The following is a 60948-nucleotide window of genomic DNA, read 5'->3' as shown; positions in this document are numbered from 1 at the left end:
TGTTCGAGTTTTCTTTCACAAATTTGGTTCCAATAAAGTTCAAATCCTCATTTTTTATTATTATTGAAGAAATTATTCATAACAATTATAACACACATGAGTACAATTTACATCACTATTACACTAAATGGGGAAATTCAAACAAACAAATAAACAAAATATTTTTTAAATTAGATTTAATTAAAAAATCTCATTAAAAAATCCTAATGATTATCAGACATTGGGGGAATCAAAATATTCTGAGATCTGAGGAAACTATTGCTATTCTCTTTTTTGGAACTAGTTGTTTATTAGAAGATCACAAAAAAGATTCACCACTTCGCAGTCAGGCCACAGAAAGTCAGGTGTGTATATACATTCATATAGACATACATTCACATTGATGTTAACATATGCTTTTCAATAACTAACAGTAAACTGAAAATACCTTGGATGAAGGGCAGGAGATATATGGGAATCCGGGGACTGATGTGTACTGCCAATTTAAATTATATAATACAACCCTGCTGAAACAAAAAACATAGAAACTATTAAGTGTTTATGTTGGTTCCTGGCCCTGCGATGGACTGGCGACCTGTCCAGGGTGTATCCTGCCTTCCGCCCAATGACAGCTGGGATAGGTTCCAGCACCCCACCGCGACCCAGAAGGATAAGCGGTTTAGATGTATGTATGTATGTATGTATGTATGTATGTATGCATGTATGTTGGTTCCTGATGGTTTTGTAATGTGTTTTGGCTTTTTAATGGGTTGATATCACAACGTAAAGGATCCAAATGGTTTATAATGGGTCTTTTTTTAATATGGAATATTTTTGAAGTGTTATTATTGACATTGCAGGACTCCATCTTTAACAAATTTCTGCCTCTGTAGTCTTAAATTAAGTGTTATTCCTTCCATATTATATAATTCCCAAAAGAAGCTGAATCCATGATTCACATCCCTGCTGGAAAAGCTCATAGAAACCATTCAATGTTTCTGCTGGTTCCTGATGGCTTTGTAATGTGCTTCTGGCTTTTTAATGGGTTGATATCACAGTGTAAAGGATCCTAATGGGTTAACAGGTTACCAGTGGGTGATTCTAAACGCATTTGGTGGTTCCCTAATGGGATCTAAGGGAGTTCTACAGGAATCTAGTAGTCTCTATTGGAAAACGATAAGCCAATTCCCATTAGAAAGCAAAACCATTAGGTTTCACTCCTAATGGTTTCTGTGCTCCAACGTTCTACTTTTAAAATCGATTTGTAAAATCAGTTTTCAACCCAAGCGCCAAAGCTCCGAATTCACCCCCTGTGAGCATTTTTATAATAAACCTGATCATAATAATTACAAAATTTTATATACATAAAGGGAAAATACCTTCATACATGACCTTTGTACGCACAGATCTGTGTAATTACATTTATACATTGGTGAATTGGCGCCAGCAGCAAAATAAGAAATATTGTAAATCCATTGCTGTGTTAAAGGTTTTCAATTTTATTTAAATCCCAATGTTTTTCTTTTTTCTTTTTATTTATTCTGGTATGTGAAGGTTTGAGGTATATCCTATTGTTATATCCGTTTGTATATATATGGATATATATATCTGCATTTTAAAAAAGCTCCGAATTCACACAATCGTCACCCCCCGATACTCCAGTGAGAAACGAGCTGGCGCGGTGACGCTCTGCGCATGTGCAGTGGTGTCCTCTCGCTGCCGGAGGAAACAGAAGCGCCTCAGCTCCAGAGAAACTGTCGGCAGGAAGGAGATTCTGGGGTATTTTGAGGTATTTTGAGGTGTTAAGGTTACCTTTTCAGGTGCACAACCCTCTGATGTCTGAAGTGCTGCTGTCTGGGAATGTAAACCCGTATCAGGGTAGTCATTCAGTTGTAGGTTAAACAGTGTTGTGGATGCTCTGTGCTAATGCTGTATCTGCTAGCTAGAACTCCAGGTTTGATCAGATCTGCTAGTTTAGCGAGAAAAAGATCTGACTCTGCGTTAAAATGACCTCCTGACACCATCTTTGGCCTTGTAGACAGAAATCTAGCCTACTTTTCTGCTCTACAACGATACTAATTCCTCAGTTTGCCTGTGTTTACATAGGCCTAGCCTACACTTATGTTAAAAAACTACATAATTTCCCCAAATACTTATTTATGTTTACCCTGTTGTGTCTAGCTGCTCGTTATTAAACCATTTATCCTTCTCAGTCATAAATTCATCATTATTTCTCTTTATTTACATAACCACTTGATTTGTATTGCTCTTGCAGTGTGTTGCTTTGTTTGTTAATGTACTCATTCTTTCTACAGAAGTCTTTTTTCACCTAGGACCTCTTGGTGCAGGTGTCAACATGAAATTAAACTCAATAAAACACAATCTTAAAAGCGTGGGAGCCACAGTCGAGCACTGATGTATGTATATACAGTATGTATATACAGCTAAGAGAAATGAGCAGCAAATATGAATGTTAACATAATTATAAAATGTGTATTGCAGTAAGTTAACATACATATGTGCACAGAGTACAGTAGAAGAAAGTGGGAAAGGTTTTTATTCAGAAGGATTATGGCATGGGATAGACAGTAGTTATGTGCAGTACATTGTGTGTGTCATACAGGATTTCATTCAGTGTTATTCTGTTAAGGGCAGTGGTGACGGTCCCAATAAAGTAGGGGTGCCAAAAAGACAAAACATTATAGAAATAAAGAAGGTAGGTAGGTTTCAAATAGTTCTTACAAATCTATTTCATAAAATTATGCTGTATTTTGATATTAAAATATTTCAGGAATGCAAGTTTAAAGGGGAAATAAGAATTTATTAAATTATATTTATATAATTTTAAAATGCTTTTGGAAACCTTGGGCTGCCTAGCATTTATTTTTTTAACATTACCTGTATTAGTGAATAGGCAGACCCTGCTAGTAAGCAACCAGCAGTAAATTACTTTTTGCAGTAAGAGATGCCATGATTTTATTTCAAGGAGTATACATATTGTTTACATGTTAAATTAAGTTGTTACAAATGACCACCCACATGTAAACTATATATCACTACTACCCCTGAATCTTTGGTGATATGATGCTGAAGTCAGCTATTCACCAGCGTTTTGTTCAGGTGCCAGAATATAACTGCTGCCTCGTTTAAGGTGGGACAGGAAATTTAGCTAGCTAGCTACCAAGACATCAGCAAACTACTAGCGATTGTTGAAACTTGTTATGAAGAATAACACATTGAAATGACATTAAACTAAGATAATACAATGGTAATTGTAATTTTTAACAGAAAATTCTAACGTTTGTGGGTTTCTTTGGTCGCTTGTGCAGCCATCTTGCTGATTTTCCTTTTTTTTTTTTCTCATAACACTCTGTTTGGAGTGTTCCTCTGAAAAACCTCAGTGACAAACCACGTAGCCCTAACACTTCGCCCTACCCCTCTATCTCAACAAAAATTGAGACACCCTACTCCTAGGTGTGAATGCGCAAAATGGAGGGGTATTAGGGGCAAGGGGTAAAATCAGATTAGGCCTTAGTATTTCATGCTATCCGAAATCATTTGGCCACGCATAATCAGTAGTAATATCAAATAATGATGAATCCTTAGGCTACAAACCTGCACATACAATGTCTCTGTAAGGTAGTAGGCTAAAAAAAAATTACATAAGTAGTCTGTATGTTTTTTTGGATAGGCATCTAGTATAGACCGTATATAATCAAAATGCTAAACAAAGACAGTTTTATTTTGTTAATCACCTTGGAGGAGGCATTTAATTCGGCATTTAAATCTGTCCGTTAATCCAGTAAAGTAGAATTATGCCTGAATGTAAATTCATAGCTTGACTGAAACATATTGGCAGTATGAGGGTAGAATTCATCTTTTGTCCACCTAAGTTTCAAACATCGTCCATTAGTTTTTGTGCAGCTTACTGTTCTACAATCTTCTCGTTTACACAGAGTATAATTCGCTTTTGCTTCTTTTTTTTGCAGCAGTTTAATACAAAAAAAAATTGCAGTGCTACAGGCAAATGTTGTTAAAGCCAGATACTAATGTGGGAATTCTTTTTTCATGATCCGCCATATTTTTGTGTGTCTTGGTGAGATCTTTTCAGTAAGAATCATTTATATGTTTGTTCAGTATATTATAGCTAATGCTGCAGCTGGCATTAGACAACCTTAATTTTCTTGGCTTTTGAGTTTATGCATGTAGGGTCTAGATGTGAAGTTATTAATCTGAAGAAACATTTTAAAAAACATTTTAATTCTTAGAAGAGCCATTTACGGTTCCGTAAAGAACCTGGCAAGAAGTTGATTTATGAAACTAGAAGTGGAGCAGTGAAGAATTGTTGTTATGAAGAACGCTAACCTGACATGACTTCACCAAATTCTGGGCACAACAGTTCAAAACTAACAGGCCCATTCTAATGACACTCAGAATGTTGAAACATTTAGCCAATTATGTAGAAGGAAAAGTTTTACAGCTTTAATTGTGAATACTTTAATTAAACTTGAGCTTTTATTATGAGAATTACAGACTTCCTTGGTTGTCAGCCACTATGTTTAAATACAAGCCCATTTCCAAAAGAGTTGGGACACTGCAGAATGTAAATAAAAATAGGATGCAGTGATCTGCAAATCATGTAAACCATATGTTTAAAGGTAAATACTACAAAACCAATATATTGAATGTTGAAACTGAGAAATTTTATTGTTTTTTGAAAAAAATATATGCCCATTTTGAATTTGATGCCAACAACACATTCCAAAAAAGTTGGGATGGGGGCCTGTTTACCACTGTGTTTCATCAGCTTTTATTTTAACAACACTCTGTAAGCATTTGGCAACTGAGGAGACACTGCTGTAGTTTTGAAAGTGAAATGTTTCACATTCTTGTTGATATAGGATTTCAACTGTTCAACAGTTCAGGGTCTCCTTTGTTGTATTTTTCATTTTATTTCAAATGTTTTCAGTGGGTGACAGGTCTGGACTGCAGGCACAGACAGTGTTTTTAGAAGTGTTCCTGAGCCCATGCAGTGATTTCCACTACAGAATCATGTCTGTTTTTGATGCAGTGCTGCCTGAGGGCCCAAAGATCACGGCCAGCAAATACTGGTTTTTGGCCTTGACCCTTACATACAGAGATTTCTCCAGACTCTCTGAACCTTTTAATGATATTATGTACTGTAGATGATTAAAGCAAAAGTTCTTTGCTCTTTTATGTTGAGAAACGTTATTCTTAAATTGTTGCACTATTTGATGGTGCAGTCTTTCACAGAGTGGTGAACCCCTCCTCATCTTTACTTCTGAAAGACTCAGCCTCTCTGAGATGCTTTTTTATACCCAATCATGTTACTGGCCTGTTGCCTATTTACCACCAAGTGTTTTTTTTTAGCATTACACAACTTTACCAGCCTTTTGTTGCTCTTGTCCCAACTTTTTTGGAATGTGTTGTTGGCAACAAATTCAAATGGGCATATATTTTTCAAAAAACAATAAAATTTCTCAGTTTCGATATCTGATTTGTTGTCTTTGTACTATTTGCAATTAAATATAGGGTTTAAATGATTCACACATCATAGCATTTTGTTTTCATTTAAATTTTGCACAGCATCTCAATTTTTTGGAAATGGGGTTGTAATAAATCAGTCATGTGCCTATTGCTGTGACTTGTGAGTACTGTGGACGTCTTGCGATTTTCACAAATGAACTTGGATGTAATTAGGTTAGCTGCCTAATTACTCACCCACATCTGCATGGTTGTAATTGAAAGCATTGAAGTAGTACACAGTGGTTATATTTCCATCATGCATATGTTGAATGCTCGTGTGCCTAAATATCAAACATTAATTCTAGCACAATGTTTGTTCTATTTGTTTACATTTTGTATGATGATCTGAGCTATCCTTAAGAAGCATAATCAGCTACCATTTGTTATATTGAATAAGCTCATTAAAACCGTATTGTAACTAGATATGGAGTAAATGGTTTGCGACTGAAAGCCATGCAGTGATTTTAACACTCATATAAATGTTTGTATGTTTTACTGTGATGGCTAACATCTTGTGTGGTTTGTGTGCAACTTTTAAATGTCCCTCTGCTTGTTAGATGCTGATGTATTTCTCACTTGATAAACACCTATTGTAGGACGTCTTAAGGGGCAAGGTTTGCGCAAGGAAATACAAAACTACAGAACGTTAACAAGATGGTCATAAATTGGTGAACTGAGTGTTGTCTACGGTATGTACAGTGGCCGACCATTTTGTTGTACTGTTATTGTATTTCAAATTGAGTTTTAATCCTTATTTGTTTCATTTTCTTTTTTTCTTCTAGGAATGAATAATCTCTTGTTGCAAGTCTTCTCCTGCTCAGCTTGCTTACATTTCTACACAATTTAAATTCATCATCACAAACAAGTCAGGAGTAAATGTCACAATGCTGAAACCAGGAGAGATTAAATGTGAGGATACAGAGGTGCCAGTGGTGGAACCTGAAGAGTTTAAAAGTGAAGTGGTGGTGCTGCCAGTTCTGAAACTGGAGGAGGTTAAATGTGAGGATGTGGTGCTGCCAGTGAGCTTGAATAATCAGCAAACATCTGCTATTGCTCCCTGCACAAACACCTCCAACAGAGAAATGCCGAACACTGCAGGAAAGGAGAGATCTCACCACTGTATACAGTGTGGGATGCGCTTCAGTGATCAGAGTAGCCTCCAGCGACACCACCACATTCACACAGGAGAGAAACCGCATTACTGTTCATACTGTGGAGAGAGTTTTGTTCTGCCAAGTCATCTCCAACTGCACCAGCGCATTCATGCAGGAGAGAAGTTGTACGACGAGTCAGAGTGTGAGAAGAGCATTAATGAGAGTAATGTCGAAACGCCTGAGCGCATTCAATCAAGAGAGAAGCTCCATCAGTGCTCAGACTGTGGGAAGACCTTTAATCGCCGTTGTTATCTACAGCTACACCAGAGAGTTCACACAGGAGAGAAACCGTATCAGTGCTCAGACTGTGGGAAGAGTTTTAATCGACGTAGTTGCCTTCATATACACCAGAGTGTTCACACAGGAAACAAGCCACATCATTGCTCAGATTGTGGTAAGACTTTTAACAGACGAAGTCATCTCCAAAGACACCAGCGCATTCACACGGGAGATATGCCGTTCGAGTGCTCAGAGTGTGGTAAGAGCTTCAATCATCAGCTTCATCTCCAAATACACCAACGGACTCACACCGGAGAGAGGCCGTATCAGTGCTCGGAGTGCGGAAAAAGGTTTAATCAAAAGAGTCATCTTCTGCGACACGAGCGCTTTCACACAGGAGAGAAGCCACATCGATGCTCAGAGTGTGGGAAGGGTTTTTCTCTACAAAGTCATCTCCAAACGCACAAGCGCATTCACACCGGAGAGAGGCCATATCACTGCTTAGAGTGCGGGAGGACTTTTAGCATACTAAGTCATTTCCAAGAACACCAGCGTACTCACACCGGAGAGAGGCCATATCACTGCTCAGAGTGTGGGAAGAGCTTTAATCGACAGAGTAATCTCAAACTACACCAGCGCATTCACACAGGAGAGAAGCCGTATCAGTGCTCAGAGTGTGGGAAGAATTTTAATCAGCGGAGTCATATCCAAAGACACCTGCGTGTTCACACAGGAGAGAAGCCGTATTATTGTTCAGAATGTGGGAAGAGCTTCAGATATACAAGTACTATAAAGAAACACAGCTGCAATAAAAACAACATAGAGACCCATAACACATGAGTATGTAAGACAGTTTTCATCTTGTTGTAGGTTTTTTTTTTTTAACATACACAAATGATATAACAGTTTATGCTGGGTTCATTGCTTATTAGATACACATAGAATCGCGCAGATTGTACATTTTTAGCATAAATGAGCTTTAGAATGGGCAAAGTGTCCATGGCCTTGGTGATTTTGAACGTGGCAAGTGCATGAAGTCATCTTGGAGTGCACCACTTATTGGTCTTGAATAGGCTACTATAGCTGAAGTCCATGTGGAGTGAAGAACTAGGAATTGCTTCTCCAGTGGGCATGGGAGCATCACAACTGCCCTGTTGGGTGGTGGAAAAAGAAGTTACTTTGGCACGTATTTCTAGGTCCGGATTTCATCATGCTGTTAGAAGCGATAGAATATGTCACAAGCAACTAACCATGAAGCCATCCTGCTTGGCATGAACAGTGACACAAAGTGGTTTGAGGAACATGGCAAGGTTTCATTGCTTCGGTGACTTTTGCAATTTCTGGATTTCAGCCCTATCCAAGCATTGTTGGCATGAGGTTGGATGAGCTGTTGCAGCAGGAGCGCAACCATTAATGTTTGCAGCAACTGTGCAATGCAATTATTTTACATAAGAGGTCTTTATTTTCTCTTTTGTGTGATTTATATGCTAATATAATTATGTAATTATTGTTCCTAAAAGTTTTTATCCTGTATTTGTATTTGACTGTACTTGATTTACGGTTACATGCAATAGTTTAGGCACCTGTAACATTTTGCTAATTTTTGAAATGAAAAGAATATAACACAACCTTTGCAGCAAGTTATTTTAGAGAATATAATTTTTGTAAAGGTTAATGCTCATTTACTTTATATTCGGTTAACTTAAAAAAAGTAGGAAAAAAACAAAATAGTGATTGATATGTGTCAGAGTTCAGGCTAAGTAAAAACCCTGCTGCCAGCTGTCTGTTCAGTTTTTGCTTTGTCAATGCAAAGCACTTGTTTCCAATATGTCTCTGGCTTATCTAGATACTTTTCTGCATACTTTAGACTTTGACATTTGTGACAAGGTTGCAAATCGTCTTTCTTTCTGATGACTCTTCCAGGCACATCATGCTTATGCAAGCAGTGTACACAGACAAAAGGTACCACCACTCTTGCATCAGCTTAACCTTTTTGCAGATCCTTTGCTCTCATATGGGGGTTTTGCTCTGCTTTTTTGACCAACATACAAGCAGTTCTACCTGAGAGTTTTCTTGGTCTTCCAGATCTTGCCTAGACTTTAAATTCCCTCTTTAACCTTTCTTAATGTTTCAGGCAGTTAAAATTGTGAGCAAGTGCTTTGATATATTTTTATACACTTCTCCTGCTTTGTAGGCATCAGTTCGCTTCATCTTCAGAACCTCAGCCAGCTGCACTGAGGAGCTCATAGTTTTTGTGCCGAGTTTTTAAAGAGTTTTTAAAGTATTTTTGAGTCAGAAAATGTATTTTGCTATGGAATTGACATCAGTTGAAAATTCCTAATGATGATTCTTGACCCGCCAAATTGGTCTTTTGTCAATGTTTTCTTTGTTGCTAAAATTTTACTAAGTTTACAGAGATTCAAGAGTTTGCTTTATATAAGAAATGTCTTTTTAAATATGTAGATGAAATAACAGTGTCATCCCCAGGGGACTTCTCACAGAAGGGGGAGAGAAAAAAAATATCTGCCGGTGGGACATATCAATTGTGCCTTACACCACTGCATGGTTCCACATAAATGTGGAAAAAGAACTGCCTACAGTATTGTAACACTACTGACTGAACCGTGAAAAGTGTACTGTATTTACAGTACGAAAGGTTGGACTATCCCTAATCCCAGTGTAGGTTGGAGGGTTATGCTTTTTCCAGTTTAAAAGAATCAAGACAGGGGATAGGTGCACTGTACAGGGGATAAGTGCACTGGACAGAGGATAAGCCCCTGTCCATGGCACAGAGTGGACCTGATGTAAGATAGTGTTACAAAGAGTATCTGATAACTCTAGAGTCAAACACTACGTTTTTTTAAGAATCATCTCAGAAAGAATAGTGAGGTCAAATACTTTAAAATACAAGAGGAAATTGAACCTTGAAAAGACTTTAAAAAGACCATCTATAGGAAGGGAATGGAATATGTAGCAAAACAGTACACATTTCTTACAAAAATCTTGCTTGGAGATAAAGTGAGTATTAGGAAGATTAAACAACTCAGAAAGCTGTTGTAATTAGGCAAGGTATCTTTCCTTAAATAAACATGATATAGATCTTACACTTCTCTTAGCCCAGATTTAAGTCCATCATGTAGGGGAAACCTAACCTTTGTGAACCTGATGAGTTAACAAGTTCTTAGATGACTGGAAGGGTGTCCAGACGTCTGCACATGCTACAATAACTATAAAAATATATTTTTTAGCAAATAAAATAACTGTATTAAAAGATTTTTAAATTAGTTTGCTACAGTGGTATTAACTACATTTCACTTCAAAATATGTAATTTGGTTGTGGGTGCCCAAATTGTTGCATGCTGTTTGATTTAAGCATGTAATTGAATATGTCTATTTTCTGACCAAAAGAACACTTGTCAACTGCTGCTGCTTTGGCCCATATGTCTTGAAATTATTTCTTACTGAACATGGTGAGGGGCGGCATGGTGCCATAGTGGGCACAGCAAGAAAGGCCTGGGTTTGATTCCCTGGCCAGGCAACTAGGGTCCTTTCTCACCCGTGTCTGCATAGGCCCCCCCCCACAATCCAAAGACATGCAGTCAGGCTAATTGGAGATACTAAATTGTCCCAAGGTGTGAGATGTATGTCTGTGTGTCGGCCCTGTGATGTCTGCCCTGTGTCTCCTGCCTTCCACCCAATGAGTGCTGGGATAGGTTCCAGCATCCCTCATGCCCCAAGAGGATTAGATGATGAGAGAGAGTGAGTGAACATGTTGAGCCTAAAACCTTGTCAAAGATTTTGAGGTGACACCATAAATGTCAGCAAAAAGATTACGTTTTTTATTAGTACTAAATCCTTAGCAAAGAAAATACAGACCAGACATTTCTAGACGACTTAGAGGTGATTCCTAGAGGGATGACCTGGTTCATCCAGACAATAGGAGATGGACTGTTTTTGGAACAGGTAGGGTGGTAGGACAGGATTAGACATCTACAATACTTTGACCTCTGGAAACATGTGAAACAGCAAGGCTGATGCTGCTTGAGGAGTCCAGGACTTATACTAAAATTCTAGGATAACAGGAAGCAGTAGATTTTGCCAAACCAGAGATCAGTCAGCTCCAACCAATAGAAGTTATTTTTACCATGTTTTACTTTTTATGATATTTAGTTTTTATTATTTTTTGTTTTATTTTTGTTTTATGAATCATTGCTATAGGCATCATACATTTTCCAGGCAGAGAATGTCTTTGAATAAATCTCATATGGACAGTTTGGTATTATGGAGATGTTTTTGTTACCAAAGAATTCTTAGAATATATTCAAGTTTTTACCCTGTAGAAGAGATGTGCAAGTTCAGCCTTATAATTAATAATGAGGAATTTCAAAGGTTTTATGCAATTAGATACTTTGAATTTAACAATAGAAAACAAAATTATAGCTTAGTTGAAAAAAAAACATACAAGATATCAGTTAAAACAGTTTAAATCAACGTCTGTCCTTTTCCAGCTTTTACAGTGTGTGCTGCATTTTTATTAATTTAACTTTTATTGAATGTTTAAGTATGTTTAAGTAAATTATGCACGCATATGTTGGATTTTTAATTGGGGTCCAAGCTATAGGAATGTGTGGTATGCAAGTAAGTGATTAGGGCTGGGAGGTTTACCTTCTACGTAGTGTGGAATGTGGAATGTAAACTTTACAGATGTTTTCTGAAGTGGAACGCCATCATGAGTTTTAGTATAGAAGTGGAACGCTATGTTTTAAAACTATTATTATTAGTCTGAGAATTTGTTCTGAAGTAATAGCCTAAACTGTCCAGGCCGTGAAATTATTTATCCTGTGCTACTGTACTTTAAATATTTAATTAATTGAATATTATGTCAAATATTTTGAGAGACTCTAAGTTATGTTGCTGTGTTGAGTGTTTCAAAATATATCGCAAAAAATATTACGAGCCATTCTGCATCTCTCCTGACAGGCCTGAAACAGGCATTAGAAGCAGTTTTGATAATGCCATAAAACGTGGCCTCTGCTGTAAGTCCTCTGATCCTTAGTGGACAGTGGTCACCTGAAAAGATCCTTGCAGACAGTTGCTTTGATGTTTACAGTAGACTGAACTCTTCATTGTTTACAGTGCAGAGAGCTGTCTGTACAGTAATTTAGTAGGGAGTGGAGCTTTGACTGTGGGTCTGTGAGACTGTTAAAAGATAAGGTTAAAATAAAGTAAAACGGTGAGTTGGCTTTTAAGCATTAATACTGCTCACTCTTTTTTATTCTGTTGATCTATTTATCATCAGTCGGCTACACAGTAGCAATATGAAGCTACATAAGATTCATTAAAGCCAATTCACACAGACAGAGAGCACATATGATTAAATATAGGACATATTAACAGAGGATAAATGTTATCTTTGATTCTCTGAAGTGTATAATATGATGTATGATAGGAACACAGTAAATAGTTGGCCTAAATCTTGAATAAAACAGGCCTGCTACTCTATTGTCTGATGTGAGATTGTGGCATTCTTTTTATTCACTGTGAAATCTGAAGGCGTGGATTGGGTCATAAAAAATAGATTTATACTGGACTATCCTGGGTTTTAGTGAATTTTCATTTGAAAATAATTGATGTATTGTTAGTGAGTTGATGCCAGAATCAGAACAGATCGTACTAAAATGTAAACAAGTGTGAATCAGGCATCAGAACTCATCAGAACAGTGAATGAGGTGTGTGAGTTGTGCACAGCAGTGTGAGAGAGTGACGGAGCTTGTCATATGTGAAAGGAGAGTCAGGGAAAGTCTTGCTAACATCAGTTGTGAACATGTTTGGTTTAGTCCCAACTATTCAGCCCAGTCACTGAAGAGAGCTGTGATTGAACTACACCTCACTCCACCCTCTTCATCCTGTAAAAAGAAAAAAATACACCTCCTCCTTGTGCGGCAAAAAAATCCAGTCTAAACTGGTAATAAGTGAAACTGAAAGTGAAATCTTCAGCAGTGTCTGTTTTGTGAAGAGAGAATGAAGCAGCTGAACAGCTCTTGAAGAAAAGACACAGAGGTAATTACTGAATTTCTGACTGGACTAAAGACATTTCAGACACAGAGAGCAGAAAATAACTGAACTGTACACAGAGATACATTTCAGACAAAGACTTTCAGGAGACATCTTTAAGGAGACCTGACTGTGTGTGTGTGTGTGTGAGTGATTACAGGATTGGGTATAATCTAAAGAATAAGGCATAACCTCCGAAATGAGCTCCTCTGAGGAACAGGACACACAGAAAGCTGAGAGGTGAGAGAATCATGTGGTTTGGTGTAAAGCAAGTTTGTTCTCATCTACACCAACATGCAGGAACGTTTGTAGATCATGTCTGATACTGTTTGTGTTCTAGACTGGTTCAGGGTCAGAGATCTGACTCACCTGAACCCAGCTGTGTGTCCATGAAGAGTGACCACTCAGTGGACAGAATAATAAAGTTCAGAGAGGATAACAGCTCTACTGAGCTCAGGTAAGAGTGACAACACTGAAGAATGCGAAGAAAACATGCTGATAATTTGAACCCCAACATTTTTAAAGGTCAAATATTTAAAGACTTTTATTTGAAGTTTATAGCAGGTGACTCAGTAAGGAAAAAAAGCGAAGTCAGAAAATTCTTTACACCATGCAGTTCTTCATTATACAAAATGCAGGGGAGCTGATTTTAAGCAGCATATAAGTGATGTACACAATGTCATGCAAAATCCTACGCTTTTTTTAGATTATTGAAATATTATTAAGCATGCTATAATGACATGAGAGACAACAATATAGACACTAAACTGACACATCAAACCGCTTATGCCCACTCTGTTCACTTTACTTTTTCCTTTTAGACCTTATGCACATGAGCTGAGCAGTGAGCCAATCAGATTATGTCCCACACAAAATACAGGACATTATTACAAAATTATATTACATTAAATTTTGTTCTTAATATTTTACTTTGTTGCAATATAATATTAGAATATGGAATGCCATATAGGTGGTGGGAAACAGCAGTGAGGTCCTTAGCAGTATGGACCCCTGCGGCGGAAACTGGCTCTAGGTATGTGGAATGTAACTGCACTGGGGCGGAAGGAGCTGGGAGGTTAAGAGGTACCAACTAGATATAGTTGGGCTCACCTCTGCCCACAGTATCGGCTCTGGAACCAAACTCTTTGATAGGGGTTGTTTCTCTTCTACACAGGAGTTGCAGAGGATGAGAGGCACCGGGCGCGTGTGGGGACACTCATGAGTCCCTGTCTGGCTGCTGTGCAGTTGGAGTTTGTCCTGGTGGACGAGAGGGTCGCCTCAATGTGAATTAAAATCGCAGGGAGGAGAACTCAGTGTTCAGTGTATTTGGCCTTCTGGGAGTGAGTGGGTGGGGTTCTGGAAAGGGCCCCACCCACTGACTCCATAGTATTGCTGGGAGACTTCAATGCTCATGTTGGCAATGAATGGGAGACCTGGAGGGGGGGTGATTGGAAAGAACGGCCTGCCCGATCTAAACTCAAATGGTGAATTGTTTTTGGACTTCTGTGCTAGGCTTAGATTGTCCATAATGAACACCAAGTTCGAACACAAGAATGTTCATAAGTGTACATGGTACCAGAGCTCCCTGGGTCAAAGGTCAATGATCAACTTTGTCATGATTTCATCTGACTTGGAACCATATGTTCTGCACACTTGAGTAAAGACAGGTGCTGAGCTGTCAACTGATCACCATCTGGTGGTGAGTTGGATCGACTGGCAGAGGCCCCTGTTCGGGATGATTTTAACTCCCATCTCTGGGTGAGCTTTTCTCATGTTCTGGAGGAGGTAGGGGACATGGAGCCTGAATGGACACTGTTCAAAATTGTGTAAACCGCCATGCATAGCTATGGCCAAAAGCTTGTTGGTGACTATCAGGGCGGTAACCCAAGAACTCCTGGTGGACACTGGTGATGAAGGAGGCCTTTAGGGACTGGATGGCCCCGAGGACTTCTGACTCAGCGGATAGGTACTGACGGGCAAAAAAAGGAGTACAGTCATCTCAGAGGACCTCAGAGTAGAGCCTCTACTCCTCCGCATTGAGAGGAGCCAGTTGAGGTGGTTTGGGCAGATCACAATGCCCCCTGGATGCCTCCCAGGGGGGTTTACCAGGCATGGCCTACTGGGACAAGACCCCAGGATCATCCTAGGGCCTGCTGGATTATATCTTCAAGTTGGCCTGGGAGCAGCTTGGGGTCCCCTGAAATGAGCTGGAGGAAGCTGCAGGGGAGAGGGTTGTCTGGGATTCTCTGCTCTCCCAACTGTTACCGGGGCCCTATCTGGACTAAGCATTTGATGATGCTGATGATGATGATGATATTAGATAATTAGAATGCTTTAGAACTTGCTTTCTTCTCTGCATATCCTTTTATCCCCCCCCCCCACACACACACACATTTTCTAAGCTGCTTATCTCCAGCAGTCATTGGGCGGAAGGCATTAAGGAAAATAGAAAAAGCAAAATTGACACAGGAAAAGGAACATTTAAGATTAATGGCTGAAGGTATACCCTTAAGTAGTAATATAGGGAGTAACATTGGGTGTTCATTAAATGTTTTAGATTTATCAAATATGATTAGATTGTTGCCAAAATTTAATGAGAGATACTCTCATGTTTCCTTTTCCCTGTTTGAAAGTGTTGCGACAATTATATGTGAAGTACCAGCAGAGTAGCTCCTATTGTGCGCAAAGTCAGGGAACACTGGCATGTTTTCACCAAGCTTTTAAATCATTTTATGTACTTATTGTATAGAAATTAATAAAGATTGGGTGGAAAGGCTACCATGGCTAATGTTGGTTCAAGGTGACTCAAGAAGGTTTAGATTTCAGTGTGAATGATTTGTGGGCAAAGTTTGGGGTCTTTTAGCTGTGTTGCATGATGGATTTAAAAATCCTAAAAGACCAATTAACTGGTCAAAGCTCAGAAAAAAGATGAAAATTTGTAGAGCTGAGAAAAGAGAGTTTAGTCCAAGGGGTCAGGTCTAGGCTTTATTCCCCTTTTCAAGTTCACCATTTTTGGCAAGGCTCCATATTTGGTGGTTTGTCAAGAGACTATGTGATTGCTACTCTGGATTGGAATACACCTACAGAGATTTGCCATATTAGTCTACTGAAACCTTATTATGCCTGTTTTCATAGGTCAGAGTTGGGGGTTGGCGGTTCTACTAGCCATAGTCAGTGGACCTACTGGTGGTTCTGCTAAGACTAGAAGTTTCCCAATGACTGCGCATTGATTTAATCTGAAAACAAGCAGTGCTTGGAAGCTGAGGTAAAATACTTGGTTGATAATTGGCTAAATAAGTCTTTGTTTTATAGTTGGGCATCACCATGTTTGTTGGTTAATAAACCAGATAATATTTTCAGATTTTATACTGACTATCACAAGGTAAACAATCTGACAAAATCAGACTCTTTTCTGCTTTTTTGAATGGAAGATTATGTCGGCTGGGTAAGTTCAGCAAAACCAGTGAGTTAATTTGACCTATTAAAGGGTTATCAAGTGGTATTGCCTACTCGAGTGCCAAAGATTGCTGCATTTATTACACCATATGGGTTATATTCTTGCTCTGTAATGAAAATGTAATTTGGTCTATGAAATGTGCCCAAAACTTTTCTGCAATGGATGAATAAAGTTGTCTCTGGACTGGAGGGCGGCGCTGTGTATTTGGATGGCGTTCAATTTTAAGTGATACTTGAGAACAACATTTACAATGTATTTGAGCATTGTTCCAGCATTTTAAAGAGGTTAGACTGACAGTTAACTTGCCAAAGTGTAAATTGGTTAGGGCAACAGGATATTTGGGGAAAGTGGTATGGCAAAGACATGTATGACCCATATGTCCTAAAGTATGTGCCATTAACTGCTTGACTTCTTCTACAACTAAGAAGGAGCTGATGTGTTTTTTGGGAATGGTGGGCTTCTCTACCTCTACAGCTGTCACTCCATTGAGTGACTTGTTAAATGCAAAGGTAAAATGTGATTGTAGCAAACTACTTTTTAAAAATGTGAAGCTGTTGCTGAGTACGGCTCCAGTGTTGACTGCACTGAGACTGGATCGGCCATTTCAGTTGCAGGTGTATGCTGGTCAAGTGGTGTCTGGAGCAGTGCTTCTGCAGAAAGATGAAGAAGGGGTGGATCGTCCTGTGAGGTCCTTTTCATAGAAGTTCAATAAGCGTCAGTTGAACAGTACAATGATTGAGAAGGAAGCACTGGCATTTATTTGGGCTTTACAGCATTTTGGTTTGTACATGGGTGGTGGTGCACTTTCAGTTGTGGTACCATAATCCTCTTACCTTTTTTACACAGTTGACGTTTTACGTATTGGGCTTTATTTTTGCAGATGTGCTGTATTCAGAGTTTGGATAACGTAATGGCAGATGTCTTATCTCCTGAGGAAGCTGGGTGAATGTAAAGTTGACCTGTGTCCCTGCTGCTGTTTTTCCCCCCAAAGGTTTTGGGGCATGTTAGAAAGTGGAGAGTACTTTACCTGGGCCTTGTGATGGTTTGTATAATTTGAAGGTTTAGAATGTATATCTTTGGTGCTAATGGGGTTGTGGTTGCTAGGCACAGAAGCTGGAGGGGCTTCTGTTCTTCAATGGAAAGGTGTCACAGCCCTGCCTCGTTCCGTTCCATATTATCCTTTTTTTCCTGGTTTCATTTCGTGTTTTTGGTTTCCCTAGCAGGGTGGAGTTGGAAACAGGTGCGGTTGATTTCAGGTGCTGGCTTGGGTTGAGACTGAAGGATAAGAGCTCTGTTTGTGCCCTGGGGCTCCCCATTGTCCTGCTTACCTTGCTACTTTTAAAATTTTTTCTGCCATGAGCCACACGAATATAATAGCATAAAATAAAATACCATCTTAAAAAAAGTGCACATTGGTCTTTTCCTATGCTCAGAGTATTATTTTTTTGAGATATTTTTAGTAGTGTTAAACTGTCCTGTAATCTGGTAACACTGCACCTTCCTCAGAACCCCCAGTTCCTGTGTCCCTGCATAATGCAAAGTTCTACATGTTAAATATCAAAAAGTTAAATATCAAAAATGTTAAATATGTATATACTATATATTGTTATTAGTATAGATTGATTTATTGGTGTTTTAAATTAAACTAGGGTGACAGCTTCTAGTATACATAGAAATTGAAATTGTTTTCCGTGGAGACTGAACAGTCGATCAACTATGTATCAGTCCTGGCTGATCTTCAGCCCAAGTATGCGACTGGCCGATATTTCTTTAACTTATCTGATCCTGAGATCTGATCAGTGCTGTAAAATATATGAGCCTTATTTTAGTATTGCTGCAGACCTGCACGAGGCACTACAGGACTGAGTCAGGTGTGACTAAAGCCCTGTTCACACGGAGTCCAGTTTTTATGGACGAAAAAACATTTTCATGTTTTGAAAATTCTATTCTTCATTTGTATGTCTTAGTCTGATTCAGAGAGAAAGACCAGACTCGCCTGAACCCAGCCATGTGTCCATGAAGAGTGACCAGTCAATGGACCCTCCTTTAACCTTAAGACAGGTGGACAGTTCGACTTAGTGTTAAGTAATGAGGAGATGTTCCTCACTTTGACTTGAAACTCGACTCAACAAAATCAAACCAGAGTTGCGAACTGAACTTTGAACACCATTGACTCAGACTTTGACATGGACTTGAGCCTTATGACTCTCAATACTCAGGACACAATATGGAAGAAACATAGAGAGGAATTTTTAATGTTAATCAAAATATATGTGATATAGACCCCCAACAGCAGCTTAATTAGCAGCTACGGTTATGCTTTGCTTATTTTATTTCAGAAGACAAGTGAGACAAGCATAAGAATTCAAATTTTCCACCATAAACTGGAAACCAACAAAATTCAAACAAGTGTCAATAAACCCTTACTCAGCACAGAAATTTATGTAGTAATTTAACAGGTAACTCATCATTTTCCTCATGATACTATACATATACATATTGGTTTCTATTGTTTGGCATGTAAATTTAGTTCAGACTAGTCACTAGTTTTAGTTAGTGTTGTCACGTTTTATGTAGTATATTTGTCATAATAATTTATTTAAGGTTTTAAAAATCACAGAAATGACCCTCAGTTTGTATTGCTTGCAAGGAAGCACAGCAGTGGGAAATGCCAGCAAGCTACACTCTTAAAAAAATGCCACAAAGAAATCATGAGCAATGCTATAGAAAAACTGTTGTAATTCCCTAAGGAACTATTTTCGTAAAAAAGATTTGTGAATGTGAACGTTTTAAAGATAAAAAGATCTTCTATATAATGTAAAAGTTGTTTGTAAATTTAAGGGTTCTTCCAAAAACCTTTACATTATACAGAGATTCTTTGAACTTTAAAAAGGTTATTACACTTATACAGCTCATTTACAACAATGGTTCAAATGTTAAGTGAAAGGCTTTTTAGGGAACCATGTGTGGCATCATGCAAAGAACCCTCTCTAACACCTTTATTTTTAAGAGTGTAAGCTACTAGTCTGCAATGTTGATCACATAGCAATTCTGTAGGGGGTGGTTCAAGGTTAAATCGGGGTACAGAAAATTCTAAACTTGTTCCCAAAATCATTTAATCAATTTCTGTATCATCTTCAGCTATAAAGTTTTTTTTTTGTTTGAAAATTATTTGCTGTTCATTTCATGTGTGGTTGCACTAACATTAGTCTTTGTGTATATCATTGTGTCTGTCATGGTTATTTATGTACCATAGATTCAGTCAGTTTGGAAGAGTATAAATAACAATAACTTATTAACTTTTATAAAAATAATTAATAATAATTTATTAAATTTCATAAAAATAACTTTGGTATTAATTGACTGTATACCAGTTAGCATCATTTTTGGTGTTCAGTGTTGAAATGCTTTTAAATTTGTTGAAGTGATACATACTTGTTTAAGACAAAGTTTAATGCTGGAGACTTGCTGGAGTATTGACTCAGGACTTGAGACTTGTTACTCGTAGCTCAGTGACTTGTTCTCACCTCTGTTACCCAACCCTGTTTGTAATGAGTACTCACACTTTGCCACCACCATGTGTCTCCCATATTTTGCATCATGCATTGCCTCTAAATAAAAAAGAGCCCTGAGAGAAAAAGAGTCCATATTCAAGGTAAGGCTGCACAATTCTTGATTAAATGAGAATCACATTTTTTGGATTCTTAATTACAATTCTTAACTTTATCAGTTTTGTAAGGAACAATATGTATATTTACTTAATTCTTACTTGGTAAAAATTACAGTATGTATGAAAGCAGAGATCAATATTACTAGTTATTACAAACAAACAAACAAATAAATAAATCAATTATTTAATAACTCTTGTTTGTAAAAGGAAACGAATTTGATCTGTGCTCTGAATAGACAAATGCTGGGAGCATTTGTGCATGGATCTACTGGCACACAGCTCCATGTAAACCTGAAGCTTTGAGCACAATAATCCTGTGTCAGCATGACCACCATGGTTGGCATGCTATCATCACAGTGCTGCAGTGATCCGTGCAGCCAGCAATCGTCTGCAGAATTGACGCTGTTGTTGAATTTAACATGCAGTTTTAACAAGTTGGCCACAGTGGACAAGGACCCTCTTGAAATCTGATTGGCCACCCCAGGATGCGTGCCTTTAAAAAGAGAGTTGTTTTGTTTATGGCGGAACAACTCTCTACAAACTTAGTAATAATCATAAAATGGTGGAGGACTTCCACCTACAACAATGTAGATGTGTAACTTTGCTTTCCAAAAAATGCTTTTTTTTTAATATTAAGTCACATTCACATGTAATAGATTTGAATAGATAGTGGCAAACACTTAAATTGGATTAAATATAACAGGAAAAAATTATGGAGAGTTAAGGATCAAATAAGTTATTGAAACAGTAATATTATTGCAGACCATCTTGCACTCACTATCAGGACCCTGTTTCTGTTACTTTTTATTATTTAATCAGGAGCTGGAGCACAGAGTCATCTCTCTGGTGAAGAATCAGCTGAAGAGGTTTGTGGAGCTAATGAGTCTGGATTACCCAGCATGCTCTGAGAGAGAGGTGGAGGATGAGGATCAGAGCAGTGTCAGAGAGGGGGTGCTGAAGATCACACTGCATGCCCTGAGGAACATGAACCAGGCAGAGCTCACTAACACACTACAGACCAGTAAGAGATCAGGATCATGTGATTATTCATTACACAAAATAATATAAAGAATTCCAATTAATGTTATAATGCAAATTATAGCATAAACATCACAGCTGGAGTATAGTTACATTTAATTTTGTGACTGCTGTATTAACCAGGTAATAGAAATACGGGGGTTCAGTGACCATCAGAAAGAGGAATACTTCAGGAAAAGGATCAGTGCTCAGAGACTCGCTGAAAGAATCATTACACACATGAAGTCCTCAAGAAGCCTCTACATCATGTGCCACATCTCAATCTTCTGCTGGATTGCATCCACTGTTCTAAAGAGAGCGTTGAGTGAAGCAGAGAGTGGAGAGATCCCCAAGACTCTGACTCAAATGTTCACATACTTCCTTGAGTTTCAGATCAAACATGGCAACCAAAAGTACCACCAAAAAAGTGAGCAGACAAGAAAGATCATTCTTGCACTGGGAAAACTGGCTTTCCAACAGCTGGAAAAGGGCAATCTGATCTTCTATGAGGACGATCTGAGAGAGTGTGGTATTGATGTCAGAGAAGTGTCAGTGTACTCAGGAGTGTGCACCCAAATCTTCAGAGAGGAGTTTGGGCTGCAGCTGGGGAAGGTTTTCAGCTTTGTTCATCTGAGTGTTCAGGAGTTTCTGGCTGCTTTATATGCATTTCTTTATTTCATCTCCAACAACATAAATGTCCTGCTACAGCCAGACACTGGAGTTTTTGGTTTTGTCAAAAAAGTCAACAATCAGTCAGACTTTCTCAAGAGTGCAGTGGACAAGGCCTTACAGAGTGAGAATGGACATCTGAACCTTTTCCTCCGCTTCCTTCTGGGCCTCTCACTGGAGTCCAATCAGACTCGCTTACGAGGCCTACTGACACAGACAGGAAGCAGTGTCACAGCAAAGAGGAAATAGTCCAGCACATCAAGGAGAAGATCAAGATGAATCCCTCTCTAGAGGAAACAATCAGTCTGTTCCACTGTCTGAATGAACTGAATGATCACTCTCTGGTGCAGGAAGTACAAACATACCTGAACAGAGAAGGTTCCAGTCATCTCAGTGGAGCTAAGCTCTCTCCTGCTCAGTGGTCAGCTGTGGCATTTGTAATGCTGAATCCAGAAGAGGAGCTGGAGTAAATTTGACCCATCAGAGGAATGTCTTCTGAGACTGCTGCCAGTAGCTAAAGCATCCAGAAAAGTCGTGTGAATATTTTAATTCATATGTTTTACTGCAATTTTTTATGTTGATTTGTTGATGATTTCCTACTTAGTACATTTTCAGACATTTCAGTTGCTTTGTGTTTTTAATAAACAGTTCACATCTCCATAATACAATCAAATGTTTTTGGTTAAGTATTTGTAATTGAGAGGGGCATGAGAATGCAGTGATTTGCAAATCTCATGTATCTATATTTTATTCACAATAGAACATAGAACACATATTAGATGGTGAAACTGAGACAATTTACTATTTCATAAAAAACAGTAAATCTTTTAGAAAATGATGGCAGCAACGCATCTCAAAAAAGATGGGACAGGGCCATGTCTACTATTGTGTAGCAACCCCTCTTCTTTTAACAACAGTCTGTAAATGTGGTTATATGACTGAGAAGTGAGGAGATCAATTGCTGGAGGTTTGGGAGAGGAATGTTGTCCCATTCTTCTCTGATGTAGGATTCTAGCTGCTCAACAGTCCTGGGTCTTCTTTGCTAGATTTTTTGTTGCATGTTACACCAAAAGTTTTCTATTTGTGAAAGGTCTGGATTGCAGGCAGGCCAGTTCAGCAACCGGACTCTTCTTCTGCAAAGGCATGCTGTTGTGATAGATGCAGTATGTGGTTTAGCACTGTCTTGCTGAAATATGTAAGACCTTTTCTGAAAAGAGTTGTTGTCTGAATGGGAGCATATGTTGTTCTAAAATTTCTATATAGTGTTTAGCATTAATAGTGCCTTTCCAGATGTGTAAGCTGCCCACGGCATAGGCACTAATGCAACCCCATACCATCAGAGATGCAGGCTTTTGAACTGTGCGCTAATAACAAGCTGGATGGTCCCTCTCCTCTTGAGCCCACAGGACACAGTGTCTGTGGTTTCCAAAAAGAATTTAAAATTTTCATTCATTTGACCACAGAACATTTTCCATTTTGGACATTTTGCCTCAGTACATTTTAAATGAGCTTTGGCTAAGAGAAGTCCAGCATTTCTGGATGCTGTTTATATATGATTTTTCTTTGCATGATACAACTTGCATTTGTGGATTGCATGGCGAACTGTGTTCACAGACAGTGATTTCTGGAAGTGATCCTGAGCCCATGCAGTGATTTCCAGTGTTTTTAAACATGTAACTCTTTTAAGGTAACTTTAGGCACTTTCTTTTTCACTTCTAAATTAATTTGAAATACAGAAATTATATGAAAATGAAAACATCAGAGATTTGAGACATGTTTGTATTTAAACTTTTAGTGATTATGAGATCCCGGATGTGTTTTGTTTTTTAGTGACCTTACGTTGAGTACACGAATTATTGGAGTTTGACTGCACACATTTTCCTTGGATTTATTAATTGCATGGGGTTTAATGACTGATGATATTAGAATGGTAGAAATTGAGGACGCATTGTCTATATAATAGAAAGCACTTACTTCTCTGCTGTTTATACTACTTACCCATACATGTTTACTACTGTTAAGTCCAGTCAGGCCTGCTGCAGTGCCTTCTTTACGTTCTCAGACAGGATGACAGACCCATGATAGCTTGAGTGTAGTCTGTCCTGGCAGTAAAATGCTGGTCACACCGAAAAAGCACTCCAGTTGCTCAAGTAGCTATTGTTCTTGCACCAGCCTTGGAGCCAGCAGTGCAGTACTTAGAGCCTGTTGAACACCTCGCTTCCTCTCTGATAGGTGAGCGACAGCCTTGAGATGACGATCCTGGCTTTGGTTCTCTTCTTAATGGTGTCTAGAAGTAATCCGAAATGCTCCTTTTGCTCAGAGCTGTGGGAAACCACTTGGAGATATCTAAAACCCGGGCTCCTGGAAAACAAGTGGTGTTAGCCATGGACGTAATAATCTGACACAGTTTCATCAGTTTTTGTGCATGTGCATGTATAGCAGCCTCAAACTGTTTAATGCAAGTCAAGAATAGAGCCGTAACTTATAAATGGTGCCAGGAGCAATGTTACATGTATGTTCCTTGGACATCAAAAAATCAGCATGCTTTCAGGGTTGGTGGGGTTCATAGTGGAATATACAGTAGTAGTAGCTGGTGTGTATTTGTTGAGTTGTTTGTTTTTCTTCTCTCTGCAGGCTGTATGACTGCAGGATTACAGTGGAAGACTTTGCTGCTCTGGTTTCAGCTCTGAAATCAAACTCGTCACACCTGAGAGAGCTGAACCTGAACTTCAGTAAACCAGGAGAGTCAGGAGTGAAGCTGCTCACTGATCTACTGAAGGATTCACGTTGTAAACTGGAGAAACTACAGTGAGTTACTGACTTATTTCATTGCCTAAGAACACACAGACATCCACAATGTCACTGGCATTATCAATTATGCATACACTGTAGTAACAATAGGAGTCTGATAATAAGGAGAACTTTGCATTTACAAATAGTCAATCCATGTGTTTGTTTTTGTGAAACCCTTATTTTATTCTGAAAGCCCAGTCACAGCAAAACTTTGTTTTAAATTCGGTTCATTTCAGTGGCATTTCAGAGTGCTGGGTTGAATGGTTTTGCATCTCAGGCTTCCAGAGTGAATAAGTTTAACTTTGGTGTGGTGTCATCTGAAGGGGGATGCTTTGTATAGTAGCACCAAAGATACAAAATAGAGAAAGTGTTTATTGTAGCAGTGTCTAAGCACACTATATATTTCTTCATAATAGGCTTTAAACAACCACATAAAAGAGTGAGGCAGCATGGCTTGCAGTCGGTTAAGAGGCTGGATTAAATGGTAATACTACATGTCTGCTGCAGTAGTTTGAAAAGCAGGATTCTAAACCCGATTGGATGGTATCAAACCCTATGCAGTGAAGTGTTGCACAGAGGTGAACCACTTCTCATGTTTTGTGGATAAACCGTACTACCAGCATTCTGTTAAAAACACGAGGAGCATACAGTTAAAAAGACAATCATTATAATGAAAGTAGAGTGAACTATAAAGTGAGAATGTCAAAGCTTCAGATTTTGACTTTGATTTTGACAAAACAAACAGGCTTGGTAATCTTTGTAGTACATACTTATCACCGGTGTGCACTGGAGTGGGGCTATAGGGGCTTCAGTCACTGTCTCAATTAATACTGCCCTTTTTGATGAGCTCTAAATGCTGAATCGGCCACTGCGCCAAACCAAAGTGTTATTCTTGGAAATCAGGCACAATTTTATTGCGTTTGTTGTAAAATTTGAAAAGAATTATGGCATAAAATTCTGCAACACAGCAGCCCGATCACATTCATGTCTTGGTTTTCCTGCCACTTTCAGTTTGTGTAATACAGAAGCATCAGCACCAACTTCAAAATATACAGTAATGTTAGCTTAACTTTCACACAGAGAGTTATGTTGCTCTTATTTGGCAATAAAGGTCACAGTGAAACGTCAACATTGTATAAACAATGTAGTATGATACCAAAATCAAGGCTGAAGGCTGAAGTTGGCTTAATATTCACCAGTTTCTCATTAGAATTTTCTGTTCTAACTTACAGGCAGCGGCAGTTATATTCTGGTATCAGTACAGCTGCCAGATAACTGCTGCACAGTTTAAGTTTGAATGAAAAAGATAAATGTGAAGATGAAAAATATAAAGGTAGAGAGCATTTTTTCTATTTCTAAATACTACTACTATTACTACTACTACTAATAATAATAATTATAGAGCAAAACAATGTTCATAATAATAAGACATTTTACTTATAAACTAAATATAATCATTGGTAGAATGAAGTGTTTAAATATATTTTGCTCTGTCCTCAGCTCTTAGCTCAAACTTCCAGTCTGAGAGAACTAGACCTGAATAACAGTAAACTGCAGGATTCAGGAGTGAAGCTGCTTTCTGCTGGACTGGAGAATCCAAACTGTAAACTGGAGAAACAGGAGTAAGATCATCTGTTTGTCAGGGATATTCTGATTTACGATTATTCTTTTGTGTTTGTGTGAGGTGACATTTATAAATATTTATTATTTTTTAAATAATAATAGTAATAATATGTTTATTTATAAAGCACTATTTATACCAGTGACAGCTCTGAGTGCATTACAGACAGGTGATAATATGTTGCAGTAATAGACAAGGCAATGACAGATCAAGGTAAAAAGGAATACCAAAGAAACGTGGAATTTTGTCATTCACACACAAACATGAACCAGTGCTGTCTCAGTACTGTGGTTGCAACGAAAACCTGATTGAAACTTCTCATATAGTTGTTTAATATTACACATGCATTTAATTATTTGAAAGTAATTTTTCTAAGACTTTACTTAAAAAGAAAGATTAGAAATTTGTCAAATTATTTAGTATGGCAGGATTTATGCTACACATTTTCAGTAGGAACATCACCAGGGCAGTATTAAAAGCATCTGGAAAAGCACCTGTTAACAGAGAACAGTTTACAATAGTTAAGACATCATTGATCACTTATCAGAATCTATCTTAAGGAATGAATTAAGAATGGGGTGAAGATCACATGTGGACAAACTTAATTTGTTTATAACATTTGTAAGCTCCTGATAGATAACAGAAAAAGATGTCATCACTGATAGAGATGGCTTATCAGGAAGGTTATAAGAACTTGTTTCAGTTGGCTGTGATATGATCTGTCTTGTCAAGTCTATTTTATTTTAAAAATGAAGTGCAAACTCTGCAGATTTTAGAAGATAAATCACTATCCATTACACTAGAAGAACAGATAGGGTTAATTAATCAATCTATGGTGGAAAAAAGGACTTTGTTATTATCTTTGTGTTTTTTAATGATTCTAGAGAAGTATGACTGCATTGATATTTTCATTGCATTATTGTAGGTGGAGTAGGTGGAGATCTGCTCTCTGAGAAAATCACAATGTACCTACATTTTGGTTTCCCCTATAAGATATGATAAAGACAGTTGTTAACAGTAGTGCCACTACCATTCAAGGTGCCACGGCAGGTATTGCCAAACAATAAAGCGCAGGTAGTGATGCGATTTACATCCCTCCAACAAACCCTTAAGAGAAAACCTGAGATGCAGGCACAGTATGTGGCATTCATGGAGAAGATCTTTACCAATGGACACGGATGAAGGTCCACGTCTTTGGCAATAGGCCATCTCCTGCCGTAGATACCTATGGGCTGCGAAGAGCCATCAAAGAAGGTGCACAGAAGCATGGTGCTGATACTGTCGGGTTTGTCGAAAGGCATTTCTACGTTGATGATGGCTTGGTGTCCGTACCATCAGAAGCTGAGGCAGTAGACCTGCTCCAACGAACACAGGCCTCACTTGCAGAATCGAACCTCCGCTTACATAAGTTCACATCAAACTGTCAGGCAGTCGTGGAGGCCTTCCCACCTGAAGACTGTGCCCCAGTACTCAAGGATCTAGATCTGGATGGAGAAATTGCACCTGCACAACGGAGCTTAGGTCTGCTTTCGGAGGTTACAACTGATACATTCACCTACTCTGTGTCAACAACCAACAAGCCGTTCACCCACCGTGGAGTTCTCTCCACTGTCAACAGTTTTTTCGATCCCCTGGGTCTATTAGCGCCTGTCACGATCCAGGGAAAAGCCCTTCTCAGGGAATTTACCTCTGAGCTGTCCGACTGTGACTCACCTCTCCCAGAAGACAAACTAAGCAGATGGGAAGCTTGGAGAGATTCACTCCAAGATCTAAAACAGCTTCATGTTCCACGTATGTACACAACAATCTCACTCACTCAAGTAGTGTACACGGAATTGTGTGTATTCTCAGATGCATCAGCTAAGGCCATCGGTGCTGTGGTGTACCTTAAAGTGGCACCCCAGTGCGGGCCTACAATCCCAAGGCTTGAGCTGTGTGCTGCTGTCTTGGCAGTAGAATTGGCAGAACTCGATCAAGATGAGCTAGACCTGAAGTTTGATGCCACCAAGTTCTACACAGACAGTAAAGTAGTGCTGGGCTATATTTGTAATGAGTCCAAACAATTTTATGTGTACGTCCACAATAGAGTCCGACGCATCCGGCAGTCCTCAAAGCCTGAGCAATGGCACTATGTACGTTCTGAAGAAAACCCTGCCGACCATGCATCTAGATCCTTACCTGCATCCTGCCTGGAGCAGTCCTCTTGGTTCACTGGACCCTCCTTCTTATGTCAGCCACCTGCAGAAAAAACACAAACAAGCCAGATATTTGGGCTAATCCAACCTGAGGAAGACCCAGAAATTCGTCCACAAATACAAACCTGTGCTACCAACCTGGAAGAGCCAACACTTACCTCTGACCGCTTCCATCGCTTCTCCACCTTTACCTCCTTGGTAAGAGCAGTTGCATTCCTTGTCCACGTGGCAAGATCCTACAAACACTAAGATCAAAACAACAAATGCAAAGGGTGGCACAGATGTAACTTACCTCGTGCACCAGATGAGATGGCCCAAGCGAGGAATGTTATCTTTAAGGCAACACAAAGGCTAGTCTTCACAAAAGAGCTGTCAGCACTCCAAACCAACAGAGCAATACCCAAAAGCAGCCCCTTGCAGAAACTCGGCCCAATCTTGGAGGACGATCTCATTTGCATAGGAGGCAGGCTGAAGCACTCTAACCTTGCAACTGTAGAGAAGAACCCAGTAATTCTGCCCAAAGACAACCACATCTCCCTACTGCTCACACGACATTACAGGTGAGACATCAGGGCCACCACCTGACAGAAGGAGCGATTAGGGCAGCAGGACTCTGGATCTTGGGAGGCAAGACATTTATTAATTCGGTATTCCACAAATGTGTACCTTGCCGCAAGTTGCGTGGAAAGCTGGAAGAACAGCGCATGGTGGATCTGCCACCCGAACGCCTCATAACCTGCCCTCCTTTTACGTATGTGGGGCTTGATGTATTTGGGCCCTGGTCCATCACAACTCGACGCATCAGAGGAGGACAGGCAGAGAGCAAGGCGGCCATTATGTTCAGCTGTATGAGTTCAAGAGCTGTACATATTGAGATTATTGAATCTTTGGACACTTCCAGTTGCATAAATGCTCTCAGGCGCTTATTTGCACTCAGAGGCCCTGCAAAACAGCTCCGTTCTGATTGTGGCACCAACTTTATTGGAGCGTGCAAGTAGCTAGGAATGTACAAAACGGTGCAGACGTACCTCAGTGAGCAGGGATGCAGCTGGGAATTCAACCCGCCAGATGCCTCTCATATGGGAGGTTCTTGGGAATGCATGATCGGCATTGCTAGAAGAATACTTGATTCAATGTTTTTTCAACAGAACACTCGCCTAACCCACGATGTGCTTTGCACACTAATGGCCGAGGTCACAGCAATCATGAATGCACGACCACTACTGCCTGTGTCAATGGACCCAGAAAAACCCTTCATACTCTCACGATCAATGCTCCTTACGCAGAAGACTGGAGTTCCACCTCCACCTGGAGACTTCACAGACAAGGACCTGTGCACAAAGCAGTGGAGACAATTTCAGGCTCTTGCAAACCAGTTCTGGGCTCGCTGGAGTCGTGAATACTTACCTTCCCTACAACACCGACAGAAGTGGACAATGCCACGTAGGAATCTTCAAGTTGGTGACATAGTTCTGCTCAGGGATAAGCAGACCATCCGGAACTGCTGGCCCATGGCCAGGATCACTGCCACATACCCTGGAAAGGATGGACATGTAAGGAAGGTTGAAGTGAAGACTACTGACCAAGGCAGTGTAAAAACCCTTCTTAAGCCAATTGCAGAAACTGTTCTGCTCTTGCCCAAAGACTGATCTGGACTCCTGCAAGTTCTTAGTGACCTCACATAGGTCAGATGGGGAGTGTGATGCCCTTAAGGCATTTAGTTAATCTCTTCTTTTTTCCTTTTTCTTTCTTGTATTTAAAGATTTGTTGTTGCTTATTTTTGTCTTAAGTAAGAAAAAAGTCGTAAGTTCATCTAGCATTAAATATATTACAGTTCATATATTAGCAATGGTGATATTAAAAACGTTGTTTGTTAAGTTAGTTAAGAAAAGAGAAAAAAACTTTGTTTATAGTTGTGTATAAGCTAATAGGTATATTAGCAGCCATGGTAACTTATACCTACTGTTCAGAACAGCAATGTTTTCCACTATGCACAATGTATAATTAAGACACTGAACAAGTTTTGTATTGTTTCTTACAGTTTTCACTTGCATGCTAATGAGAAAGAGTGACAGTAAATGGTCAACCTTACTATGACTCTGTCTTCATTGGATATGGTTTAGCTTGGTGTTTAGTCAGAGTTTCGACACACTGCACGAGAACACTACAGCTTCATATCTGAATATGTGGGGTTTGTAGTTTTTTATCTGAAGCTATTCAGAAGTTTCTCTGTTCTTGACTAGCATGTGAATTTTTTAGTGTGTTTTAGACAGAGAGAGTAATGTGTTCACTCATCTTCACATGCAGTTCAGGAAAACAAATGAATTACACATTCATACAACATGACATCATAACACTGACAACATTTGACATGTCACAGGATGTTATGAATGTCCTGTGAAATTTCTGTTTCAAAAATCATCTTATAGGAGAACTTGCGATGTTTGTGATTTATTGATTGAATGCTGTGTCTTTACATGGCATAGCAGGTCAAGACTCACACACTCTGGGAATGCTATCCTCTTAAGTGGTACCCTTTCCAGAGATCATTTTTTATGGCTGTCAGTGTGGAGTGGAGATAAGGCAGATCATTTCTAGGCACTTAGGATGTTTTTTAGTGTAATCTCAGCCTGGGAATCTCTTGCCTTTATGATCCCTTATCCATTAAAGCAGTAAACTTTGCAGAAGAGCTGACTTCCTTGATTCAGGATTTGTTTATGTTGACCTGATGAATACTCTGCAGAGGCTCTCTGGGCCCTGGTGCTGGATTCCAGAGGTCGCATACGGCCAGAAAGCTTACTATGCTTGTCTGTGGTCCCCAAACAGCACACAGCCTTCCTCAGTGTACCAGAATGTTTCTGTCTTCATGAGTGTGTGAGAGATAGAATCAGAGCTATTTATTGGTTTTATTAGTATTGATGACGCAGGTACTGGTTTTCCAGCTGGATTTTGCTTGGGTGTGGAGTCTGAGTGCGGACTGTGATAAGTGTATGTTCATGTCTGATCATTCTATCTTTTCTCTGTCTTCAGCATCTGAGCCTTTGAGCCTATCACACACACTGGCGGTTATGAGGAGAGGAGGAAGTCTTACAGAACAAACACACACAGCTGTTGTTGTTATGTAAAATTATGTAATGTTACTACATTATTGGTGGTTGTTCACATTTTCAGGTTAATGTTATGTACATTATTGGAAAATATAATATTTTTTTTACCGAGAGTGCTAAATGATTTCAGTCCGTATCATTGATATACCTTCATCTCCCAAAAGAACCACTGTTAGACTATTCTATATCATACCAGAACCGAAAATAACCACATCGTCCCTGCACTAGTGCCACAAGGACAGTATGACAAACTTCACGTTCCTATAAAAAGGTACAATGAAACATAGAGGGTGTGGCAAACTGTGACAATATAAAAAAATTTAAATGAAAGTTATGTCATCTGTTTTTTTTCTCATTTTTGTGAATTATGGGTGTTTGCTGTTTATTGTATAATCTATTCTTATGTGTCATTTGTCTACCTGTATTTTCCAGCCTGCACAAAACACATTTCATGGTGTCACAAATCTGACAGTATAAGGACCGAAATTAGTTAATTGTTCAATGTGAAAACACTCACTGCGCAATCAGCTTCAGCCCAAATGAGAAGTAGAGTGATCCTCGAGATCGGCTAGCTAATGATAGCTCTACAACAGCTATTCCTACCTCTTAAGCCATAGTTTTAGAGCTCCAGTCCTGAAGACCTCAACAGTTTAATGTTGTCCCTGCTCTACCACACCAGATCTAACTCATCAGCTAATTATCACATCCTTCCTGAGTTTGATTAGGTGTACTAGAGCAGGAGATACTTGAACCTGTGCAGGGCAGTGGTTCTCCAGGACTGGAGTTGAAAAGCCCTGGCCTTATCCACAGTGCCAGGGCTTCCTATTATCTTCTATTTGCATTATATCAATGTTGTGGGTTTTGCAATTTAATGTTATTATTGCTAGAACCTTTGACAAGAGTTTAGGGTAATCCGGATTTATTTGAAGTCTACAGACCAGGGCAAGAGAGAGAAACGCTCACACCAATTCAGTAAAAGGTGATTTATTCGCTGAAATATCAAACTATGTTTGTACTACTTTCAATGATAAACAGGAATAAAAAGAAAATAAAACAAATAACAAATAAAAATCAAAAGAAACAAATAGCTCAATTAAAGTGATTCACAGCTAAATAGTATGAGGAAGTGTGGTTCTTCAGAAGCAGCTCGAAACTTAGACGTGAAAGAGCCTCTAGAGAATTAACCTAAGTATGAATGGGAATAACTAGCTATATGGGTATATACCTATTAAAAGTTTTCTTATTAAATAAATTGGCACCAGAGCCCTGACTGCAAATTGAAGGAGCCAGCTTATGTTGGAGTGGAGAGAGTTGACTTCATGAGGGCTTGTCTCAGGAGGTGTCTCATGGATGCTTGAGGGTGGAGCTTGGACAGCCTTTTGATGGTCAGTCTGCTCACAGATTAGTGCGTCGCTCTGGGTGCAATGCCGGGTCTCCATGACATCAATTGTTCTTAACTCCACTGGCAAGGTTTAGATTGCAATCAGGGTTCTGCAGCTGGTGATACTAATCTAAATAAGTACCTCTTTTTGGCAGAGTCGAAAAATGTGAATGAATTATTCTTGGCCAGATTTAATTTGATGTAATTTGACAAGTTACAAAAACAGACAAAGCTTTCAGATCTGAAATTTTTGTGTTCTAATACTTCTGAAAAGAAAATACTTAAAACAAAGGAATAGAAACATTAGCATAAACCATCTAACATAAAATTTTCTTTGTTCAAACAGAGAAATCATCTATTTTTCACAAACAAAACACACCACAGGGGCATATAATAGGCTGTATGTTTCCAGAAATGTTGGATTTCAAGAGCTGATTCCACACAATAATCTCATTCTAAAAACAAATGCATAGAAAAGGTAATGAAGAGCTAATTCTGTCTAGCTAAATTAACTTAGCTGACTAACACAGGCTGGCTAACATACCCAGCCATCACCATGTCTTGAGATGTCTTAAGACATGTCTAAAGACACATTATGAAGACGTCTTAGGACATCTTGAGGCATGTCTTAAGACATGAAGACATGTCTTTAAGACGTGTCTATAGACACGGATCTTAAGATGTCTTGGCAATAATAACATCGCAAGACGTCTCAAGATGTAGGATGTATAATACGTATTTTTAAATTTTACCTACATTTTTTTAAATAAATCTTTTACTTTTAAATATTTTAAGGGAATTTTAAAATGTAACATTATTTATAGCTAAAATTATAGTAATTTTTTTTTTAATTTTTTTGTTCTATGTAGGATGTATAATGGTATCATTTATTTTAATATATTGCATATCATTGTATAAACATACAAACATTACATACATTAGTACATACTACATTTATACATTTCAGAACAAATTTAACAACAGAAGTAATAATAATAATAATAATAATAATAGGCACATGGTTCCCAGTCTGTAGCTTTCTCTACAATAAGCCATTTTATATGAAACCACTAAATGATTTTGTTTACATCGCAATGACAGAATTATGCCAAGTTTAGAAAAATGTGGAGTTCTCCTTTAAATGTTTCTGTTGCATTAGAAAAGTTTATGGAATCAGTGATATGATGAAAGTTTATTTGTGAGTTCATACCATGCCTTCAACATGGTGGTAGTATGAGGGAAGACTCTTATGCAACTATTTTGTAATACAGTGTTGCAGCAAAATTTAAAAATTTAATTCAGTGCTTTTAAATACCTTTTTATAGTAATTAACCCTTAATGTTTTAACAATGTGGTAAAATGTGTTAAATACATTTTTTTACAGACTATTTTACAGTTGCTTCAATTTTTAATGAAGGTATCATTTTATCAACTTTTAAAATAATAATAAGGAGAACAAGAACAATAATAAGTATGCATAAATTACAGTAAAGTAATTTAAAGGGGTATGGAAAATCACTATTTTACAGTTTTGTATTTCCTTGTTAATCTGTTAAAAATTCAGAATACTTCTACATTCAAATAATTTACTCTGCAATCCAAAGCATAGCCCATGAAAAAGCACCCACATAGCTTTCAAAAAATATAATTACAGTTATTGTTTATTGTTTTTACAACTGTGTATATGCACAGTACAATAGCGTCATCACACTTGATATGTTCTACAGAAAGAGAAAAACATGTTAACTGACTTTATGTAGAAATTTGAAATATACTGCAATAAATACACAGTTCCACAAACCAATGAATCTGATTTTAAGGTCTGTTGTTATTCCGTATATAATATTAGCAATATAGAACTATGAGCAATTATAAATGATAGGAAACAATTTTAAGACAAATTAATATGGACTAAAAAGAAAAACTGACCAACAGAGTAATACAGAGGTCTGAACCCCAGCAGTACTCATAACATACCTGAGCCAGATAATGATCAGCTGTCAAACAATTAATACCAGACTCAGATGTGCTGGTAGCTGGAATAGAGTCAAGCTGTGGACATATGTGGACACAGGAAACAGGACACAGATAACTCAGTGTGCATATGTCCATGCCGTAATGCCTGAACACTAACATTACTGATATCACACTGCTAATGTTACCGATCTCTCCTTTCAGAGTTAAATCCGTGATGAGTGAGAGAACTGTCAGATTCACAGCCCAGCGCTTCTTCCTCTGTTTTTTCTCAGTGTTGGTCTTCTTTGTCAGAGATATGAGGAAAATGCATCTGTTAAAAAATCAATTTTAAGACAATAAATTTGAAATTACTTTTGGATCTGCATACACAAGCAGGCTGAATTTGAAGGGGACCTGTTATGCTAATTTCCAATGTTCATAAATTTATTTTTGGGGTCTACTATAATACATTTACATGCTTCAGTGTTCCAGAAACACATTATTTTTGTCATACTGTAATTGTTTACTCACCCTCTGTCTGAAACGCTCTGTTAGAGCTCCAGTGTCTTTAAGCCCCTCCTTCCTGATGAGCCCAGTATGCTCAGATTAGTTAGCTCGCTCACTTGGCTCTGACTGATCAAGCACCAGAGCGGTTCCGCCAATACACAGGCTCCGGTAGATGCGTTGCATTGTGTGAGGGCGTGCCAAGCTCGCTGGTAAGTGGGCAATAAGGATTGTGTTATGGGATTACATCATCTTGTAACAAAGGAAAAGGGCTGGGGAACTCCAGCCCTCAGGCAGCTGAGAAAAGTGGTTTCTGTGGGAAAGAATTTCTCCCTCTGGCATATACTTTCAGCTTTGTATCTTACATGCACAAAAAGCTACATAACACAGTAAATAAAAGGGAAAGCATTATATATTCCCTTTATAAGTAGAATATAATGTACAGTATACATAATTTTACTCATCTAAAATCAACTCAGGCATTTAGTACACAAAGAAATGTGACAAGGCTTTAAATAATACCTATGCATGAACTCCAGTGTGGCACCCAGCTCACACGCATAGCTGATGTTCAGACAATGATGTTCAGTGTAATGAAAGAAGCATCAGGATGAGGCCACTTGGGTAAGAGCACAGTTGAGTGTTGAGAATGATATGGACTGCCACCATACTGGATGAGGCCCAAAGAGAGAATGTTCCTTGGGAAGGATTGAAAACAACAAAGTTGATTAGATAATTCACAATTCTATTGTTTTCATCCTCTAACATGCCTCAGTCAACACGTGACAGAAATGATCATTTGCTATTGAGGCAGGTGTGAGCTTAGTACTGATATCTGTATCTGTTAAAAGCTGTGTTAAAGGAGAATTACATGATTTTTAAGCACGATTTCATCATTAAGATGCAAAAAAATAGTTTGATACAAAATGTTCCACTGTGGAAAAACTTACAGAGTCAGAGTTGTTCATAGTGGCAGTGACAAGAACCAGACGTTTGAAGAGTTCAATGCCTCTAATGTCTCTCACAGAGAATTAATACATGAAATGATTATTAATAAGAGCTGAACTCTATTAGATCATGTTTACCACATGCTTTATGCTATAAATTGTAGGGCTCTGAGACTTGCAGTATTACACATTAAAGCACTGTGAAGAAGTAAATTCATAAATATTGACACAGTGTTGGTGATATTGCCATATCGATATTTTGAACACAGCTGTAATGGCAAATAACATTAATAAATTGAATGAACAAAGCGCAGATATTTGAGTACTCTAACCGAGCTTTACCTAAACATTCTGCTCTTCTGTATTACCATAAATACTTCATGAATTATATTTGTTTGAAATACCCACCGAATCTAAACATCTGTCTGACATTCTTATAGTTTCATTTAAAAAATTAAAACTTGAGTCTCACCAGTTGCTCAGCTTCAGATGATTTCTGATGAGAAACATCTAAAACAAAACAGACACATGAGGTAAATGCAGCAAAACAACAACAGTAAGGCATAACAATGAAAAACACAAAACAAACTGGTCATTATATATTACTAATAAATGTAGCCGAGTAAAACATAGACTATTAATCTAAAGCACAGATAATACATTTTAAAAATACTCTAGAAAGTACAAATCCACCAAGACGTTACTAGAGTAAATGTAACTGAGCAAATTAAAATTATTACTACCCTCTCTGAACCACACAGACTGACGGACTATGTTCAGTTTCATTGTTTGTTCAGTGTGCTGACCCTGCTGCGCTGCGATCAGTGCGCTGACCCTGCTGCACTGTGTTCAGTCTTAGGTTTATTTCTGAGGCAGTCTTTCATTTGGAGCGCGTGCTAAGCGAGATCTGACGCAGCCGCGAGGCGTAAACAGACACGCCGCTTAGCCGCCAGCTAGCTAACTACATACGCTAACCTACCGCTGGTGTCTTCACTCGGCAGATCAACCCAGAAATACAGAAACAAAAGTTTACTCCAGCTGACTGTCAGTGAGGCTGCTCATCTCATTTAGTCACTACTCACCTTTTAAAAGCAGACTCTGACCGCTGCAGTCGGGACTCCAGTCGTAAAACCAGTCTCCACTCCACTCGGTCCAGTCAGTAGTTATCGTTAGTCAGCTACGCAGCTGAAAATCCTCGTTTCTGGGAGCTGAAAGCGTCACCCGGCAGGCGGCGCTGTCTCAGTAAGGAGTGTAAGAGAGTCTTATCAGGTTTAACACTCGCTAAACAAACTCGATAAACTGCCCGCGGTAGCGACCTGAGAGACTCGCTCACTGTAACGGCTGTAACGGTCGCGCTCGGCTTTAAACGGAGGAACGGCGGAGAGCGCTCGCACTTCAAAACCGAACGTCCAAGCGGCGGAGTCCCGCGCTCTGATTGGTCTAAACTCCCGCCAGTCTTTTGTTTGTCCTCCCATAGATCTTTTTTTTTTGGTTCGCGCCTCTGCTGTACTGAGTGAACTGTGCTGCTTTGTTTTTGTTTGTTTGTTTTTTTAATCTAGACACAGAATAGAAAACTGCAAACCCTTGAAATATATAAGACAGCTGTGCAGCATTATCATACAGCATCACTGGAGGCCATGTCTTAATATATTAAAGTCAAAGTATGAAGTTGGACATTTAAACAAAAATCTGTTTATGTAATTTTACGTGGTGAAACAATATAGGTCTTTATATATTACTACTCAAATACATTTGTTTATTATTGTTCGTGTTTTCCAAATACTGGAGATAATAATTTTGAAAGTTATACAAATTAAAAGTCTAACTTTGGGCAGCCCTGATCTGCTTAAGAAAATAAACAGAAGCGTAGATGTTGAAGAGAGTGAACCAAGGGCTTTTTTTGCATTAAGTTTTGGTGGTATGTGATCTCTAAAGTACCCAGGTTAGCTGTTAAGTACATTTACTTCCTATTAGTTCAAAGTTGTTTTATCTTGGTTCCTAGCTTGTTGTCTCTGGTTACAATTGTACATTTGCAAATAGATCAATGTTGTTTTAATCATAGCATGTTTTCTGCAAATGAGCAAAAGGCTGTGACTGACTGTGATTATCTCCTTTGGTAAATGTTACAAATTAAAAGTTATTCTACCATGAACTTCAATGATATAAGGAAATGAGTTTAAACATTTTAAGGTAAGGTTAATGGTTTAAGAATTGATTTTTTCTTTTGCTATTTTGCCACTGTAAACACATTTCTGCAATAATCAAAAAACAAAACATACAGAATCACAAAAGTACAGCAAGTAAAACCTTAGTGAATGTTCTTTTAGTAATATCACACAAAAACCATAAGATTACAGCAGGCTGTTTCTTGAGGACATACTTATATTCTCTCTTATATAGTTATATTCTCATTATATTGTACACTAGGCAGTGCTGTAGTAATCCTGGTAATCCTCAGTAGTAATTTTCAGTTTGGCAGTACCACAGGAATACCACACTCATACCACAGGACCTTTTGTAATGGACCACTCTTTGGTCTCAACTAAACTGTCTTAAGACACAACATCTCTATGTCTTAAGACAAACTGATGTCTTAAGTCATGCCTCGTCTTCAAGACACACAAAATAATTACTTCTTTGTCTTAAGACGTTAACTTTCATGTCTCAAGACAAAGAGAGTGTCTTCACTCATACGTCAAGACGTTCTTGAGACGTCTTGGCATAAAATGTCTAAAGACATCTTATAAATACTGTCAAGACATCTTAAGACATCTTAAGACACAGTGACAGCTGAGTATGAAGCTGTATGTAATTCCCTCGTAGCACAGGCAGACACAAGTGGTTCTCTTGCTACTGGTTTATTTGAAGGCTTTTCTCCAAATCCACTGTGAAAACTAAACACAGTATTGACATGAAAATATAGACCATGTTAGCTTAACATAAACAATAGCATGGACAGCATGTGAAATAACATTTTAAAGTAAAATACGGACAAACAAACAAATACCTCATTGGCTGTATGCTACAAAAAGGAAATAGGCTTAGAGTCTTCAGAAGTTCCCTTTTAACTGTTCACATCAAATTAAAGTCCATTGTGACTATAAACTTTCACTGGAGCTTATAAGAAGTCATGCTTGCTGCTAACTTGGAGGTATTGGAGTATTGGAGTCTTACTAGCACGAGAGCTGCACAGCAAGGCTTGAACATAACTCTGAGGTTAGACTTGTGCTAAATGAAATAATGTATAATAATGAAACTTAAATGAATTCTCAATTGTGACACTGCTCTTAGAAAGGGTGAACAAATTATATAAATTACATTAACAATATAATTGCAACAGTTACACTGTATCTCATTGGGGTTTTTTTTAATCCCTTTAGGTGGGTAGATGTTTTTGCACTGGCACACTTGTTGTAAGCTAATTTTTTTAGTGACACTTTATTTTGACACTCAAACTCTCAGTAATGCCAAAAATCAGAATTAGGTTTTGGGTTGAGGTTAGGATTAGGGTCAGGGTGAGGGTTAGAATTAGGGTCAGGGTTAATTATCCTTAATATATTTAATAATATGTCACACTTGTTTTGTTTTGTTTATGTGTTAATGACTCAATCTGCATACCATATTACACTTGCTCATTTGTATTTTGATACCTTGTAAAAATCAATAAATGACTGAAAGAAAAAAAGAAAAACAAAACATGGGATTTGCTGCACTGCAGCCTTTCATATCCAACAAAACAGAGCTTGGTAAGTTAACTAAATGTGTTGGTTAGCATTATGAACTAGAGTTCATGAGTGATTGCACCGCATAAGCTAGCAAAGATGTTGCTATGCTGTTGCTATGGTATCTCAGGTGGTTAGTAAGCTGGTAATAGATGGTTGCTATGGTATGCTAGATGGTTGCTAGTTGGTTGCTATGGAATTCCAGATGGCTGTTAAGGTGTTGCTAGATGGTTACTAGGTTATTTCAAGTTGTTGCTAAGGTGTTGCTAGGTGTTAGCTACGGTATCCTAGGGGGTTGCTAGGCTGTTGCTATGGTACACCATTCCCAATCAGACCGAACACTCTGGAGTCAGTAAAGTGTCGATATCTGTGGGATGAGTTAGCAGACAAAAATCTGTGAGAAAAAGATAAAGAAAAAGAAGAAGGAGGAGGTTTACAACATACAGCATCAAACTGAGGTCAAAACAGCCACACAGCAGAAGCACACACAAACACACACAGCAGTAGAGGAAACTGGCTACAACGTAAACACAGGGGTGTCCTGCTTCTGCTAAAGCTCAGCAGCCCAGTTACTGTCAGCTCTCAGTCCAGTCCAGCACAGTGGACAGAGCAAAGCTCTCTACTGCACAGCTCCTGGACTAGACCACAGCACTCAAATGGCTGGGAAGACTGCTAGTGTGGATGTTGTTTTGGCTGTAAGTGCTGCTGGAGGGAGAGACTTACTGTGTTTTTCTGGGAGCAGATATGCTGATGTGTCTCCCTCCAGTGGTCAGAGTGTGTCATAAAGTGCAGAGTAAAAATAAGGGGGGTCACAGAGGTTTGTGGAGGTCAGTAGTGGAGACTATTGCAGGGAGCTACTTCAGCTCAGCCAGGCTTGTCTAATTCTAGAGAGATTAGAAGTGAAATATTCCCTTTAATGTCCAGCAGAGGGCGATCTCTTATTGTGCAGTTCTAACTGTCTCTGCCTTTCATTTGAGGTTTTCTGCAGCTACGACTGCCACCTAGTCTGTCTGTATCAGGAGGACTTTTTGGTGGAGGAAACACAATGAAAACAGTAAGAATCTTTTAATCTAATAGTTTTATAAATATTCTTAGTCATATTATTTGAATGTATTCTTTTTATTTTGTTTTTCTGTTTCACTATTCAGTTTGGAAGTTAAACATTTTTCCATGAAACCTTTTGTTTTAATAAGGTTTACATTAATCAGTGTCATTAAATCCGATAAAATATACCGTTTTAAATGTATATATTCAGCCTTTATGAAGACTGTTTGTCTGTTTTGGAAATTCAAAAGAACCAAATGTGTCCTTGGCTTAGATAATTCAATGCTTAAAAAAATAATCATTGTTGGTAATAAAAGGCAGAACGTGTGTAGATCTACAGTGTGTAGTTTATTCCATTATTACATGATTGTAGAATCCATTAATATTGTATTATAGGTCAGAAATACGTGGAGTACATGGAGACTGCAGCTCCATTCATCTATTAATTATTTATTGTTTTGGAGGAAATAAAATCATGTTCCATTTAGAATTTCACATCACAGGATGTGCAGAATGTCAGAGTTTTACTGAGTGAAATTCAGTAATATTTTCTAATAAAAATGTAAATGAAGTGCAGCTATGAATGTGATTGTAAATATGAGTTTGTGTGTGAAACGGTTGAGTTTAAGGTTGTAATTAGGTTGTGTTAGCCAGAGCCCCGGGCTTCTGCAGAAGGACGACGGCCTCTACAGCTGGAGCAGCACCCTGACCCTCTAGGAGGACCAGTGGCTAAGACAGAAGACAGTGACCTGTGAGGCCACCAAGGACTCCCAGCTTCCTGTCAGCAAAACACTGAGGAGAGAGCAATGCACTGGGCAGTGAGCGTCCACGCGTGTGTTGGAGCTGTTAGAGCTCCTCTTGATCTTCAGTGAGCTCAAACATGGCTCTGCTTAATGCTCTGATCTTCATCTCATCACTTCATCATCACAATAAAGAGTTTCAGCATAAATATCTACAGTCTTTCACTGATTATTTTCTTTTTCCTGAAAATAGTAACAATAAACATGTAAACAATTTATTCTTCTTGTAAAAATAAAGCATTTTTATCTGAATAACTGCAAGTCAAGGCAAGTTTAGTTATATAGCACATTTAATACACTGCTGTCATTCAAGGTGCTTTACAAAAAGGAAAATACAGAGTAATTTTAAAAAGTAAAGGATAATAGAAAAAAGGAATATGATTAAAGCATGATTAAAAGTGAAAATCACTAAATGAAAAATCAAATAAGAAATTAAAATAGGATAATTAAAAATCAACCTAAAAAATAAAAGTTAAACCAGGATTAATATGTGCCTTTACAGAGGAGAAGGGCTAGAAATGCTAACAGTGTTTAAACTGAGCTGAAAGCTGCCCAAATAGGAACATTTTGAGCCTGAGTTAAAGTATCCAGTGTCGGGGCTCCTCTAATGAACTCTAACACGGAGGTCACTACAAGTAGTGTCAGAATAACTGGTTCTATGCAATTTAGATTATTGTGCTGCAATCTGGTCAAATGCAGAAAAACAAATTGACGAAACTGCAAATAATGCAAAGTAAGGCAGCAAGAATTAAATTACAATGTCCATATAGAACCAACATTAATAAAATGCATCATAAACGTGAATTGTTAAAGGCTGAAGACAGGTGGAAGATGATTCTTACTCGAAAATACTTATAAACAAAAATATTCAGCAGATCTCTTTGATCAACTTAAGCAAGTAAAAGATAGAGAAACTAATATAACAAGATATACAACAAAAATTATTTTAAATTACCCAGAGCAAAAACTAACTATATATGTCGAACAGTAATCTATAGAGCCATAAAGGAGTGGAATTCCCTACTGGTCTCACTGCTTAAAATTGAGGGTAAGATAATGTTTATATAACTGATAAAAAAACACTGTTTAACAAATTTAGAGATCGGTTGATCTCTAGATAGGTCCTTGACAGCTGGAACAACACTATGGTGGAGTGGGCAGATATTTACCAGAATATAGTCAACTAAAGTTTTTGTAAAAATACACATAATATTTTCTTTCAGTGTGATTTTTCAGTTTTCAATCATCTTTCATGTTATGTTATGGTTACCTTGTCTACTTTTTATTTTTTAGTTTCCTTTTTTTGTTTTCTCTCAGTCCTTTTTTGTTTTACTTGATTTTTTCCTCTTATGTTTTGTATGACTTGTTTTGTTAATTGTTATCGCACTATTTTTGTTATGTATGATATGTCTACCTCCACCTTTCACGTCAGCATGTGAGACATTCATACATTAAAGTTTGGTGGTGCCAACTTGATTAATACGGTTTCAGCCCTACATTTCATATAACCCTGTTTCTGTTAAAAGTATAAAATCATGGGCTGTAATAAAATCATTAATCAAATAGGGCTTGTATGTGAAAAATATATTCCTAATTTGTTTATTAAAAGTATTTCATATCAGGTAATGTAAAATAACTGCTGTGTTCAGGATCTGTCACTTTTTCAGCTGCTTTAGAACTGGATAAACTTGACAAATTAGTTCTGAGATTTAAAATCAGGTTCCATGAATTTAGGGGTCAATTCTCAAATCTATGAAAGGTATTTGAAACTATGGCTTGGATCTTGACTGGCTTAGATCTTAACTATAACCGACATAACATACCAGACATTTGAATCTAGATTCTTTGTGGAATCAAGCTTTCCCCTCTGAGTAAACAGCACAAAGCTGATGGTACAACAAGCCAGCTAGCCCCAATACCACTTATTAACATTTTTGAATATTCTGAAATTCTTGTACCTCCTTAAATGATCACAAATACGGCAAGCATGCTCGTGACCCAAAGTGTTCTGCACAACAAAGTCTTTTCTCCAAGCAAAGTACTTTTCATACATCTCCTGGTTCTGGTCCAGAAGTTTGAGATGTTCTGCCAGTTCTTGTGGTGTTTTGAAATCATCCACATGAATGAAGGAATCTTTTGGTATAAATTCCTCATAGTTCTCCCTGGATGGACCGAGAACCACAGGAACTGTGCCAAGTCTCATTGGGCTGAAGAGCTTCTCTGTGATGTAGTCTTTAAAGATGGAGTTCTCAAACGATAGGTAGAACTTGCAGCTTGAAACAATTGGACCGTAATCTTCACCGTTTATATATCTCCCAAAATGCCGTCCATAAGTCTCAACTTTGATGTGTTGGCTCAGTTCGTTGAAGTAACCCACTCGTCTATAGTTGTTGTTCCAGTTGCTGACAATCCAGCAGACTAATTTGTCTTTTTTTGGGATTTTAAAGGGTTCGTCCTTCTCAGAGATTTCTTTGATTCGTCCATAAGGCACCCAGATGTCTGAATCTCTCCTATAGTTTGATGTCAGGTTGAATAAGTCATCTCCTCCAGGCAGCTGTGGTGAGTTAGCTGGAGACTCCATGTTCATCCATACCCATTTCTGCCGTGGAGGTCGAGATAATGTCAACAGGTCCTGTACCTCACCTCCGATGTCTCTAAGATGGAACATTACCCCATGTGCTTTGTCAAATTGATTTCTGTCAGCTGTTAGATGGCAACCTTTGATACCGTAATCTGACTCACAGGATTCCAATTCAAAGTGGTATCCAAATGGCCACTTCCAGATTAAGACAACTATCTCAGATTTGTGGGGGGTTGCAGCATCCTCCTTTTCCAAACTTGGTGATTGACTGGCTGGTGTCTTTTCCTGGACTGAAGTGCAATTAGTAATAATTTGAGTTTGGTTCTCCACCTTAACAGCATGGAGGCATGCCTCTGTACAGATGTCGTCTTTGGATAGTGGAGTTTCAGAGCATGGCAGCCAGCTCACAGTTGGCTTGTAATAAATATAGAATATAATTGCAGAGCACAGCAGCAGAAGGCTGCCTATTACTAAGTTTCGAAGGTGTCCAGTGGAGGTTTTTGACGTCATTTCTTGGCCTTCAGGGAAGAGAGAAATAAGACACATGAGTTTGACCAACATGTCTATTGTTTCCAGTGTTCATTACTGAGTGTCCATTTACTACCTGTACATGTGTACCTGTTCATACGTTGCAGGTATAAGCATAGCCAGAAAAAAAATTACAGATTTTTTTAGTAATCAGTGAAAAACAGGTCAAATTCGAGATCTTAGCAAGAGATGTAAGCACACATGCAACAAGCTACAAATGTACAACCCCATTTCCAAAAGGTTGGGATGCTGTGCAGAATGTAAATAAAAATAGAATGCAATGATATGCAAATCATTAAACTAAAATACTGCAAAGATAACAAATCAAATGTTGAAACTGAGAAATTTTATTGTTTTTTGAAAAATATATGCCCATGTTGAATTTGATGCCAACAACATGTTCCAAAAAAGTAGGGACGGGGGCATGTTTACCACTGTGTTCCATCACCTCTTCTCTGTCAGCGTTTGGGAACTGAGGAGAATGACTGCTGTAGTTTTAAAAGGGAGATGTTTTCCTGTTCATGTGACAGGTCTGGACGGCAGGCAGGATAGATTAACACCTGGATGCTTTTACTACAGAGCCATGCTGCTGTTCTAAAAAGGCGATGTCTGGATGGCAGCATATGTTGCCAAAACATGTATATATCGTTCAGCATTAATGGTGCCTTTAAAGATGTGCATGTCACCCATGCCATGTGCACTAATGCCCCCCTATACCGTCATGAATACTGGCTTTTGAACTGTGCACTGATAACAAGCTGAGTGGTCTTTAGCCCAGAGGACACAGTGTCCATGACTTCCAAAAAGAATTTCAAATGTTGACCTGTTGGACCACAGGACACTTTCTGCTTCTCCTCAGTCCATTTTTAATGAGCTTGGGCCCAGAGAAGGTGGCAGTGTTTCTGGGTCCTGTTTAGATATGATTTCTTCCTTTAACTTGCATTTAAGGATGCAGTGATGAACTGTGTTCATAGACAGTTTTTTCAGAAGTGTTTCTGAGCCCATGCAGTGATTTCCACCACAGAATCATGTCTGTTTTTAATGCAGTGCCGCCTGAGGGCCCAAAGATCAGGCCAGCCAGTATTGGTTTTCAGCCCTGGCCCTTTGCATACAGAGATTTCTCCAGATTCTCTGATTCTTTTAATGTTATTATGTACCGTAGATGATAAAAAGCAAAAGTTCTTTGCTATTTTATGTTGAGAAACGTTATTCTTGAATTGTTGCACTATTTGATCGAGCTGTCTTTCACAGAGTGGAGAACCCCTCCTCATCATTACTTCTGAAAGACTCAGCCTCTCTGAGATGCTCATTTTATACCCAATCATGTTACTGACCTGTTGCCAATTACCCACCAGGTGTTTTTTTAGCATTACACAACTTTACCAGCCTTTTGTTGCCCCCGTCCCAACTTTTTTGGAACGTGTTGTTAGCGTCAAATTCAAAATGGGCATATATTTAAAAAAAAAAACAACATAATCTCTCAGTTTTAACATTTGATTTGTTGTCTTTGTACTATTTTCAATGAAATATAGGGTTTAAATGATTTGTACATCATTGCATTTTGATTTTATTTACATTTTGCACAGCATCCCAACTTTTTTGGAAATGGGGTTGTAAGAATGTAATTTTTCCTAAAGTAAACTATGAGCCTGAGGAATGAAACCCGCCTTGAACCTGGCCAGTATCATCTTCTGAGTGATTTGCCAATAATAGTTAGTTTTAGTTAGCTTTCTTTTGAAACTGATTACTTTTATATAAATATTATTTAATTAACTACACTGTGAGCCATGCCCAGTGACACCTTGTGAAGGTCTGGTTAAAATTGGACTACACTGAAAGTCGAATGAGAGTTAGCTTTGGAATCAGTGGAGGAGTTAGCTGCCCCATGCAAACATGTGCTATTTAACTGTTTACCTGCAAACATCAACTACTCAGTGTAACTGAGTATTCTTTATATCCATGCCCAGCATTATCTTGTTTGTTTTTGATCATTATGATCACAAATTATGTGTGGTATGTAACTGAAAACATCAACTGTTCTGTACAACTGAGTATTCTTTCTGTATTACTATTATGTGCCCAGCGTCATCTTGTTATGGTTTGATCAAAGATAGCTTGTTTCTGAAAGCAGAATGAGAGTTAGCTGTGAAGTTAACTTTAGCTGTAAAGCATACTGACCTTTGCAAATGTGTACCAGTAAACCAAGCCACTTAAAATGGAACCAATCAGTCCCAAACCCTGACTCTTCTGGAAGTTAATTCTCTGTAAGTTAATAAAAAAAACTACACAGACAACATCTGAATGCAACTAGCTGTTAGCTAGAGATGCAACAATCCTGTTTTTTCTCTTCAGATACAGATTCAGATACCTGAACTCTGACTATTGGCTGATTGGCTTTATCTGTATACCTCACTGTGTCTAACATGAGGCTGAAAGAATAATATAATGAAAACTCATTAAATTCATATTGTTGAATTAATATATGTATATATACTGATTAGTATATATAATAATTAATATCACCTTTATTGAAAAAATAAAACATAAATAAAAATTCATCATCTGTTATTCTTTTAAAAAACGTCTTAAATGCAAAATTATTGCAAAAGGATATAAAGCATTTTGGAATGAAACTCTATTCCAATTTATTTGCTATTTATGCTGCATGTTTCTTTTCTGTCAGAATATGTGTAACCCAATCCAAGCATTTATGATGGAGTCAATAAGAGTTTATGTCTCAGTTGAGTCAGTAAGCCAGTAAAATATTTAACATTTAAAAATCTCATTATTTGAATCAGAATTAGCATTTGTGCAGTATCTTTCTATTTGTTTGGATTAACACTCAGAATAAATACAGATAACATTAATACAGTAAGCAGTGTTTTACATGTGTTAATGTGTTTGTTTATCTATTTCCTGCCATGTCCTGAGGAAGCCCAGCATTAACTGCAGTTAATCAATACCCACTTTATTTAATCAATACTTCTTTATGTTTATTTTGCGAGCTGCTGATTGAATTGAATATGTCCGTATTGATGCTGGAGGAGAAATCTGGAACCAAAGCTGTGTTCTTTAAACCAGCTCACAAGAAAAAGACTTGTTGCTGTTTACTATATTTATGCTTTTTTGTATTCATTCTGATGATATACAATGTTTTCATTACTGTTTGTCCCCACATGCCCAGTACAGGTGCTGACAGCAAGAGCTTGTTTATACCATACAGAAGGAGGTGACACATCATTTTTCCACATTGTGCTATGTTACATTAGCGTTCAAATGTTTGGAATCACTTGTATTAACACATTTATTTAATTTTGGTTTGGTAATTTAAGTTATAAAGTGTAGACACCGAAACCTAACCCTGTTTAAAGTATTTAGAGGTCAACAAGAAGTTCTGATGATGAAAAAAAGGTATGTTATGAAATTAAAAAAATGAAATATTTGTTTATAGTAGTTTACCCATATGGAAAAAATATGTTCCAAATGTATTTGTCAAATATATTTTTGCAATGTAGGAAAATGTAAAAATGTATTCGTTAAATATATTTGTTAAATTGGATTTATTTGGTTTGTTATTATATATGTTCAGTGTATGTAGTTGTAATAAAGGTTTCAGATGTAACTAAACTCTACTGTCTTCTGTGATCTGCACTGTACTTTACATTAACCATGTACGTCTGCAGTGAGACTCACACACAATGTATTTCACATAAACAAGATATCAGATCATAACTGCATTTTCACAGAGTATCAATACCTACAACACTCGCTTCTGTCCTGTTAAAGGATCATTTGATCAGATTTAAAATGAAGATACTGGAACACAAATTCATTTCTACAAAACAGTAAACAGTGCATTAAACAGGATTTCAGCTGTTTTCTTACCTTTTCAAATGTATATGATATATTTATTTGTATATGGTACATTTCTATAGGTAAATAAATGTGTTTTAAAATATATTTGATTAATATGGCAATATATTTTAAAATACATTTTAGTGTTCGGAATGTATTTCAGCATGAACTTCAATGCATTTGAAATGTATTTCAAGTATATAAAATACATGTCCGTATATATTTGTTTTCCATATGGGTATTTTTGTAAATAGCTGTTTGATCAGCGAGAGGTTTTCAAATATGATGTATTGTTGATATTAATTTAATTCTATAGAATCATAACTTATACACAGGGCTGGATTATTAAGTGGTTCTGGGCATCTGGCCTAAAAACAGGAATGATTTTTGAATGATTTGCCCAAAACAATTCCTTGCCAAGTGAACTTTATTATAGTCATCTATTTTGCATACTTTCTACAGCTCTTCTAGTAAAAGTGTTGATTCATTCTCCTTTATTTGCTGTTTTAAAGAAGCTCTATGTAACATCTTTTGTTAAAACTGAAAGAAGTAGCATCACTGAGTATGAAGAAAAATGAATATGTAGACATATGGCTCTATTTCGCAGCTAGATGGTTCTATATAGCACCAAAAAGAGTTTTGCAATTGTGATACAATAGCAGAACCCTCTTTGGTGCTATATAGAGCCATATACAATGCATTCTCTATCAATCTGAACATTTTACCATGCAAAGAACTATTTAAGCATGCAAATGGTTCTTTGAGTGTTCATGGTTCTATGTAGAACCACTGTTTTTACTAAGAAAGATTGTACGTTTGAAACACAACAATATCTTCTGATATGTTGAGGCAATTTGATACACTTATTAAAATAATAAAAGAACAAAAAAAACTCACCAAAATCCTAAGTGGTGGCCTTTTTTTGACTTTTGGACGTGGATGCTGTCCAGAGCTCCTTCACAGGTGCTTTGAAATGGATCAGCAAAGTATGTCAAGTGGAAAAAAAGGGGAAACAGGCGTGCACCTGTGTGACAACTCACTGAGAAACAAAAGAAAACAAGACGGACCAGGTAGATAACGCTACCTGCCAAACCAGCCAGGCTGGAATGAGAAGAAGTCCAGGAAGTCCGGCAGAGCGTGCAGTTTCCTCCAACGCATGATTCAGCCCAACCAAGACTTCAGTGTAATTTAAGGTTCAGGTGAGCAACAACAAGCAACTCATCAAACAGCTGAAAGGTTTATTAAGAGGCACTGACGGCCTGTGAATGACCCGGGTTCGTCCATCCAAGCACCTCTGAAATTCACAAACCACACCTACCCATCTCTCTCTGTAAGGGGTGGGGTCAAAAACCTGACCAATCACTTAGCCCCACCCAGCCAGAGTCACTCAGTCTCAGACCAGAGTATCACAACTCTTATTCAGGAAGCTGCAGTCTCTGCAGTTGGGTCAGTCAGTGTTAAACAGCTGTGTGAGCTCTTCATCACCACAACATCTGCAGAATTTCTCTCACATTGTTTATTCTGTATGTTTCACTGTAATCACAACATATTAGGTGTGAGGAAAAGATCATATCAAGCTGATGGGTATACATTTTTTATGTTTTTATATACACTTTTCTAAACATTTAATATTTTCCTAAACCTTTGACAAGGAAATGAAATATGTATAAGGACAGTGTGTAGACTGATCATAAAAACAGAAAGCTGTGAACAGTAAATTCAGTTTGATATTAATATTATACTGAAAATTCTACCAGAACACCATATTTGCTGTTTTACTTTATAAATCTTCCAAATATTCCAAATTTAATGTCTGGAAAGACAGGAGGGGGGAAAGGGGGGTAATTTGCTGAAGTGTTTCAAAAGGACATTTTGTGGGGGCACTTCATATCATTATAGTTCATATCATTATAGTATCATACATAAATATATTATTTTCTGTTTCTTTACATTATTACCATACATGTTAATAACATACATTCTCTTCATTTACATTATTAGCATACACATTTACATTATACACTCTGTTTATTCAAATTATTACCATACACATTTATGTTAAACATTGTGTTTATTTACAATATACATAATGTACATTTGTATTATTGTCATATACAGTAAGGTTATACATTTTGTATTACTTTATTATTACATATATACAACAAAGCCACTGTCCTTCCCTTGTCTATCATTCTGGATGCACCGGATTAAGTGTGGCTCTCCACAATGCAGTAGGCATTGAGGAATGTGTTTGAGCATACTTAAAGATCTGACAGACTGAGTTCTGTGTTTTCAGAGCAGTGAAACTCCAGACTTCTGTTTTTCTTGCCTACCTTCCTTTGTCCTTCACGTGAGCAGTCCAGTTCCATTGAAGTGGCCTGCGTTAACAAACGCACATGATTTAACAAGGTTTCCTGCACAGCAGCCAGTTAAACACAGATGAGTTTTACCTGTTTTGCCTATTCCTCTTCATCTTATGCACCTCTGACGCACAAGACGCGCCATCTGTGTAGATCTCTTAAGAAAAAAACATGACTGCAAAGTTTATTGTGGAGAGAATTTTAGTTTAAGCCATTTAAGATGTGTTTGCATCAAGTTTGCTTCATTTTAGCACTGGAGCTACGGGGCTAAGGGTTAAAGAAAGATTGAGTACTTCCATATAGAGCAGAATCAATCCTTTAGAACTCACATTTACCCCAGATGCAGCTGATCAGTCAAGACGTGGTTGATGTCTGAAGTTTGCTTCTTTGACTTTAGCAGTGGGGCTATGAGGCTCATGTAGCTAATAAGCAATGGAAAGTTGTAAATTGCCAGTTAGCTTAAATGCAATGCTTTAATCTTCATACTGTGTGTAGTTGTTTAGTGTCTCTCTAATAGACTTGATTGTGTGGTTTCCGACATTGTAAGATTCACTATTACCTATAAACATGGACTAACGTACATTAGCATAGCTAAACACAGCAGCGTTCATCTTGAAGCCTTTTAGTCTGCACTGTTATTGAGTGTGTGTTTTTGGCAATCTTAAAGATGTTTTTGGAACAATCAATTTAAAAAGTGTCATTTGAGTCATCAATATTTGACGCTTTTTACATAATGAAGAGGAAGTGACATAACTTAAAGTGTTATGTACTTGAATATGTTTCAAAGGAAAAATAAAAACAGTAAAGTTGTTGTCTGTGTTTAAATTTTTAAACAATAAACAATAATCCAGCTAATGGTTTGTTTCTGAGTGCATGTGTTGGTCTCTGTATAATTTGTTGTGTTATCGACATAGTGGGTCATTGGATTCTTCTGCCAAGGCTGTGTAAGCTCTGCATCGATGACTCTGCACTGGACTGGCTCACCTCTTACCTTCTTCCTAGAAAGCAGTTTATTTCTCTCTCTGGCTTTACTTCATATACAAACCCAACTCCAAAAGGGTGGGACTGAAGGAAAAATGTAAATGAAAACAAGTCAAGTCAAATCAAAGTTTATTTATATATCTCTGCCTCTGCTCCATAGCAAACAATAATACAACAAGAGTAATAAGGACACAGAATAAGGTTTTACAATTAATATACAATACTGAATATAGAGAAAAGAAAAAAGGCAGCTTATCATTACAAAGAAGTGTTTAGATTAAGTAATAACTTAATAAAGTATAACTGATAAAGGCCGATCAGTGTAACAACGAGAAACAGATTTGTGAGAATGAGTCACTGTTATCAGTGAAAAGCAGTAACTGCTGTTACGAGAGAATCACAGTGAAAACCCATGAACATCAGTGACTGTTAGAAGCCTGTAGCCTATGTTAAGACTGTGTTAAGGCTTTTGCTGCACCATCCAGACAGCAGGGCATTACAGTAATCCAACCTTGAGGTAATAAAGATGTGAACCGGCTGTACAGTCTCAACTTGTGCTTTAACTGCTATTCACTCACTCAAGTTACTATGAATGTTAATATGTTAGTATGAATATGAGAGGAGCTCAGAGTATTGTGAGGTTAATAGTGTGTGTTCAGGTGAAGCAATCTCTATGGTTAAATAGCTTGAGTCTGTGTAGCAGCAGTATCAACAGGAGGGTCAGTGCATGAATGTGAGGTTTGCATAGCAGGAAACTCCACAGACCGCAGAGGATGGGCAGTTTTCCAGCTCGGCAAACAAACACACAGACAGTTAGTTCTGTTAATACAGACTGATTACAGTACACAGTGTTAACAGAGCGCAGCAGAGACTCCGGCAGTTTGAGCTCTTACAGCCTAACTTAGAGGAAGAGCCAGAAGATAACAGAGACATGAGGCTCCCTGAGATGAGAGCAGATTAGTTCCCAGTGATCACATCGAACTATGAGTTTTTCACACTGCTAACAAAGTCATCCTCACAAACAAGGGTATCTGCTGTGGGTGCAGACTGGGGCCCACTGGCTCTACTGGGGCGCTCTGACTGGCTGACACTTTCTGCATTATGCTCACTGCCTTTAGGAGACTCATTGAGGCCTTGCAGTGGTTCAAGTCTCTTCTGCAAATAGAACAGCTGAGGCTGATATTATGCTCTGGATTTGTGCCGTGGTATCAGAGCAGCAGCTTTACAATTAGAATCAGCATGACGGGCTGTGTTAGCAGGAGAGGAAGATGAGACTACAGAGCTATATGTAGCATAGCCTTTGGTTTTGGCTCTAGTATGAATCCACTGCTCATTTCTGCCAGCTTTTTACTCACATTATTGGCACCTCCCACACGTTCTGCTGGCCCAGCTCTGGGTGTGAATGCCAGAATGCCAGTCCTTAAACTCAGATAGGTTTGTGAAGGTAGTGTTAGGAGTCTTGCCCAAGGACTCTTATTATCATAGGATATTTGCCCAGGCAGGTGATTGAAGCCCATTACTTAGTTAGACATTAATGTCAAACCTCAGTAAAAAAAAACTGACTGAGGGAGCTTTTTGTACACCTACTAAACACTGTGGGAACACCCAGCTACTACTGATATAATGTGCACTCAGACAGTAATAATCTCCTGCACTGCCACTGAAACAAGCTGGAACACCTGATTGTCTACTGTTAGTGTAGTAGATTAGGAGTTTAGGAGCTTCTCCAGGTCTCTGCTGATACCACAAATTACATTGACAACTTGAACAGGTTGTATACACTTGCTCAATGCTTTCGGGACAATTGGTCAAGTGGTTTTTGAGCCCTGGAGCAGTGCAGAGAACCGATCTTTAGTCCTCCAAAAATTGGTGGTCTGGGTTTCATATCCAGCGAACTCTGGTGTGGTTCTGCTGTTCGTGTGGAACCTATCAGCACCACATGTGGAGCTGCGTGATTGGTTCATTTTGTAACGTGACTGCTTTGACTCGGGGTTGTCAGGGGTTTGTCAGGTGTTTCAACACAGCGAAGTTCTTTGCTGCTTGAGTGTATCTAAAGAAAATAATAAATAAACAGCAAATGGATGAAACTAGTGCCCACCACTTTGTGGTTCAAATGGAATTCTTGTTTGTGAAAGCAAACAAGGAATAAAGAGCCCCTCGCCCAAACGAGCCCAGGAATTGGTACTGGGTGCAGACTCAAGTATTTAGGACAAGTGTGAAAACACCCTGAGAGACTTACTGTGTGTTCCTGGGACCTGATGTGCTGATGTGTCTCCCTCCAGTGGTCAGAGTGTGTAAATATACATATATATAACACACACATCAGCACAGTAACCTTTAATCCTCACCTGGGAGTGTTTGACTGATCCTCTATGGAACTGGGCCTGAAATAATGTGTGTCTTACAGCTTAATGGTTCTTCATAGATGTGTGTGTTGTGTTAGTGAGGTCTCCTCCACAGAGTGTGTTATTGTGTGTGTCCATCCTCCCCCTCAGCACCTGCAGTAGAGTCCAGCTGCAGCAGTGCAGTCTCTGTGCAGCTGACTGAGGGAGCTTTTTGTACACCTACTAAACACTGTGGGAACACCCAGCTACTACTGATCTCATGATAACTCTGACAGTAATAATCTCCTACATCTTCAGTCTGGACATTACTGATGGTCAGAGTGAAGTCAGATCCAGATCCACTGCCACTGAAATGATCTGGAACCCCTGACTGTCTAGTGTTAGCGAAGTAGATCAGGAGTTTAGGAGCTTCTTCAGGTTTCTGCTGATACCAGGAGATACAAGCTTGAGGAGAACAGCCTGATGGTGCAGGATTGACCTTGCAGCTAATAGTGACTGTTTCTTGTGAAGAAACTGAAGAAACAGTTTTCACTGCAGGAGTCTGAGTCACAGTCACCTGACCACTAGATCCTGATAAATAAATTGTAAATGTATTCTTAAAAAGGAAAAATGTATTTGAAAATAAGAAAAGAAAATAGGTGTGATTTATAGAGCAAAAAAGAAAACATGAAGTTAAATTAAAAATTTTAAAACCTGCTTTGACACTCATACAAGTGCACAATGACTATAAATGGTAGACTTTTAATTAGAAGCACTACTTTGCACACTTTACACTATAAGGTTTTAGCAATAATACAGTTCTTTTATTTATTTAAACTGAAATATTCTGTGATGTGTATTCCTGACTAAATCTATAACATAAGAGACACTCCTTTCTCTCATTTGGTCACTTGCTTGTTTTGGTGTCATAACACTGTCATCACACCTGCAGAAGGTTGTGTTTCTGTCCAAGTCAGTGTTTCTATCCATCTTGAATAATCCAGCTAATATCAGTCTGGATTCATGTTTTATTCTTACTAATTTTAGATCAATTAAGACCTTAGTCAGTCCATCACAGTTGAACTGTACTGTTTATATGATCATATCTGAGACTAACAGTCTTAGGCCCAGTCTCATTTCTTATTTTTAACCCTATCCCTTGTAGTCGAGTGTCACGTTGCCCTTTGGAATTTAGCTACAACAGGTAAGCGTTGAAATGTTCCTCTAAAATGGGACCCTCAAATCGGAAAGAGCATTACTTCATTAACAGCTACCAGCGTTGCTCTGTAGGCGACCCTGCCAGTCTGCAGTGACAGCAGAGGAGGGTAAAGTTCAGCTCCTCACTGCTGGACTTTAGTTACATTTAGGGCATCATATGCCTTCAAAGAGGGGGGCAGTTATTTATTGCTGCCCACTCCTAATTCTTCAGTGATATGAAACTGAAGTCAGATATTTCCCAGCTTCTTGTTCGAATTTCCTGTTCCACCTTAAATGGTGCAGCAGTTATATTATGGCACTTCAGGCATCAGAACTGCTGAACTATTTAAGGTTAAACAGGAAATTTCGTTAGCTAGCTACTGAGACATTAGCAAACTATTAATGATTTTTATGCTTGTTATGAAGAAAAAACTTTTTTCTGTTATTTCCAGACCTGATTTCTGAAATTCCCTGCTTGCTGCTCTTCTCTCATACACTTTTCTGCTCTACAGAACGCTCAGAATGTTCTACTTATCTGATCCATAACATCCCAAAATTCTCTCATGCAGCTTCTCTACTTAGATTACCTCACTGGCTCTCTGTGGTAGTAAGAATAAGATACAAAACTCTGGTTCTGGAATTCTAGGCTTCACATTTCCTTTACCCCCACATTACCTCCGCACCTGAATTCTGAACTACAAACTCACACAAAACTCAGGACCTCCAGATCCCTGCCATGTCCTTCCTTAAGATACATGTGAAACAAAGTAAGTTCTCAGTGCTTCAGCATTCTCGTATTTCATTGGTAGAACTGTGTCTCTGCTTCTTCTACTGTGGGTTGAAAACTCCAAAATACCTTGGATAACATTTTTCTGCACTCATTCTCTTTACTAATAACTGTTGCACCCTTCTTGCAATTGAATTTATTAACTACTTATAACAATATAAGTAGTTATAACTATAACAAAAGGCTGGTGAAGTTATGAAATGCTAGAAAAACACCTGGTGGTTAATTAGCAACAGATCAAAAAGAAATTCTTTTTGGAAATCATGGACACTATGTACTCAAGTACATGTACTAAATTAAAATATCATAAGATATTTACCATAAGATATTTACTTTTAGATACGTACCTAAGTCAGTATATTAATCTACATTTTACAATTTCCTTTTTTTGTTTAATTTCACTGTGTTGCTAGTAACAACATTTATACTGTTTTGTTATTGGGAACATCTTTGACTTTGGAGTCAGACTCCACAGTATCACTTTGACATCACACCAAGGAACACAGAACAACAGTGTAAGTCATGTAGTGTGAAAGGTGTTGAGAGTGAAAGAGCAGCTTAAAATCAGACTCAAGTAAAAGTGTTGATACTTCAGTGAAATCATGACTGAAGTAGAAGTAAAAGTACAACTTGAGTAAAAAAGTATCAGATCTAAAATCTACCTGAGCTCTGAGTTTCTCTATAGAACTCAGTCATGAACCATGACTTTCAGAGCTAGACCTCCAGTTCAGGTCATTAGTGTCAAAACTCAGTCACAAATAAATAAATAACAGGACTAATAATCTGCTGTAGATGACAAATGCTGAGTACACAACAAATTCACATTAATTTGAATCAAATCATGAGAAAATTCTAGATTGTGCGATCAGTACTTCTACACTGTTTGTAATGTAACGTTAGCACTAAGCTAACAGTGGTGCACATTAAGATTTTATAGTAGCTCTTTTTCAAAACCAGATATTCAAAGCTTATATCAGACATTCTGTTTACATATTTCTACTGTCCACATTTCAGTTTCACAGTAAGTTCTTCAGTAAAGAGCTGAACTTAATGTCTATCTCTAAATATTATTGGAGGAGCTGCATGCCATGTGGTAACAAACAACTGAACTGGTTTGATTCAAAGAAATACTTTGAATTATCCATTGTTCTGTTCAATAAAACCTGAGAAACTGCTTGTTAACAAAATATATTTTTTTAGGTTGAAGTGTTCTTCACAGTTTACTTGCCTCTAAATATCACCTCCTAAAAAAAACTGAACAGCGTGAGTTTGTTGAAGGATTTCTTCAGGGACTCCCTCTTTCTCAGGACTGAGAGAAACATCCATTTCATAATCTGTCCAGATCCTTATAATAAACTGTATAATAAATGAGACTCTAGCTGAACTCTACAGCTAGTTCCAGACCTGTGGAGATCAGGAAATAAATCCCTAAAATCACAAAGCATTTACAGTCTAATGAAAAGAAGAACAAATTCCATCTAAAGTCCTGATTTCCACAGAGTGTGTTATTGTGTGTGTCCATCCTCCCCCTCAGCACCTGCAGTAGAGTCCAGCTTTTTGTACACCTACTAAAAACTGTGGGATCACGTAGCGCCCGCTGTGATAACTCTGACAGTAATAATCTCCTGCATCTTCAGTCTGGACATTACTGATGGTCAGAGTGAAGTCAGATCGAGATCCACTGCCACTGAAACGATCTGGAACACCTGACTGTCTATTTTTAGCGGCATAGATCAGGAGTTTAGGAGTCTCTCCAGGTTTCTGCTGATACCAGGCTAAACACAGACCACCTGAACAAGCTGGTACTGCAGGGTTGGTTCTACAGTTGATGGTAACTGAGTCTCTTGGAGAAAGTTTTCACTGCAGAGCCTGACTTACAGTCACCTGACCACTGGATCCTGAAAAAACAAATAAATTAATACATAGTTTAGATAGAAAATAGAATAGATAGACTGATAGATATGCCATAAAATTGAGTAATATTCATATTTAATGCTGACAGTTCCTCACAAAGTTAAATGAGTGAGTTACCTTGAGTCCAGAGGGTCAGTGTCCAGATGAAGATGGAGACCAAAGTCATGGTTGCTGTGGGTGAAGTTTGTGGGGCAGCAGCTCTCAGTCATGAAGTGTTAAACTCACAGGACTATAAACACTAGCAGAGCACTGAAGCATGGGCTGATAATGCAAAGTGGAGCCTCTATGGAAATGGACTCATCAAACACCTCTATAATAAACACATATGATTATTTAGATATGATTATAAAGTATTAGCTCAGTTCTGTTAATTCAGTGTCAGACGTTCATTTCTAAAGGTCATAAATAGTTGATGAGTGTAGAAGAGTTCAGGGTAAACAGTGATGAGTGATGGAGGTTTATGTACAATGACTTCACTGAAATGTATCACTGTGGTTCACTTTCAGTGGAGGAACCAAACTCACTGTGAAAAGAGACTTTTATTCTATTTAAACAGGAGATTCATTTAATCACCTCATTATCAGTTACAGATCATGATGATCAGCTTGTCTGAGGTCAGTGAGATTCTCCTGTATGAAGACATTCACAGGTTTTAATGAGAGGTTTGAACTGTTTTTATGACACTTCATCTGATGTTAGTTAGATTATGAGTTAGGAAAGTTCTAGTTGTTCCACTGTGTAAAGAGGAACTAGTAAATGTTCTCCAGTGCTAGAATGCATTAGTGCTGCTGCAGAGTTTCCAGTTCTTTTGAGTTTAGTCAGTTCTTTACTGTAATGAATGGTGATGGTCAGTGTTGTTAGAGAGGGAGTTCAGCTGTAGATTCAGTGCAGTGCTGTGTGTTGATCTTGAGGGAGTTTGGCTGAATTAAGCTGAACATCTGGTGAAAGTGCTGCTCTATTCTGGGAGAAAGAGGACGACTCAGGCCTGTTCATGCAAATCTGAGTTTCACCCCACTGCTCTCTCTCTCTGTCTGACTGTTTACTGCTTAAAACTGCTTGTTTGTGTTAAGTTGTGAGGTGCACTGCTGGTTTCACTTCTTACTTTAGTGCTTCCACTAACTGTCTCTGTGTTACAGTTAATAAAATCTTCACTGAAAGCCACAATAACGTAGAAAAAAAGCTATTGTTCGTTTTTTATATTAAGTTTTCATTTTTTTTTGACCTGCCATATGTCCTTGATGACACTTTACAATACTTTTTCATACTTTATTAAGTTACTAATCAGGAACTAAGCATGAATGAATGATTAGTGCTGCATTAACTACTATTAACTAACAAGGACTACAAGTACTCAATAGGTAATAGTGAACTAATGATTAGGGTAGTTCTATTAACTAAACAGTAACTACTGAGTCTCATAGAGAATTACTTAGTAACTATGGGTTCTTAGAATAACTACTCAAAAATTACAAATTAATTCAACATTAATTACGCAATAGCTGAGTGTTACAGGGTTACTGGTGAACTTCTAACTGATGTAGTGTATTCCAACACTTCTAACAGTAGTGAAATACACTACACAGTGTGCAGTCTCTACAATAGATGAAATCCTCCATTTCCATTCACAGGAACGAGTATCCTCAGAGAAGCCTGGGGGCATCACACTACACTGTACTGACTGGTGTCCCTCATGTATATTTTTATTTTTATCAGAAACCTCAAAAGGCTAATGTACATCTTCATATTTGGCAGTGAGAACCAATTTGCACATCAGCCTACAAATGGGACAACTGCTAAAATACTACAGCATTCAGTAGACCAGTCTGCTTACCTCTCATCTTTAGAAAAGAAAACACCATTCTTTTCTGCAGGAACATGTGTGCCAGTGTTTCTTCTGAACAGTAGTCCTCTTTGAAGTCCTCTTGAGGGCAGGGTCAGCTGAAGAGGCTCAAAGTAATATATGGCTGTATATGTGTCCTGCCTTCAAATTCACTTTGTTCTACATATTACCAAGTTTGTTGATTATGTAATTACTGTCTGTTAGATAATGAATGAGGTGTTACGGTGTTCTTCATTAGGTGTTAATGATGATCAGGAACAGTATTATAAAGTGAAACACATGGTAACACATCATTAATGAACTATGAGTTAATGATCTAGAACATTATGATAAAATGAAACATGCTAATGAAGTAGGAGTTAATAATGATCTGGAACAGTACAAAGTAAAACACATGGTAACTCATTACTAATGAAGTAGGAGTTAATGATCTTCTGGAATAGTAATATAAAGTAAAACACATGGTAACTCATTATTAATGAGCCATGAGTCAGTGATGATCGGCAACATTATAAAGTGAAACACATGGTAATTCATTACTAAAGAACTAGGAGTTAATGAATAGTCAAGAACAGTATTATAAAGTGAAATACATTAGGAATAAAAACCCTAAAGAAATAATGTACTCTAGTATAAAAAATATTAACAAAGACATTTTGAAAGAAGTAAGAGTAAATAAGTTGTTTATTGAGTCATTTTTATTTGTGAACAGTCCAACTGTGAAAACTTTACTGAGTTAGCTAGC

General features: G+C 38.0%; 3 protein-coding genes and 1 long non-coding RNA gene across 6 annotated transcripts; 2 read left to right on the top strand and 2 right to left on the bottom strand.

Annotated features, from left to right (window-relative positions):
• The first annotated feature begins 1685 nt into the window (after positions 1 to 1685).
• Positions 1686 to 10122, top strand: LOC118812770 (zinc finger protein OZF-like). Of its 3 annotated transcripts, none has more exons than XM_036577884.1 (3): positions 1686 to 1768; positions 6123 to 6215; positions 6309 to 10122. In XM_036577884.1, the coding sequence occupies exon 3, from the start codon at positions 6411 to 6413 to the stop codon at positions 7737 to 7739; it is 1329 nt and encodes a 442-aa protein (XP_036433777.1). In that variant the 5' UTR covers positions 1686 to 1768; positions 6123 to 6215; positions 6309 to 6410; the 3' UTR covers positions 7740 to 10122. The 3 variants fall into 3 exon arrangements, with proteins under 3 accessions (XP_036433777.1, XP_036433779.1, XP_036433778.1); XM_036577885.1 differs by having other exon boundaries at positions 1693 to 2396; XM_036577886.1 differs by lacking the exon at positions 6123 to 6215 and having other exon boundaries at positions 1689 to 1768.
• Positions 10123 to 29259: 19137 nt separating this feature from the next.
• Positions 29260 to 30024, top strand: LOC118812688. Its single transcript, XM_036577807.1, has one exon. It carries the CDS (start codon positions 29380 to 29382, stop codon positions 30022 to 30024), a length of 645 nt encoding a protein of 214 aa, XP_036433700.1. The 5' UTR covers positions 29260 to 29379.
• A 5511-nt stretch (positions 30025 to 35535) lies between these two features.
• LOC118812825 lies at positions 35536 to 37584 on the bottom strand. The gene is made up of 3 exons (XR_005007568.1): positions 37353 to 37584; positions 36743 to 36780; positions 35536 to 36021 (listed from the first exon to the last, which is right to left on the bottom strand). It is a non-coding gene; the product is annotated as an uncharacterized LOC118812825 (long non-coding RNA).
• A 5850-nt stretch (positions 37585 to 43434) lies between these two features.
• On the bottom strand, positions 43435 to 49774 carry LOC118812821 (4-galactosyl-N-acetylglucosaminide 3-alpha-L-fucosyltransferase 9-like). Its single transcript, XM_036577955.1, has 3 exons — positions 49698 to 49774; positions 44826 to 44935; positions 43435 to 44768 (listed from the first exon to the last, which is right to left on the bottom strand). Exons 2-3 carry the CDS (start codon positions 44925 to 44927, stop codon positions 43743 to 43745), a joined length of 1128 nt encoding a protein of 375 aa, XP_036433848.1. The 5' UTR covers positions 44928 to 44935; positions 49698 to 49774; the 3' UTR covers positions 43435 to 43742.
• Positions 49775 to 60948: the final 11174 nt, after the last annotated feature.

Source organism: Colossoma macropomum, unplaced genomic scaffold (genome assembly GCF_904425465.1).
Source record: "Colossoma macropomum unplaced genomic scaffold, Colossoma_macropomum, whole genome shotgun sequence".
Classification (NCBI taxonomy): Eukaryota; Metazoa; Chordata; class Actinopteri; order Characiformes; family Serrasalmidae; genus Colossoma; species Colossoma macropomum.
Note: the sequence above shows the minus strand (reverse complement) of the source record. Positions and strands in the feature narration are given on the sequence as shown.

Bases quoted from the DNA above. Each gene is read 5' to 3' on its own strand.
- LOC118812770 (XM_036577884.1), top strand. From the start codon at position 6,411: ATGCTGAAACCAGGAGAGATTAAATGTGAGGATACAGAGGTGCCAGTG.
- LOC118812688 (XM_036577807.1), top strand. From the start codon at position 29,380: ATGTACAAAACGGTGCAGACGTACCTCAGTGAGCAGGGATGCAGCTGG.
- LOC118812821 (XM_036577955.1), bottom strand. From the start codon at position 44,927: ATGACGTCAAAAACCTCCACTGGACACCTTCGAAACTTAGTAATAGGC. The intron at 44,769-44,825 runs GTGAGCTGGCTG...ATCTGTACAGAG, and splicing joins ATATTTATTACAAGCCAACT to GCATGCCTCCATGCTGTTAA.